The sequence below is a fragment of the Osmia lignaria genome, unplaced genomic scaffold (genome assembly GCF_051020975.1).
Source record: "Osmia lignaria lignaria isolate PbOS001 unplaced genomic scaffold, iyOsmLign1 scaffold0002, whole genome shotgun sequence".
Taxonomy (NCBI): domain Eukaryota; kingdom Metazoa; phylum Arthropoda; class Insecta; order Hymenoptera; family Megachilidae; genus Osmia; species Osmia lignaria.
In genome coordinates this window covers 27,667,518-27,739,606 of record NW_027478159.1, presented here as the reverse complement: position 1 = coordinate 27,739,606, position 72,089 = coordinate 27,667,518, and positions in this window count along the sequence as shown.

Here is a 72,089-nt window from a genome sequence, read left to right as displayed (position 1 = left end):
CTATTGCGAGCTGTAAATGCCACTTCCAGCTTAGCTGTGCAGAAGAAGAACAACAAGAAGAAGAAATATCTCGAAATATGTCCGTCAGGCCCCTTCCCTTGAGATATATCTGCAAATATCTCGGAAACGAAGCGAGCTATGGCAAAATGTTAAGAGACCTTTTTTGTAGAGAATTATGTTTCCTACAATTTATGTTCTATGATATTTTTTGATCAGAAGCGTAGTTTTCGAGATATATCGAGATATTTAAAAGTTCCGAAGCCGCACCAACATAATAGAGATACAGAAACACCGTGGCCCCTTTCTTTGAGATAACTCTGCACTAGTGAGAGCCGCAAATGCCACTTCCAGCTTAGCTGTGCAGAAGAAGAACAACAAGAAGAAGAAATATCTCGAAATATGTCCGTCAGGCCCCTTCCCTTGAGATAAATCTGCAAATATCTCGGAAACGAAGCGAGCTATGGCAAAATGTTAAGAGACCTTTTTTGTAGAGAATTAGGTTTCCTACTTTTTATGTTCTATGATATTTTTTGATCAGATGCGTAGTTCTCGAGATATATCAAGATATTTAAAAGTTCCGAAGCCGCACCAACATAATAGAGATACAGAAACACCGTGGCCCCTTTCTTTGAGATAACTCTGCACTATTGCGAGCCGCAAATGCCACTTCCAGCTTAGCTGTGCAGAAGAAGAACAACAAGAAGAAGAAATATCTCGAAATATGTCCGTCAGGCCCCTTCCCTTGAGATATATCTGCAAATATCTCGGAAACGAAGCGAGCTATGGCAAAATGTTAAGAGACCGTCTTTGTAGAGAATTATGTTTCCTACTTTTTATGTTCTATGATATTTTTTGATCAGACGCGTAGTTCTCGAGATATATCAAGATATTTAAAAGTTCCGAAGCCGCACCAACATAATAGAGATACAGAAACACCGTGGCCTCTTTCTTTGAGATAACTCTGCACTATTGCGAGCTGCAAATGCCACTTCCAGCTTAGCTGTGCAGAAGAAGAACAACAAGAAGAAGAAATATCTCGAAATATGTCCGTCAGGCCCCTTCCCTTGAGATATATCTGCAAATATCTCGGAAAGGAAGCGAGCTATGGCAAAATGTTAAGAGACCTTTTTTGTAGAGAATTATGTTTCCTACAATTTAGGTTCTATGATATTTTTTGATCAGAAGCGTAGTTTTCGAGATATATCGAGATATTTAAAAGTTCCGAAGCCGCACCAACATAATAGAGATACAGAAACACCGTGGCCCCTTTCTTTGAGATAACTCTGCACTAGTGCGAGCCGCAAATGCCACTTCCAGCTTAGCTGTGCAGAAGAAGAACAACAAGAAGAAGAAATATCTCGAAATATGTCCGTCAGGCCGCTTCCCTTGAGATATATCTGCAAATATCTCGGAAACGAAGCGAGCTATGGCAAAATGTTAAGAGACCTTTTTTGTAGAGAATTATGCTTCCTACAATTTATGTTCTATGATATTTTTTGATCAGAAGCGTAGTTTTCGAGATATATCGAGATATTTAAAAGTTCCGAAGCCGCACCAACATAATAGAGATACAGAAACACCGTGGCCCCTTTCTTTGAGATAACTCTGCACTATTGCGAGCTGCAAATGCCACTTCCAGCTTAGCTGTGCAGAAGAAGAACAACAAGAAGAAGAAATATCTCGAAATATGTCCGTCAGGCCCCTTCCCTTGAGATAAATCTGCAAATATCTCGGAAACGAAGCGAGCTATGGCAAAATGTTAAGAGACCTTTTTTGTAGAGAATTAAGTTTCCTACTTTTCATGTTCTATGATATTTTTTGATCAGATGCGTAGTTCTCGAGATATATCAAGATATTTAAAAGTTCCGAAGCCGCACCAACATAATAGAGATACAGAAACACCGTGGCCCCTTTCTTTGAGATAACTCTGCACTATTGCGAGCTGGAAATGCCACTTCGAGTTTAGCTGTGCAGAAGAAGAACAACAAGAAGAAGAAATATCTCGTAATATGTCCGTTAGGCCCCTTCCCTTGAGATAAATCTGCAAATATCTCGGAAACGAAGCGAGCTATGGCAAAATGGTAAGAGACCTTTTTTGTAGAGAATTAAGTTTCCTACTTTTTATGTTCTATGATATTTTTTGATCAGAAGCGTAGTTTTCGAGATATATCGAGATATTTAAAAGTTCCGAAGCCGCACCAACATAATAGAGATACAGAAACACCGTGGCCCCTTTCTTTGAGATAACTCTGCACTATTGCGAGCTGCAAATGCCACTTCCAGCTTAGCTGTGCAGAAGAAGAACAACAAGAAGAAGAAATATCTCGAAATATGTCCGTCAGGCCCCTTCCCTTGAGATAAATCTGCAAATATCTCGGAAACGAAGCGAGCTATGGCAAAATGTTTAGAGACCTTTCTTGTAGAGAATTAAGTTTCCTACTTTTTATGTAGTATGATATTTTTTGATCAGATCCGTAGTTCTCGAGATATATCAAGATATTTAAAAGTTCCGAAGCCGCACCAACATAATAGAGATACAGAAACACCGTGGCCCCTTTCTTTGGGATAACTCTGCACTATTGCGAGCTGCAAATGCCACTTCCAGCTTAGCTGTGCAGAAGAAGAACAACAAGAAGAAGAAATATCTCGAAATATGTCCGTCAGGCCACTTCCCTTGAGATAAATCTGCAAATATCTCGGAACCGAAGCGAGCTATGGCAAAATGTTAAGAGACCTTTTTTGTAGAGAATTAAGTTTCCTACTTTTTATGTTCGATGATGTTTTTTGATCAGATGCGTAGTTCTCGAGATATATCAAGATATTTAAAAGTTCCGAAGCTGCACCAACATAATAGAGGTACAGAAACACCGTGGCCTCTTTCTTTGAGATAACTCTGCACTATTGCGAGCTGGAAATGCCACTTCCAGTTTAGCTGTGCAGAAGAAGAACAACAAGAAGAAGAAATATCTCGAAATATGTCCGTTAGACCCCTTCCCTTTAGATAAATCTGCAAATATCACGGAAACGAAGCGAGCTATGGCAAAATGTTAAGAGACCTTTTTTGTAGAGAATTATGTTTCCTACAATTTATGTTCTATGATATTTTTTGATCAGAAGCGTAGTTTTCGAGATATATCGAGATATTTAAAAGTTCCGAAGCCGCACCAACATAATAGAGATACAGAAACACGGTGGCCCCTTTCTTTGAGATAACTCTGCACTAGTGCGAGCCGCAAATGCCACTTCCAGCTTAGCTGTGCAGAAGAAGAACAACAAGAAGAAGAAATATCTCGAAATATGTCCGTCAGGCCACTTCCCTTGAGATAAATATGCAAATATCTCGGAAACGAAGCGAGCTATGGCAAAATGTTAAGAGACCTTTTTTGTAGAGAATTAAGTTTCCTACTTTTTATGTTCTATGACATTTTTTGATCAGATGCGTAGTTCTCGAGATATATCAAGATATTTAAAAGTTCCGAAGCCGCACCTACATAATAGAGATACAGAAACACCGTGGCCCCTTTCTTTAAGATAACTCTGCACTATTGCGAGCTGCAAATGCCACTTCCAGCTTAGCTGTGCAGAGGAAGAACAACAAGAAGAAGAAATATCTCGAAATATGTCCGTCAGGCCAGTTCCTTGGAGCTGAATCTGCAAATATCTCGGAAACGAAGAGAGCTATGGCAAAATGTTAAGAGACCATTTTTGTAGAGAATTAAGTTTCCTACTTTTTATGTTCGATGATATTTTTTGATCAGATACGTAGTTCTCGAGATATATCAAGATATTTAAAAGTTCCGAAGCTGCACCAACATAATAGAGGTACAGAAACACCGTGGCCTCTTTCTTTGAGATAACTCTGCACTATTGCGAGCTGGAAATGCCACTTCCAGTTTAGCTGTGCAGAAGAAGAACAACAAGAAGAAGAAATATCTCGAAATATGTCCGTCAGGCCCCTTCCCTTGAGATAAATCTGCAAATATCTCGGAAACGAAGAGAGCTATGGCAAAATGTTAAGAGACCTTTTTTGTAGAGAATTAAGTTTCCTACTTTTCATGTTCTATGATATTTTTTGATCAGATGCGTAGTTCTCGAGATATATCAAGATATTTAAAAGTTCCGAAGCCGCACCAACATAATAGAGATACAGAAACACCGTGGCCCCTTTCTTTGAGATAACTCTGCACTAGTGCGAGCCGCAAATGCCACTTCCAGCTTAGCTGTGCAGAAGAAGAACAACAAGAAGAAGAAATATCTCGAAATATGTCCGTCAGGCCACTTCCCTTGAGATAAATCTGCAAATATCTCGGAAACGAAGCGAGCTATGGCAAAATGTTAAGAGACCTTTTTTATAGAGAATTAAGTTTCCTACTTTTTATGTTCTATGATATTTTTTGATCAGATGCGTAGTTCTCGAGATATATCAAGATATTTAAAAGTTCCGAAGCCGCACCAACATAATAGAGATACAGAAACACCGTGGCCCCTTTCTTTGAGATAACTCTGCACTATTGCGAGCTGGAAATGCCACTTCGAGTTTAGCTGTGCAGAAGAAGAACAACAAGAAGAAGAAATATCTCGTAATATGTCCGTTAGGCCCCTTCCCTTGAGATAAATCTGCAAATATCTCGGAAACGAAGCGAGCTATGGCAAAATGGTAAGAGACCTTTTTTGTAGAGAATTAAGTTTCCTACTTTTTATGTTCTATGATATTTTTTGATCAGAAGCGTAGTTTTGGAGATATATCGAGATATTTAAAAGTTCCGAAGCCGCACCAACATAATAGAGATACAGAAACACCGTGGCCCCTTTCTTTGGGATAACTCTGCACTATTGCGAGCTGCAAATGCCACTTCCAGCTTAGCTGTGCAGAAGAAGAACAACAAGAAGAAGAAATATCTCGAAATATGTCCGTCAGGCCCCTTCCCTTGAGATAAATCTGCAAATATCTCGGAAACGAAGCGAGCTATGGCAAAATGTTTAGAGACCTTTCTTGTAGAGAATTAAGTTTCCTACTTTTTATGTAGTATGATATTTTTTGATCAGATCCGTAGTTCTCGAGATATATCAAGATATTTAAAAGTTCCGAAGCCGCACCAACATAATAGAGATACAGAAACACCGTGGCCCCTTTCTTTGGGATAACTCTGCACTATTGCGAGCTGCAAATGCCACTTCCAGCTTAGCTGTGCAGAAGAAGAACAACAAGAAGAAGAAATATCTCGAAATATGTCCGTCAGGCCACTTCCCTTGAGATAAATCTGCAAATATCTCGGAAACGAAGCGAGCTATGGCAAAATGTTAAGAGACCTTTTTTGTAGAGAATTAAGTTTCCTACTTTTTATGTTCGATGATATTTTTTGATCAGATGCGTAGTTCTCGAGATATATCAAGATATTTAAAAGTTCCGAAGCTGCACCAACATAATAGAGGTACAGAAACACCGTGGCCTCTTTCTTTGAGATAACTCTGCACTATTGCGAGCTGGAAATGCCACTTCCAGTTTAGCTGTGCAGAAGAAGAACAACAAGAAGAAGAAATATCTCGAAATATGTCCGTTAGACCCCTTCCCTTTAGATAAATCTGCAAATATCTCGGAAACGAAGCGAGCTATGGCAAAATGTTAAGAGACCTTTTTTGTAGAGAATTATGTTTCCTACAATTTATGTTCTATGATATTTTTTGATCAGAAGCGTAGTTTTCGAGATATATCGAGATATTTAAAAGTTCCGAAGCCGCACCAACATAATAGAGATACAGAAACACGGTGGCCCCTTTCTTTGAGATAACTCTGCACTAGTGCGAGCCGCAAATGCCACTTCCAGCTTAGCTGTGCAGAAGAAGAACAACAAGAAGAAGAAATATCTCGAAATATGTCCGTCAGGCCCCTTCCCTTGAGATAAATATGCAAATATCTCGGAAACGAAGCGAGCTATGGCAAAATGTTAAGAGACCTTTTTTGTAGAGAATTAAGTTTCCTACTTTTTATGTTCTATGACATTTTTTGATCAGATGCGTAGTTCTCGAGATATATCAAGATATTTAAAAGTTCCGAAGCCGCACCTACATAATAGAGATACAGAAACACCGTGGCCCCTTTCTTTAAGATAACTCTGCACTATTGCGAGCTGCAAATGCCACTTCCAGCTTAGCTGTGCAGAGGAAGAACAACAAGAAGAAGAAATATCTCGAAATATGTCCGTCAGGCCAGTTCCTTGGAGCTGAATCTGCAAATATCTCGGAAACGAAGAGAGCTATGGCAAAATGTTAAGAGACCATTTTTGTAGAGAATTAAGTTTCCTACTTTTTATGTTCGATGATATTTTTTGATCAGATACGTAGTTCTCGAGATATATCAAGATATTTAAAAGTTCCGAAGCTGCACCAACATAATAGAGGTACAGAAACACCGTGGCCTCTTTCTTTGAGATAACTCTGCACTATTGCGAGCTGGAAATGCCACTTCCAGTTTAGCTGTGCAGAAGAAGAACAACAAGAAGAAGAAATATCTCGAAATATGTCCGTCAGGCCCCTTCCCTTGAGATAAATCTGCAAATATCTCGGAAACGAAGAGAGCTATGGCAAAATGTTAAGAGACCTTTTTTGTAGAGAATTAAGTTTCCTACTTTTCATGTTCTATGATATTTTTTGATCAGATGCGTAGTTCTCGAGATATATCAAGATATTTAAAAGTTCCGAAGCCGCACCAACATAATAGAGATACAGAAACACCGTGGCCCCTTTCTTTGAGATAACTCTGCACTAGTGCGAGCCGCAAATGCCACTTCCAGCTTAGCTGTGCAGAAGAAGAACAACAAGAAGAAGAAATATCTCGAAATATGTCCGTCAGGCCCCTTCCCTTGAGATAAATATGCAAATATCTCGGAAACGAAGCGAGCTATGGCAAAATGTTAAGAGACCTTTTTTGTAGAGAATTAAGTTTCCTACTTTTTATCTTCTATGATATTTTTTGATCAGATGCGTAGTTCTCGAGATATATCAAGATATTTAAAAGTTCCGAAGCCGCACCAACATAATAGAGATACAGAAACACCGTGGCCCCTCTCTTTGAGATAACTCTGCACTATTGCGAGCTGCAAATGCCACTTCCAGCTTAGCTGTGCAGAGGAAGAACAACAAGAAAAAGAAGTATCTCGAAATATGTCCGTCAGGCCCGTTCCTTTGAGCTGAATCTGCAAATATCTCGGAAACGAAGCGAGCTATGGCAAAATGTTAAGAGACCTTTTTTGTAGAGAATTAAGTTTCCTACTTTTTATGTTCTATGATATTTTTTGATCAGATGCGTAGTTCTCGAGATATATCAAGATATTTAAAAGTTCCGAAGCCGCACCAACATAATACAGATACAGAAACGCCGTGGCCCCTTTCTTTGAGATAACTCTGCACTAGTGCGAGCCGCAAATGCTACTTCCAGCTTAGCTGTGCAGAAGAAGAACAACAAGAAGAAGAAATATCTCGAAATATGTCCGTCAGGCCCCTTCCCTTGAGATAAATCTGCAAATATCTCGGAAACGAAGCGAGGTATGGCAAAATCTTAAGAGACCTTTTTTGTAGAGAATTAAGTTTCCTACTTTTTATGTTCTATGATATTTTCTGATCAGATGCGTAGTTCTCGAGATATATCAAGATATTTGAAAGTTCCGAAGCCGCACCAACATAATAGAGATACAGAAACACCGTGGCTCCTTTCTTTGAGATAACTCTGCACTATTGCGAGCTGGAAATGCCACTTCCAGTTTAGCTGTGCAGAAGAAGAACAACAAGAAGAAGAAATATCTCGAAATATGTCCGTCAGGCCCCTGCCCTTGAGATATATCTGCAAATATCTCGGAAACGAAGCGAGCTATGGCAAAATGTTGAGAGACCTTTTTTGTAGCGAATTATGTTTCCTACAATTTATGTTCTATGATATTTTTTGATCAGAAGCGTAGTTTTCGAGATATATCGAGATATTTAAAAGTTCCGAAGCCGCACCAACATAATAGAGATACAGAAACACCGTGGCCCCTTTCTTTGAGATAACTCTGCACTATTGCGAGCTGCAAATGCCACTTCCAGCTTAGCTGTGCAGAGGAAGAACAACAAGAAGAAGAAGTATCTCGAAATATGTCCGTCAGGCCCGTTCCTTTGAGCTGAATCTGCAAATATCTCGGAAACGAAGCGAGCTATGGCAAAATGTTAAGAGACGTTTTTTGTAGAGAATTATGTTTCCTACAATTTATTATCTATGATATTTTTTGATCAGAAGCGTAGTTTTCGAGATATATCGAGATATTTAAAAGTTCCGAAGCCGCACCAACATAATAGAGATACAGAAACACCGTGGCCCCTTTCTTTGAGATAACTCTGCACTAGTGCGAGCCGCAAATGCCACTTCCAGCTTAGCTGTGCAGAAGAAGAACAACAAGAAGAAGAAATATCTCGAAATATGTCCGTCAGGCCCCTGCCCTTGAGATATATCTGCAAATATCTCGGAAACCAAGCGAGCTATGGCAAAATGTTAGGAGACCTTTTTTGTAGAGAATTATGTTTCCTACAATTTATGTTCTATGATATTTTTTGATCAGAAGCGTAGTTTTCGAGATATATCGAGAGATTTAAAAGTTACGAAGCCGCACCAACATAATAGAGATACAGAAACACCGTGGCCCCTTTCTTTGAGATAACTCTGCAATAGTGCGAGCCGCAAATGCCACTTCCAGCTTAGCTGTGCAGAAGAAGAACAACAAGAAGAAGAAATATTTCGAAATATGTCCGTCAGGCCCCTTCCCTTGAGATAAATCTGCAAATATCTCGGAAACGAAGCGAGCTATGGCAAAATGTTAAGAGACCTTTTTTGTAGAGAATTAAGTTTCCTACTTTTTATGTTCTATGATATTTTTTGATCAGATGCGTAGTTCTCGAGATATATCAAGATATTTAAAAGTTCCGAAGCCGCACCAACATAATACAGATACAGAAACACCGTGGCCCCTTTCTTTGAGATAACTCTGCACTAGTGCGAGCCGCAAATGCCACTTCCAGCTTAGCTGTGCAGGAGAAGAACAACAAGAAGAAGAAATATCTCGAAATATGTCCGTCAGGCCCCTTTCCTTGAGATAAATCTGCAAATATCTCGGAAACGAAGCGAGCTATGGCAAAATGTTAAGAGACCATTTTTGTAGAGAATTAAGTTTCCTACTTTTTATGTTCTATGATATTTTTTGATCAGATGCGGAGTTCTCGAGATATATCAAGATATTTAAAAGTTCCGAAGCCGCACCAACATAATAGAGATACAGAAACACCGTGGCCCCTTTCTTTGAGATAACTCTGCACTATTGCGAGCCGCAAATGCCACTTCCAGCTTAGCTGTGCAGAAGAAGAACAACAAGAAGAAGAAATATCTCGAAATATGTCCGACAGGCCCCTTCCCTTGAGATAAATCTGCAAATATCTCGGAAACGAAGCGAGCTATGGCGAAATGTTAAGAGACCTTTTTTGTAGAGAATTAAGTTTCCTACTTTTTATCTTCTATGATATTTTTTGATCAGATGCGTAGTTCTCGAGATATATCAAGATATTTAAAAGTGCCGAAGCCGCACCAACATAATACAGATACAGAAACACCGTGGCCCCTTTCTTTGAGATAACTCTGCACTAGTGCGAGCCGCAAATGCCACTTCCAGCTTAGCTGTGCAGAAGAAGAACAACAAGAAGAAGAAATATCTCGAAATATGTCCGTCAGGCCCCTTCCCTTGAGATAAATCTGCAAATATCTCGGAAACGAAGCGAGCTATGGCAAAATGTTAAGAGACCTTTTTTGTAGAGAATTAAGTTTCCTACTTTTTATGTACTATGATATTTTTTGATCAGATGCGTAGTTCTCGAGATATATCAAGATATTTAAAAGTTCCGAAGCCGCACCAACATAATACAGATACAGAAACACCGTGGCCCCTTTCTTTGAGATAACTCTGCACTAGTGCGAGCCGCAAATGCCACTTCCAGCTTAGCTGTGCAGGAGAAGAACAACAAGAAGAAGAAATATCTCGAAATATGTCCGTCAGGCCCCTTCCCTTGAGATAAATCTGCAAATATCTCGGAAACGAAGCGAGCTATGGCAAAATGTTAAGAGACCTTTTTTGTAGAGAATTAAGTTTCCTACTTTTTATGTTCTATGATATTTTTTGATCAGATGCGTAGTTCTCGAGATATATCAAGATATTTAAAAGTTCCGAAACCGCACCAACATAATAGAGATACAGAAACACCGTGGCCCCTTTCTTTGAGATAACTCTGCACTATTGCGAGCTGGAAATGCCACTTCCAGTTTAGCTGTGCAGAAGAAGAACAACAAGAGGAAGAAATATCTCGAAATATGTCCGTTAGGCCCCTTCCCTTGAGATAAATCTGCAAATATCTCGGAAACGAAGCGAGCTATGGCAAAATGTTGAGAGACCTTTTTTGTAGAGAATTAAGTTTCCTACTTTTTATGTTCTATGATATTTTTTGATCAGATGCGTAGTTCTCGAGATATATCAAGATATTTAAAAGTTCCGAAGCCGCACCAACATAATACAGATACAGAAACGCCGTGGCCCCTTTCTTTGAGATAACTCTGCACTAGTGCGAGCCGCAAATGCCACTTCCAGCTTAGCTGTGCAGAAGAAGAACAACAAGAAGAAGAAATATCTCGAAATATGTCCGTCAGGCCCCTTCCCTTGAGATAAATCTGCAAATATCTCGGAAACGAAGCGAGGTATGGCAAAATCTTAAGAGACCTTTTTTGTAGAGAATTAAGTTTCCTACTTTTTATGTTCTATGATATTTTTTGATCAGATGCGTAGTTCTCGAGATATATCGAGAGATTTAAAAGTTACGAAGCCGCACCAACATAATAGAGATACAGAAACACCGTGGCCCCTTTCTTTGAGATAACTCTGCACTAGGGCGAGCCGCAAATACCACTTCCAGCTTAGCTGTGCAGGAGAAGAACAACAAGAAGAAGAAATATCTCGAAATATGTCCGTCAGGCCCCTTTCCTTGAGATAAATCTGCAAATATCTCGGAAACGAAGCGAGCTATGGCAAAATGTTAAGAGACCATTTTTGTAGAGAATTAAGTTTCCTACTTTTTATGTTCTATGATATTTTTTGATCAGATGCGTAGTTCTCGAGATATATCAAGATATTTAAAAGTTCCGAAGCCGCACCAACATAATAGAGATACAGAAACACCGTGGCCCCTTTCTTTGAGATAACTCTGCACTATTGCGAGCCGCAAATGCCACTTCCAGCTTAGCTGTGCAGAAGAAGAACAACAAGAAGAAGAAATATCTCGAAATATGTCCGACAGGCCCCTTCCCTTGAGATAAATCTGCAAATATCTCGGAAACGAAGCGAGCTATGGCGAAATGTTAAGAGACCTTTTTTGTAGAGAATTAAGTTTCCTACTTTTTATCTTCTATGATATTTTTTGATCAGATGCGTAGTTCTCGAGATATATCAAGATATTTAAAAGTGCCGAAGCCGCACCAACATAATACAGATACAGAAACACCGTGGCCCCTTTCTTTGAGATAACTCTGCACTAGTGCGAGCCGCAAATGCCACTTCCAGCTTAGCTGTGCAGAAGAAGAACAACAAGAAGAAGAAATATCTCGAAATATGTCCGTCAGGCCCCTTCCCTTGAGATAAATCTGCAAATATCTCGGAAACGAAGCGAGCTATGGCAAAATGTTAAGAGACCTTTTTTGTAGAGAATTAAGTTTCCTACTTTTTATGTTCTATGATATTTTTTGATCAGATGCGTAGTTCTCGAGATATATCAAGATATTTAAAAGTTCCGAAGCCGCACCAACATAATACAGATACAGAAACACCGTGGCCCCTTTCTTTGAGATAACTCTGCACTAGTGCGAGCCGCAAATGCCACTTCCAGCTTAGCTGTGCAGGAGAAGAACAACAAGAAGAAGAAATATCTCGAAATATGTCCGTCAGGCCCCTTCCCTTGAGATAAATCTGCAAATATCTCGGAAACGAAGCGAGGTATGGCAAAATGTTAAGAGACCTTTTTTGTAGAGAATTAAGTTTCCTACTTTTTATGTTCTATGATATTTTTTGATCAGATGCGTAGTTCTCGAGATATATCAAGATATTTAAAAGTTCCGAAACCGCACCAACATAATAGAGATACAGAAACACCGTGGCCCCTTTCTTTGAGATAACTCTGCACTATTGCGAGCTGGAAATGCCACTTCCAGTTTAGCTGTGCAGAAGAAGAACAACAAGAAGAAGAAATATCTCGAAATATGTCCGTCAGGCCCCTTCCCTTGAGATAAATCTGCAAATATCTCGGAAACGAAGAGAGCTATGGCAAAATGTTAAGAGACCTTTTTTGTAGAGAATTAAGTTTCCTACTTTTCATGTTCTATGATATTTTTTGATCAGATGCGTAGTTCTCGAGATATATCAAGATATTTAAAAGTTCCGAAGCCGCACCAACATAATAGAGATACAGAAACACCGTGGCCCCTTTCTTTGAGATAACTCTGCACTAGTGCGAGCCGCAAATGCCACTTCCAGCTTAGCTGTGCAGAAGAAGAACAACAAGAAGAAGAAATATCTCGAAATATGTCCGTCAGGCCCCTTCCCTTGAGATAAATATGCAAATATCTCGGAAACGAAGCGAGCTATGGCAAAATGTTAAGAGACCTTTTTTGTAGAGAATTAAGTTTCCTACTTTTTATCTTCTATGATATTTTTTGATCAGATGCGTAGTTCTCGAGATATATCAAGATATTTAAAAGTTCCGAAGCCGCACCAACATAATAGAGATACAGAAACACCGTGGCCCCTCTCTTTGAGATAACTCTGCACTATTGCGAGCTGCAAATGCCACTTCCAGCTTAGCTGTGCAGAGGAAGAACAACAAGAAAAAGAAGTATCTCGAAATATGTCCGTCAGGCCCGTTCCTTTGAGCTGAATCTGCAAATATCTCGGAAACGAAGCGAGCTATGGCAAAATGTTAAGAGACCTTTTTTGTAGAGAATTAAGTTTCCTACTTTTTATGTTCTATGATATTTTTTGATCAGATGCGTAGTTCTCGAGATATATCAAGATATTTAAAAGTTCCGAAGCCGCACCAACATAATACAGATACAGAAACGCCGTGGCCCCTTTCTTTGAGATAACTCTGCACTAGTGCGAGCCGCAAATGCTACTTCCAGCTTAGCTGTGCAGAAGAAGAACAACAAGAAGAAGAAATATCTCGAAATATGTCCGTCAGGCCCCTTCCCTTGAGATAAATCTGCAAATATCTCGGAAACGAAGCGAGGTATGGCAAAATCTTAAGAGACCTTTTTTGTAGAGAATTAAGTTTCCTACTTTTTATGTTCTATGATATTTTCTGATCAGATGCGTAGTTCTCGAGATATATCAAGATATTTGAAAGTTCCGAAGCCGCACCAACATAATAGAGATACAGAAACACCGTGGCTCCTTTCTTTGAGATAACTCTGCACTATTGCGAGCTGGAAATGCCACTTCCAGTTTAGCTGTGCAGAAGAAGAACAACAAGAAGAAGAAATATCTCGAAATATGTCCGTCAGGCCCCTGCCCTTGAGATATATCTGCAAATATCTCGGAAACGAAGCGAGCTATGGCAAAATGTTGAGAGACCTTTTTTGTAGCGAATTATGTTTCCTACAATTTATGTTCTATGATATTTTTTGATCAGAAGCGTAGTTTTCGAGATATATCGAGATATTTAAAAGTTCCGAAGCCGCACCAACATAATAGAGATACAGAAACACCGTGGCCCCTTTCTTTGAGATAACTCTGCACTATTGCGAGCTGCAAATGCCACTTCCAGCTTAGCTGTGCAGAGGAAGAACAACAAGAAGAAGAAGTATCTCGAAATATGTCCGTCAGGCCCGTTCCTTTGAGCTGAATCTGCAAATATCTCGGAAACGAAGCGAGCTATGGCAAAATGTTAAGAGACGTTTTTTGTAGAGAATTATGTTTCCTACAATTTATGTTCTATGATATTTTTTGATCAGAAGCGTAGTTTTCGAGATATATCGAGATATTTAAAAGTTCCGAAGCCGCACCAACATAATAGAGATACAGAAACACCGTGGCCCCTTTCTTTGAGATAACTCTGCACTAGTGCGAGCCGCAAATGCCACTTCCAGCTTAGCTGTGCAGAAGAAGAACAACAAGAAGAAGAAATATCTCGAAATATGTCCGTCAGGCCCCTGCCCTTGAGATATATCTGCAAATATCTCGGAAACCAAGCGAGCTATGGCAAAATGTTAGGAGACCTTTTTTGTAGAGAATTATGTTTCCTACAATTTATGTTCTATGATATTTTTTGATCAGAAGCGTAGTTTTCGAGATATATCGAGAGATTTAAAAGTTACGAAGCCGCACCAACATAATAGAGATACAGAAACACCGTGGCCCCTTTCTTTGAGATAACTCTGCAATAGTGCGAGCCGCAAATGCCACTTCCAGCTTAGCTGTGCAGAAGAAGAACAACAAGAAGAAGAAATATTTCGAAATATGTCCGTCAGGCCCCTTCCCTTGAGATAAATCTGCAAATATCTCGGAAACGAAGCGAGCTATGGCAAAATGTTAAGAGACCTTTTTTGTAGAGAATTAAGTTTCCTACTTTTTATGTTCTATGATATTTTTTGATCAGATGCGTAGTTCTCGAGATATATCAAGATATTTAAAAGTTCCGAAGCCGCACCAACATAATACAGATACAGAAACACCGTGGCCCCTTTCTTTGAGATAACTCTGCACTAGTGCGAGCCGCAAATGCCACTTCCAGCTTAGCTGTGCAGGAGAAGAACAACAAGAAGAAGAAATATCTCGAAATATGTCCGTCAGGCCCCTTTCCTTGAGATAAATCTGCAAATATCTCGGAAACGAAGCGAGCTATGGCAAAATGTTAAGAGACCATTTTTGTAGAGAATTAAGTTTCCTACTTTTTATGTTCTATGATATTTTTTGATCAGATGCGGAGTTCTCGAGATATATCAAGATATTTAAAAGTTCCGAAGCCGCACCAACATAATAGAGATACAGAAACACCGTGGCCCCTTTCTTTGAGATAACTCTGCACTATTGCGAGCCGCAAATGCCACTTCCAGCTTAGCTGTGCAGAAGAAGAACAACAAGAAGAAGAAATATCTCGAAATATGTCCGACAGGCCCCTTCCCTTGAGATAAATCTGCAAATATCTCGGAAACGAAGCGAGCTATGGCGAAATGTTAAGAGACCTTTTTTGTAGAGAATTAAGTTTCCTACTTTTTATCTTCTATGATATTTTTTGATCAGATGCGTAGTTCTCGAGATATATCAAGATATTTAAAAGTGCCGAAGCCGCACCAACATAATACAGATACAGAAACACCGTGGCCCCTTTCTTTGAGATAACTCTGCACTAGTGCGAGCCGCAAATGCCACTTCCAGCTTAGCTGTGCAGAAGAAGAACAACAAGAAGAAGAAATATCTCGAAATATGTCCGTCAGGCCCCTTCCCTTGAGATAAATCTGCAAATATCTCGGAAACGAAGCGAGCTATGGCAAAATGTTAAGAGACCTTTTTTGTAGAGAATTAAGTTTCCTACTTTTTATGTTCTATGATATTTTTTGATCAGATGCGTAGTTCTCGAGATATATCAAGATATTTAAAAGTTCCGAAGCCGCACCAACATAATACAGATACAGAAACACCGTGGCCCCTTTCTTTGAGATAACTCTGCACTAGTGCGAGCCGCAAATGCCACTTCCAGCTTAGCTGTGCAGGAGAAGAACAACAAGAAGAAGAAATATCTCGAAATATGTCCGTCAGGCCCCTTCCCTTGAGATAAATCTGCAAATATCTCGGAAACGAAGCGAGCTATGGCAAAATGTTAAGAGACCTTTTTTGTAGAGAATTAAGTTTCCTACTTTTTATGTTCTATGATATTTTTTGATCAGATGCGTAGTTCTCGAGATATATCAAGATATTTAAAAGTTCCGAAACCGCACCAACATAATAGAGATACAGAAACACCGTGGCCCCTTTCTTTGAGATAACTCTGCACTATTGCGAGCTGGAAATGCCACTTCCAGTTTAGCTGTGCAGAAGAAGAACAACAAGAGGAAGAAATATCTCGAAATATGTCCGTTAGGCCCCTTCCCTTGAGATAAATCTGCAAATATCTCGGAAACGAAGCGAGCTATGGCAAAATGTTGAGAGACCTTTTTTGTAGAGAATTAAGTTTCCTACTTTTTATGTTCTATGATATTTTTTGATCAGATGCGTAGTTCTCGAGATATATCAAGATATTTAAAAGTTCCGAAGCCGCACCAACATAATACAGATACAGAAACGCCGTGGCCCCTTTCTTTGAGATAACTCTGCACTAGTGCGAGCCGCAAATGCCACTTCCAGCTTAGCTGTGCAGAAGAAGAACAACAAGAAGAAGAAATATCTCGAAATATGTCCGTCAGGCCCCTTTCCTTGAGATAAATCTGCAAATATCTCGGAAACGAAGCGAGCTATGGCAAAATGTTAAGAGACCATTTTTGTAGAGAATTAAGTTTCCTACTTTTTATGTTCTATGATATTTTTTGATCAGATGCGTAGTTCTCGAGATATATCAAGATATTTAAAAGTTCCGAAACCGCACCAACATAATAGAGATACAGAAACACCGTGGCCCCTTTCTTTGAGATAACTCTGCACTATTGCGAGCTGGAAATGCCACTTCCAGTTTAGCTGTGCAGAAGAAGAACAACAAGAGGAAGAAATATCTCGAAATATGTCCGTTAGGCCCCTTCCCTTGAGATAAATCTGCAAATATCTCGGAAACGAAGCGAGCTATGGCAAAATGTTGAGAGACCTTTTTTGTAGAGAATTAAGTTTCCTACTTTTTATGTTCTATGATATTTTTTGATCAGATGCGTAGTTCTCGAGATATATCAAGATATTTAAAAGTTCCGAAGCCGCACCAACATAATACAGATACAGAAACGCCGTGGCCCCTTTCTTTGAGATAACTCTGCACTAGTGCGAGCCGCAAATGCCACTTCCAGCTTAGCTGTGCAGAAGAAGAACAACAAGAAGAAGAAATATCTCGAAATATGTCCGTCAGGCCCCTTCCCTTGAGATAAATCTGCAAATATCTCGGAAACGAAGCGAGGTATGGCAAAATCTTAAGAGACCTTTTTTGTAGAGAATTAAGTTTCCTACTTTTTATGTTCTATGATATTTTTTGATCAGATGCGTAGTTCTCGAGATATATCAAGATATTTAAAAGTTCCGAAGCCGCACCAACATAATAGAGATACAGAAACACCGTGGCTCCTTTCTTTGAGATAACTCTGCACTATTGCGAGCTGGAAATGCCACTTCCAGTTTAGCTGTGCAGAAGAAGAACAACAAGAAGAAGAAATATCTCGAAATATGTCCGTCAGGCCCCTTCCCTTGAGATAAATCTGCAAATATCTCGGAAACGAAGCGAGCTATGGCAAAATGTTAAGAGACCTTTTTTGTAGAGAATTATGTTTCCTACTTTTTATGTTCTATGATATTTTTTGATCAGACGCATAGTTCTCGAGATATATCAAGATATTTAAAAGTTCCGAAGCCGCACCAACATAATAGAGATACAGAAACACCGTGGCCCCTTTCTTTGAGATAACTCTGCAATAGTGCGAGCCGCAAATGCCACTTCCAGTTTAGCTGTGCAGAAGAAGAACAACAAGAAGAAGAAATATCTCGAAATATGTCCGTTAGGCCCCTTCCCTTGAGATAAATCTGCAAATATCTCGGAAACGAAGCGAGCTATGGCAAAATGTTGAGAGACCTTTTTTGTAGAGAATTAAGTTTCCTACTTTTTATGTTCTATGATATTTTTTGATCAGATGCGTAGTTCTCGAGATATATCAAGATATTTAAAAGTTCCGAAGCCGCACCAACATAATAGAGATACAGAAACACCGTGGCTCCTTTCTTTGAGATAACTCTGCACTATTGCGAGCTGGAAATGCTACTTCCAGTTTAGCTGTGCAGAAGAAGAACAACAAGAAGAAGAAATATCTCGAAATATGTCCGTCAGGCCCCTGCCCTTGAGATATATCTGCAAATATCTCGGAAACGAAGCCAGCTATGGCAAAATGTTGAGAGACCTTTTTTGTAGCGAATTATGTTTCCTACAATTTATGTTCTATGATATTTTTTGATCAGAAGCGTAGTTTTCGAGATATATCGAGATATTTAAAAGTTTCGAAGCCGCACCAACATAATAGAGATACAGAAACACCGTGGCCCCTTTCTTTGAGATAACTCTGCACTATTGCGAGCTGCAAATGCCACTTCCAGCTTAGCTGTGCAGAAGAAGAACAACAAGAAGAAGAAATATCTCGAAATATGTCCGTCAGGCCCCTGCCCTTGAGATATATCTGCAAATATCTCGGAAACCAAGCGAGCTATGGCAAAATGTTAAGAGACCTTTTTTGTAGAGAATTAAGTTTCCTACTTTTTATGTTCTATGATATTTTTTGATCAGATGCGTAGTTCTCGAGATATATCAAGATATTTAAAAGTTCCGAAGCCGCACCAACATAATAGAGATACAGAAACACCGTGGCCCCTTTCTTTGAGATAACTCTGCACTATTGCGAGCCGCAAATGCCACTTCCAGCTTAGCTGTGCAGAAGAAGAACAACAAGAAGAAGAAATATCTCGAAATATGTCCGACAGGCCCCTTCCCTTGAGATAAATCTGCAAATATCTCGGAAACGAAGCGAGCTATGCCGAAATGTTAAGAGACCTTTTTTATAGAGAATTAAGTTTCCTACTTTTTATCTTCTATGATATTTTTTGATCAGATGCGTAGTTCTCGAGATATATCAAGATATTTAAAAGTGCCGAAGCCGCACCAACATAATACAGATACAGAAACACCGTGGCCCCTTTCTTTGAGATAACTCTGCACTAGTGCGAGCCGCAAATGCCACTTCCAGCTTAGCTGTGCAGAAGAAGAACAACAAGAAGAAGAAATATCTCGAAATATGTCCGTCAGGCCCCTTCCCTTGAGATAAATCTGCAAATATCTCGGAAACGAAGCGAGCTATGGCAAAATGTTAAGAGACCTTTTTTGTAGAGAATTAAGTTTCCTACTTTTTATGTTCTATGATATTTTTTGATCAGATGCGTAGTTCTCGAGATATATCAAGATATTTAAAAGTTCCGAAGCCGCACCAACATAATACAGATACAGAAACACCGTGGCCCCTTTCTTTGAGATAACTCTGCACTAGTGCGAGCCGCAAATGCCACTTCCAGCTTAGCTGTGCAGGAGAAGAACAACAAGAAGAAGAAATATCTCGAAATATGTCCGTCAGGCCCCTTCCCTTGAGATAAATCTGCAAATATCTCGGAAACGAAGCGAGCTATGGCAAAATGTTAAGAGACCTTTTTTGTAGAGAATTAAGTTTCCTACTTTTTATGTTCTATGATATTTTTTGATCAGATGCGTAGTTCTCGAGATATATCAAGATATTTAAAAGTTCCGAAACCGCACCAACATAATAGAGATACAGAAACACCGTGGCCCCTTTCTTTGAGATAACTCTGCACTATTGCGAGCTGGAAATGCCACTTCCAGTTTAGCTGTGCAGAAGAAGAACAACAAGAAGAAGAAATATCTCGAAATATGTCCGTTAGGCCCCTTCCCTTGAGATAAATCTGCAAATATCTCGGAAACGAAGCGAGCTATGGCAAAATGTTGAGAGACCTTTTTTGTAGAGAATTAAGTTTCCTACTTTTTATGTTCTATGATATTTTTTGATCAGATGCGTAGTTCTCGAGATATATCAAGATATTTAAAAGTTCCGAAGCCGCACCAACATAATAGAGATACAGAAACACCGTGGCCCCTCTCTTTGAGATAACTCTGCACTAGTGCGAGCCGCAAATGCCACTTCCAGCTTAGCTGTGCAGAAGAAGAACAACAAGAAGAAGAAATATCTCGAAATATGTCCGTCAGGCCCCTTCCCTTGAGATAAATCTGCAAATATCTCGGAAACGAAGCGAGCTATGGCAAAATGTTAAGAGACCTTTTTTGTAGAGAATTAAGTTTCCTACTTTTTATGTTCTATCATATTTTTTGATCAGACGCGTAGTTCTCGAGATATATCAAGATATTTAAAAGTTCCGAAGCCGCACCAACATAATAGAGATACAGAAACACCGTGGCCCCTTTCTTTGAGATAACTCTGCAATAGTGCGAGCCGCAAATGCCACTTCCAGCTTAGCTGTGCAGAAGAAGAACAACAAGAAGAAGAAATATCTCGAAATATGTCCGTTAGGCCCCTTCCCTTGAGATAAATCTGCAAATATCTCGGAAACGAAGCGAGCTATGGCAAAATGTTGAGAGACCTTTTTTGTAGAGAATTAAGTTTCCTACTTTTTATGTTCTATGATATTTTTTGATCAGATGCGTAGTTCTCGAGATATATCAAGATATTTAAAAGTTCCGAAGCCGCACCAACATAATAGAGATACAGAAACACCGTGGCTCCTTTCTTTGAGATAACTCTGCACTATTGCGAGCTGGAAATGCTACTTCCAGTTTAGCTGTGCAGAAGAAGAACAACAAGAAGAAGAAATATCTCGAAATATGTCCGTCAGGCCCCTGCCCTTGAGATATATCTGCAAATATCTCGGAAACGAAGCGAGCTATGGCAAAATGTTGAGAGACCTTTTTTGTAGCGAATTATGTTTCCTACAATTTATGTTCTATGATATTTTTTGATCAGAAGCGTAGTTTTCGAGATATATCGAGATATTTAAAAGTTCCGAAGCCGCACCAACATAATAGAGATACAGAAACACCGTGGCCCCTTTCTTTGAGATAACTCTGCACTATTGCGAGCTGCAAATGCCACTTCCAGCTTAGCTGTGCAGAGGAAGAACAACAAGAAGAAGAAGTATCTCGAAATATGTCCGTCAGGCCCGTTCCTTTGAGCTGAATCTGCAAATATCTCGGAAACGAAGCGAGCTATGGCAAAATGTTAAGAGACGTTTTTTGTAGAGAATTATGTTTCCTACAATTTATGTTCTATGATATTTTTTGATCAGAAGCGTAGTTTTCGAGATATATCGAGATATTTAAAAGTTCCGAAGCCGCACCAACATAATAGAGATACAGAAACACCGTGGCCCCTTTCTTTGAGATAACTCTGCACTAGTGCGAGCCGCAAATGCCACTTCCAGCTTAGCTGTGCAGAAGAAGAACAACAAGAAGAAGAAATATCTCGAAATATGTCCGTCAGGCCCCTTCCCTTGAGATAAATCTGCAAATATCTCGGAAACGAAGCGAGCTATGGCAAAATGTTAAGAGACCTTTTTTGTAGAGAATTAAGTTTCCTACTTTTTATGTTCTATGATATTTTTTGATCAGATGCGTAGTTCTCGAGATATATCAAGATATTTAAAAGTTCCGAAGCCGCACCAACATAATAGAGATACAGAAACACCGTGGCTCCTTTCTTTGAGATAACTCTGCACTATTGCGAGCTGGAAATGCTACTTCCAGTTTAGCTGTGCAGAAGAAGAACAACAAGAAGAAGAAATATCTCGAAATATGTCCGTCAGGCCCCTGCCCTTGAGATATATCTGCAAATATCTCGGAAACGAAGCGAGCTATGGCAAAATGTTGAGAGACCTTTTTTGTAGCGAATTATGTTTCCTACAATTTATGTTCTATGATATTTTTTGATCAGAAGCGTAGTTTTCGAGATATATCGAGATATTTAAAAGTTCCGAAGCCGCACCAACATAATAGAGATACAGAAACAACGTGGCCCCTTTCTTTGAGATAACTCTGCACTATTGCGAGCTGCAAATGCCACTTCCAGCTTAGCTGTGCAGAGGAAGAACAACAAGAAGAAGAAGTATCTCGAAATATGTCCGTCAGGCCCGTTCCTTTGAGCTGAATCTGCAAATATCTCGGAAACGAAGCGAGCTATGGCAAAATGTTAAGAGACGTTTTTTGTAGAGAATTATGTTTCCTACAATTTATGTTCTATGATATTTTTTGATCAGAAGCGTAGTTTTCGAGATATATCGAGATATTTAAAAGTTCCGAAGCCGCACCAACATAATAGAGATACAGAAACACCGTGGCCCCTTTCTTTGAGATAACTCTGCACTAGTGCGAGCCGCAAATGCCACTTCCAGCTTAGCTGTGCAGAAGAAGAACAACAAGAAGAAGAAATATCTCGAAATATGTCCGTCAGGCCCCTTCCCTTGAGATAAATCTGCAAATATCTCGGAAACGAAGCGAGCTATGGCAAAATGTTAAGAGACCTTTTTTGTAGAGAATTAAGTTTCCTACTTTTTATGTTCTATGATATTTTTTGATCAGATGCGTAGTTCTCGAGATATATCAAGATATTTAAAAGTTCCGAAACCGCACCAACATAATAGAGATACAGAAACACCGTGGCCCCTTTCTTTGAGATAACTCTGCACTATTGCGAGCTGTAAATGCCACTTCCAGCTTAGCTGTGCAGAAGAAGAACAACAAGAAGAAGAAATATCTCGAAATATGTCCGTCAGGCCCCTGCCCTTGAGATATATCTGCAAATATCTCGGAAACCAAGCGAGCTATGGCAAAATGTTAGGAGACCTTTTTTGTAGAGAATTATGTTTCCTACAATTTATGTTCTATGATATTTTTTGATCAGAAGCGTAGTTTTCGAGATATATCGAGAGATTTAAAAGTTACGAAGCCGCACCAACATAATAGAGATACAGAAACACCGTGGCCCCTTTCTTTGAGATAACTCTGCAATAGTGCGAGCCGCAAATGCCACTTCCAGCTTAGCTGTGCAGAAGAAGAACAACAAGAAGAAGAAATATTTCGAAATATGTCCGTCAGGCCCCTTCCCTTGAGATAAATCTGCAAATATCTCGGAAACGAAGCGAGCTATGGCAAAATGTTAAGAGACCTTTTTTGTAGAGAATTAAGTTTCCTCCTTTTTATGTTCTATGATATTTTTTGATCAGATGCGTAGTTCTCGAGATATATCAAGATATTTAAAAGTTCCGAAGCCGCACCAACATAATACAGATACAGAAACACCGTGGCCCCTTTCTTTGAGATAACTCTGCACTAGTGCGAGCCGCAAATGCCACTTCCAGCTTAGCTGTGCAGGAGAAGAACAACAAGAAGAAGAAATATCTCGAAATATGTCCGTCAGGCCCCTTTCCTTGAGATAAATCTGCAAATATCTCGGAAACGAAGCGAGCTATGGCAAAATGTTAAGAGACCATTTTTGTAGAGAATTAAGTTTCCTACTTTTTATGTTCTATGATATTTTTTGATCAGATGCGTAGTTCTCGAGATATATCAAGATATTTAAAAGTTCCGAAGCCGCACCAACATAATAGAGATACAGAAACACCGTGGCCCCTTTCTTTGAGATAACTCTGCACTATTGCGAGCCGCAAATGCCACTTCCAGCTTAGCTGTGCAGAAGAAGAACAACAAGAAGAAGAAATATCTCGAAATATGTCCGACAGGCCCCTTCCCTTGAGATAAATCTGCAAATATCTCGGAAACGAAGCGAGCTATGGCGAAATGTTAAGAGACCTTTTTTGTAGAGAATTAAGTTTCCTACTTTTTATCTTCTATGATATTTTTTGATCAGATGCGTAGTTCTCGAGATATATCAAGATATTTAAAAGTGCCGAAGCCGCACCAACATAATACAGATACAGAAACACCGTGGCCCCTTTCTTTGAGATAACTCTGCACTAGTGCGAGCCGCAAATGCCACTTCCAGCTTAGCTGTGCAGAAGAAGAACAACAAGAAGAAGAAATATCTCGAAATATGTCCGTCAGGCCCCTTCCCTTGAGATAAATCTGCAAATATCTCGGAAACGAAGCGAGCTATGGCAAAATGTTAACAGACCTTTTTGGAGAGAATTAAGTTTCCTACTTTTTATGTTCTATGATATTTTTTGATCAGATGCGTAGTTCTCGAGATATATCAAGATATTTAAAAGTTCCGAAGCCGCACCAACATAATACAGATACAGAAACACCGTGGCCCCTTTCTTTGAGATAACTCTGCACTAGTGCGAGCCGCAAATGCCACTTCCAGCTTAGCTGTGCAGAAGAAGAACAACAAGAAGAAGAAATATCTCGAAATATGTCCGACAGGCCCCTTCCCTTGAGATAAATCTGCAAATATCTCGGAAACGAAGCGAGCTATGGCGAAATGTTAAGAGACCTTTTTTGTAGAGAGTTAAGTTTCCTACTTTTTATCTTCTATGATATTTTTTGATCAGATGCGTAGTTCTCGAGATATATCAAGATATTTAAAAGTGCCGAAGCCGCACCAACATAATACAGATACAGAAACACCGTGGCCCCTTTCTTTGAGATAACTCTGCACTAGTGCGAGCCGCAAATGCCACTTCCAGCTTAGCTGTGCAGAAGAAGAACAACATGAAGAAGAAATATCTCGAAATATGTCCGTCAGGCCCCTTCCCTTGAGATAAATCTGCAAATATCTCGGAAACGAAGCGAGCTATGGCAAAATGTTAAGAGACCTTTTTTGTAGAGAATTAAGTTTCCTACTTTTTATGTTCTATGATATTTTTTGATCAGATGCGTAGTTCTCGAGATATATCAAGATATTTAAAAGTTCCGAAGCCGCACCAACATAATACAGATACAGAAACACCGTGGCCCCTTTCTTTGAGATAACTCAGCACTAGAGCGAGCCGCAAATGCCACTTCCAGCTTAGCTGTGCAGGAGAAGAACAACAAGAAGAAGAAATATCTCGAAATATGTTCGTCAGGCCCCTTCCCTTGAGATAAATCTGCAAATATCTCGGAAACGAAGCGAGCTATGGCAAAATGTTAAGAGACCTTTTTTGTAGAGAATTAAGTTTCCTACTTTTTATGTTCTATGATATTTTTTGATCAGATGCGTAGTTCTCGAGATATATCAAGATATTTAAAAGTTCCGAAACCGCACCAACATAATAGAGATACAGAAACACCGTGGCCCCTTTCTTTGAGATAACTCTGCACTATTGCGAGCTGTAAATGCCACTTCCAGCTTAGCTGTGCAGAAGAAGAACAACAAGAAGAAGAAATATCTTGAAATATGTCCGTCAGGCCCCTGCCCTTGAGATATATCTGCAAATATCTCGGAAACCAAGCGAGCTATGGCAAAATGTTAAGAGACCTTTTTTGTAGAGAATTATGTTTCCTACAATTTATGTTCTATGATATTTTTTGATCAGAAGCGTAGTTTTCGAGATATATCGAGAGATTTAAAAGTTACGAAGCCGCACCAACATAATACAGATACAGAAACACCGTGGCCCCTTTCTTTGAGATAACTCTGCACTAGTGCGAGCCGCAAATGCCACTTCCAGCTTAGCTGTGCAGGAGAAGAACAACAAGAAGAAGAAATATCTCGAAATATGTCCGTCAGGCCCCTTTCCTTGAGATAAATCTGCAAATATCTCGGAAACGAAGCGAGCTATGGCGAAATGTTAAGAGACCTTTTTTGTAGAGAATTAAGTTTCCTACTTTTTATCTTCTATGATATTTTTTGATCAGATGCGTAGTTCTCGAGATATATCAAGATATTTAAAAGTTCCGAAGCCGCACCAACATAATAGAGATACAGAAACACCGTGGCCCCTTTCTTTGAGATAACTCTGCACTAGTGCGAGCCGCAAATGCCACTTCCAGCTTAGCTGTGCAGAAGAAGAACAACAAGAAGAAGAAATATCTCGAAATATGTCCGTCAGGCCCCTTCCCTTGAGATAAATCTGCAAATATCTCGGAAACGAAGCGAGGTATGGCAAAATGTTAAGAGACCTTTTTTGTAGAGAATTAAGTTTCCTACTTTTTATGTTCTATGATATTTTTTGATTAGATGCGTAGTTCTCGAGATATATCAAGATATTTAAAAGTTCCGAAGCCGCACCAACATAATAGAGATACAGAAACACCGTGGCCCCTTTCTTTGAGATAACTCTGCACTATTGCGAGCTGGAAATGCCACTTCCAGTTTAGCTGTGCAGAAGAAGAACAACAAGAAGAAGAAATATCTCGAAATATGTCCGTTAGGCCCCTTCCCTTGAGATAAATCTGCAAATATCTCGGAAACGAAGCGAGCTATGGCGAAATGTTAAGAGACCTTTTTTGTAGAGAATTAAGTTTCCTACTTTTTATCCTCTATGATATTTTTTGATCAGATGCGTAGTTCTCGAGATATATCAAGATATTTAAAAGTGCCGAAGCCGCACCAACATAATACAGATACAGAAACACCGTGGCCCCTTTCTTTGAGATAACTCTGCACTAGTGCGAGCCGCAAATGCCACTTCCAGCTTAGCTGTGCAGAAGAAGAACAACATGAAGAAGAAATATCTCGAAATATGTCCGTCAGGCCCCTTCCCTTGAGATAAATCTGCAAATATCTCGGAAACGAAGCGAGCTATGGCAAAATGTTAAGAGACCTTTTTTGTAGAGAATTAAGTTTCCTACTTTTTATGTTCTATGATATTTTTTGATCAGATGCGTAGTTCTCGAGATATATCAAGATATTTAAAAGTTCCGAAGCCGCACCAACATAATACAGATACAGAAACACCGTGGCCCCTTTCTTTGAGATAACTCTGCACTAGTGCGAGCCGCAAATGCCACTTCCAGCTTAGCTGTGCAGGAGAAGAACAACAAGAAGAAGAAATATCTCGAAATATGTCCGTCAGGCCCCTTTCCTTGAGATAAATCTGCAAATATCTCGGAAACGAAGCGAGCTATGGCGAAATGTTAAGAGACCTTTTTTGTAGAGAATTAAGTTTCCTACTTTTTATCTTCTATGATATTTTTTGATCAGATGCGTAGTTCTCGAGATATATCAAGATATTTAAAAGTTCCGAAGCCGCACCAACATAATAGAGATACAGAAACACCGTGGCCCCTTTCTTTGAGATAACTCTGCACTAGTGCGAGCCGCAAATGCCACTTCCAGCTTAGCTGTGCAGAAGAAGAACAACAAGAAGAAGAAATATCTCGAAATATGTCCGTCAGGCCCCTTCCCTTGAGATAAATCTGCAAATATCTCGGAAACGAAGCGAGGTATGGCAAAATGTTAAGAGACCTTTTTTGTAGAGAATTAAGTTTCCTACTTTTTATGTTCTATGATATTTTTTGATTAGATGCGTAGTTCTCGAGATATATCAAGATATTTAAAAGTTCCGAAGCCGCACCAACATAATAGAGATACAGAAACACCGTGGCCCCTTTCTTTGAGATAACTCTGCACTATTGCGAGCTGGAAATGCCACTTCCAGTTTAGCTGTGCAGAAGAAGAACAACAAGAAGAAGAAATATTTCGAAATATGTCCGTTAGGCCCCTTCCCTTGAGATAAATCTGCAAATATCTCGGAAACGAAGCGAGCTATGGCGAAATGTTAAGAGACCTTTTTTGTAGAGAATTAAGTTTCCTACTTTTTATCCTCTATGATATTTTTTGATCAGATGCGTAGTTCTCGAGATATATCAAGATATTTAAAAGTGCCGAAGCCGCACCAACATAATACAGATACAGAAACACCGTGGCCCCTTTCTTTGAGATAACTCTGCATTAGTGCGAGCCGCAAATGCCACTTCCAGCTTAGCTGTGCAGAAGAAGAACAACATGAAGAAGAAATATCTCGAAATATGTCCGTCAGGCCCCTTCCCTTGAGATAAATCTGCAAATATCTCGGAAACGAAGCGAGCTATGGCAAAATGTTAAGAGACCTTTTTTGTAGAGAATTAAGTTTCCTACTTTTTATGTTCTATGATATTTTTTGATCAGATGCGTAGTTCTCGAGATATATCAAGATATTTAAAAGTTCCGAAGCCGCACCAACATAATACAGATACAGAAACACCGTGGCCCCTTTCTTTGAGATAACTCTGCACTAGAGCGAGCCGCAAATGCCACTTCCAGCTTAGCTGTGCAGGAGAAGAACAACAAGAAGAAGAAATATCTCGAAATATGTCCGTCAGGCCCCTTCCCTTGAGATAAATCTGCAAATATCTCGGAAACAAAGCGAGCTATGGCAAAATGTTAAGAGACCTTTTTTGTAGAGAATTAAGTTTCCTACTTTTTATGTTCTATGATATTTTTTGATCAGATGCGTAGTTCTCGAGATATATCAAGATATTTAAAAGTTCCGAAACCGCACCAACATAATAGAGATACAGAAACACCGTGGCCCCTTTCTTTGAGATAACTCTGCACTATTGCGAGCTGTAAATGCCACTTCCAGCTTAGCTGTGCAGAAGAAGAACAACAAGAAGGAGAAATATCTCGAAATATGTCCGTCAGGCTCCTGCCCTTGAGATATATCTGCAAATATCTCGGAAACCAAGCGAGCTATGGCAAAATGGTAAGAGACCTTTTTTGTAGAGAATTATGTTTCCTACAATTTATGTTCTATGATATTTTTTGATCAGAAGCGTAGTTTTCGAGATATATCGAGAGATTTAAAAGTTACGAAGCCGCACCAACATAATACAGATACAGAAACACCGTGGCCCCTTTCTTTGAGATAACTCTGCACTAGTGCGAGCCGCAAATGCCACTTCCAGCTTAGCTGTGCAGGAGAAGAACAACAAGAAGAAGAAATATCTCGAAATATGTCCGTCAGGCCCCTTTCCTTGAGATAAATCTGCAAATATCTCGGAAACGAAGCGAGCTATGGCGAAATGTTAAGAGACCTTTTTTGTAGAGAATTAAGTTTCCTACTTTTTATCTTCTATGATATTTTTTGATCAGATGCGTAGTTCTCGAGATATATCAAGATATTTAAAAGTTCCGAAGCCGCACCAACATAATAGAGATACAGAAACACCGTGGCCCCTTTCTTTGAGATAACTCTGCACTAGTGCGAGCCGCAAATGCCACTTCCAGCTTAGCTGTGCAGAAGAAGAACAACAAGAAGAAGAAATATCTCGAAATATGTCCGTCAGGCCCCTTCCCTTGAGATAAATCTGCAAATATCTCGGAAACGAAGCGAGGTATGGCAAAATGTTAAGAGACCTTTTTTGTAGAGAATTAAGTTTCCTACTTTTTATCTTCTATGATATTTTTTGATTAGATGCGTAGTTCTCGAGATATATCAAGATATTTAAAAGTTCCGAAGCCGCACCAACATAATAGAGATACAGAAACACCGTGGCCCCTTTCTTTGAGATAACTCTGCACTATTGCGAGCTGGAAATGCCACTTCCAGTTTAGCTGTGCAGAAGAAGAACAACAAGAAGAAGAAATATCTCGAAATATGTCCGTTAGGCCCCTTCCCTTGAGATAAATCTGCAAATATCTCGGAAACGAAGCGAGCTATTGCAAAACGTTAAGAGACAGTTTTTGTAAAGAATTAAGTTTCCTACTTTTTATGTTGTATGATATTTTTTGATCAGACGAGTAGTTCTCGAGATATATCAAGATATTTAAAAGTTCCGAAGCCGCACCAACATAATAGAGATACAGAAACACCGTGGCCCCTTTCTTTGAGATAACTCTGCACTATTGCGAGCTGCAAATGCCACTTCCAGCTTAGCTGTGCAGAGGAAGAACAACAAGAAGAAGAAATATCTCGAAATATGTCCGTCAGGCCAGTTCCTTTGAGCTGAATCTGCAAATATCTCGGAAACGAAGCGAGCTATGGCAAAATGTTAAGAGACGTTTTTTGTAGAGAATTAAGTTTCCTACTTTTCATGTTCTATGATATTTTTTGATCAGATGCGTAGTTCTCGAGATATATCAAGATATTTAAAAGTTCCGAAGCCGCACCAACATAATAGAGATACAGAAACACCGTGGCCCCTTTCTTTGAGATAACTCTGCACTATTGCGAGCTGTAAATGCCACTTCCAGCTTAGCTGTGCAGAAGAAGAACAACAAGAAGAGGAAATATCTCGAAATATGTCCGTCAGGCCCCTTCCCTTGAGATATATCTGCAAATATCTCGGAAACGAAGCGAGCTATGGCAAAATGTTAAGAGACCTTTTTTGTAGAGAATTATGTTTCCTACAATTTATGTTCTATGATATTTTTTGATCAGAAGCGTAGTTTTCCAGATATATCGAGATATTTAAAAGTTCCGAAGCCGCACCAACATAATAGAGATACAGAAACACCGTGGCCCCTTTCTTTGAGATAACTGTGCACTAGTGCGAGCCGCAAATGCCACTTCCAGCTTAGCTGTGCAGAAGAAGAACAACAAGAAGAAGAAATATCTCGAAATATGTCCGTCAGGCCCCTTCCCTTGAGATATATCTGCAAATATCTCGGAAACGAACCGAGCTATGGCAAAATGTTAAGAGACAGTTTTTGTAAAGAATTAAGTTTCCTACTTTTTATGTTGTATGATATTTTTTGATCAGACGAGTAGTTCTCGAGATATATCAAGATATTTAAAAGTTCCGAAGCCGCACCAACATAATAGAGATACAGAAACACCGTGGCCCCTTTCTTTGAGATAACTCTGCTCTATTGCGAGCTGCAAATGCCACTTCCAGCTTAGCTGTGCAGAAGAAGAACAACAAGAAGAAGAAATATCTCGAAATATGTCCGTCAGGCCCCTTCCCTTGAGATAAATCTGCAAATATCTCGGAAACGAAGAGAGCTATGGCAAAATGTTAAGAGACCTTTTTTGTAGAGAATTAAGTTTCCTACTTTTCATGTTCTATGATATTTTTTGATCAGATGCGTAGTTCTCGAGATATATCAAGATATTTAAAAGTTCCGAAGCCGCACCAACATAATAGAGATACAGAAACACCGTGGCCCCTTTCTTTGAGATAACTCTGCACTATTGCGAGCTGCAAATGCCACTTCCAGCTTAGCTGTGCAGAGGAAGAACAACAAGAAGAAATATCTCGAAATATGTCCGTCAGGCCAGTTCCTTTGAGCTGAATCTGCAAATATCTCGGAAACGAAGCGAGCTATGGCAAAATGTTAAGAGACGTTTTTTGTATAGAATTAAGTTTCCTACTTTTCATGTTCTATGATATTTTTTGATCAGATGCGTAGTTCTCGAGATATATCAAGATATTTAAAAGTTCCGAAGCCGCACCAACATAATAGAGATACAGAAACACCGTGGCCCCTTTCTTTGAGATAACTCTGCACTATTGCGAGCTGTAAATGCCACTTCCAGCTTAGCTGTGCAGAAGAAGAACAACAAGAAGAAGAAATATCTCGAAATATGTCCGTTAGGCCCCTTCCCTTGAGATAAATCTGCAAATATCTCGGAAACAAAGCGAGCTATGGCAAAATGTTAAGAGACCTTTTTTGTAGAGAATTAAGTTTCCTACTTTTTATGTTCTATGATATTTTTTGATCAGATGCGCAGTTCTCGAGATATATCAAGATATTTAAAAGTTCCGAAGCCGCACCAACATAATAGAGATACAGAAACACCGTGGCCCCTTTCTTTGAGATAACTCTGCACTACTGCGAGCTGCAAATGCCACTTCCAGCTTAGCTGTGCAGAAGAAGAACAACAAGAAGAAGAAATATCTCGAAATATGTCCGTCAGGCCCCTTCCCTTGAGATAAATCTGGAAATATCTCGGAAACGAAGAGAGCTATGGCAAAATGTTAAGAGACCTTTTTTGTAGAGAATTAAGTTTCCTACTTTTTATGTTCTATGACATTTTTTGATCAGATGCGTAGTTCTCGAGATATATCAAGATATTTAAAAGTTCCGAAGCCGCACCAACATAATAGAGATACAGAAACACCGTGGCCCCTTTCTTTGAGATAACTCTGCACTATTGCGAGCTGTAAATGCCACTTCCAGCTTAGCTGTGCAGAAGAAGAACAACAAGAAGAAGAAATATCTCGAAATATGTCCGTCAGGCCCCTTCCCTTGAGATATATCTGCAAATATCTCGGAAACGAAGCGAGCTATGGCAAAATGTTAAGAGACCTTTTTTGTAGAGAATTATGTTTCCTACAATTTATGTTCTATGATATTTTTTGATCAGAAGCGTAGTTTTCGAGATATATCGAGATATTTAAAAGTTCCGAAGCCGCACCAACATAATAGAGATACAGAAACACCGTGGCCCCTTTCTTTGAGATAACTCTGCACTAGTGCGAGCCGCAAATGCCACTTCCAGCTTAGCTGTGCAGAAGAAGAACAACAAGAAGAAGAAATATCTCGAAATATGTCCGTCAGGCCCCTTCCCTTGAGATAAATATGCAAATATCTCGGAAACGAAGCGAGCTATGGCAAAATGTTAAGAGACCTTTTTTGTAGAGAATTAAGTTTCCTACTTTTTATGTTCTATGATATTTTTTGATCAGATGCGTAGTTCTCGAGATATATCAAGATATTTAAAAGTTCCGAAGCCGCACCAACATAATAGAGATACAGAAACACCGTGGCCCCTTTCTTTGAGATAACTCTGCACTCGTGCGAGCCGCAAATGCCACTTCCAGCTTAGCTGTGCAGAAGAAGAACAACAAGAAGAAGAAATATCTCGAAATATGTCCGTCAGGCCCCTTCCCTTGAGATAAATCTGCAAATATCTCGGAAACGAAGCGAGCTATGGCAAAATGTTAAGAGACCTTTTTTGTAGAGAATTATGTTTCCTACTTTTTATGTTCTATGATATTTTTTGATCAGACACGTAGTTCTCGAGATATATCAAGATATTTAAAAGTTCCGAAGCCGCACCAACATAATAGAGATACAGAAACACCGTGGCCCCTTTCTTTGAGATATCTCTGCACTATTGCGAGCTGCAAATGCCACTTCCAGCTTAGCTGTGCAGAGGAAGAACAACAAGAAGAAGAAATATCTCGAAATATGTCCGTCAGGCCAGTTCCTTTGAGCTGAATCTGCAAATATCTCGGAAACGAAGCGAGCTATGGCAAAATGTTAAGAGACGTTTTTTATAGAGAATTATGTTTCCTACAATTTATGTTCTATGATATTTTTTGATCAGAAGCGTAGTTTTCGAGATATATTGAGATATTTAAAAGTTCCGAAGCCGCACCAACATAATAGGGATACAGAAACACCGTGGCCCGTTTCTTTGAGATAACTCTGCACTAGTGCGAGCCGCAAATGCCACTTCCAGCTTAGCTGTGCAGAAGAAGAACAACAAGAAGAAGAAATATCTCGAAATATGTCCGTCAGGCCCCTTCCCTTGAGATAAATCTGCAAATATCTCGGAAACGAAGCGAGCTATGGCAAAATGTTAAGAGACCTTTTTTGTAGAGAATTAAGTTTCCTACTTTTTATGTTCTATGATATTTTTTGATCAGATGCGTAGTTCTCGAGATATATCAGGATATTTAAAAGTTCCGAAGCCGCACCAACATAATAGAGATACAGAAACACCGTGGCCCCTTTCTTTGAGATAACTCTGCACTATTGCGAGCTGTAAATGCCACTTCCAGCTTAGCTGTGCAGAAGAAGAACAACAAGAAGAAGAAATATCTCGAAATATGTCCGTCAGGCCCCTTCCCTTGAGATATATCTGCAAATATCTCGGAAACGAAGCGAGCTATGGCAAAATGTTAAGAGACCTTTTTTGTAGAGAATTAAGTTTCCTACTTTTTATGTTCTATGATATTTTTTGATCAGATGCGTAGTTCTCGAGATATATCAGGATATTTAAAAGTTCCGAAGCCGCACCAACATAATAGAGATACAGAAACACCGTGGCCCCTTTCTTTGAGATAACTCTGCACTATTGCGAGCTGTAAATGCCACTTCCAGCTTAGCTGTGCAGAAGAAGAACAACAAGAAGGAGAAATATCTCGAAATATGTCCGTCAGGCCCCTTCCCTTGAGATATATCTGCAAATATCTCGGAAACGAAGCGAGCTATGGCAAAATGTTAAGAGACCTTTTTTGTAGAGAATTATGTTTCCTACAATTTATGTTCTATAATATTTTTTGATCAGAAGCGTAGTTTTCGAGATACATCGAGATATTTAAAAGTTCCGAAGCCGCACCAACATAATAGAGATACAGAAACACCGTGGCCCCTTTCTTTGAGATAACTCTGCACTAGTGCGAGCCGCAAATGCCACTTCCAGCTTAGCTGTGCAGAAGAAGAACAACAAGAAGAAGAAATATCTCGAAATATGTCCGTCAGGCCCCTTCCCTTGAGATAAATCTGCAAATATCTCGGAAACGAAGCGAGCTATGGCAAAATGTTAAGAGACCTTTTTTGTAGAGAATTAAGTTTCCTACTTTTTATGTTCTATGATATTTTTTGATCAGATGCGTAGTTCTCGAGATATATCAAGATATTTTAAAGTTCCGAAGCCGCACCAACATAATAGAGATACAGAAACACCGTGGCCCCTTTCTTTGAGATAACTCTGCACTATTGCGAGCTGTAAATGCCACTTCCAGCTTAGCTGTGCAGAAGAAGAACAACAAGAAGAAGAAATATCTCGAAATATGTCCGTCAGGCCCCTTCCCTTGAGATAAATCTGCAAATATCTCGGAAACGAAGCGAGCTATGGCAAAATGTTAAGAGACCTTTTTCGTAGAGAATTAAGTTTCCTACAATTTATGTTCTATGATATTTTTTGATCAGAAGCGTAGTTTTCGAGATATATCGAGATATTTAAAAGTTCCGAAGCCGCACCAACATAATAGAGATACAGAAACACCGTGGCCCCTTTCTTTGAGATAACTCTGCACCAGTGCGAGCCGCAAATGCCACTTCCAGCTTAGCTGTGCAGAAGAAGAACAACAAGAAGAAGAAATATCTCGAAATATGTCCGACAGGCCCCTTCCCTTGAGATAAATCTGCAAATATCTCGGAAACGAAGCGAGCTATGGCGAAATGTTAAGAGACCTTTTTTGTAGAGAATTAAGTTTCCTACTTTTTATCTTCTATGATATTTTTTGATCAGATGCGTAGTTCTCGAGATATATCAAGATATTTAAAAGTTCCGAAGCCGCACCAACATAATAGAGATACAGAAACACCGTGGCCCCTCTCTTTGAGATAACTCTGCACTATTGCGAGCTGAAATGCCACTTCCAGCTTAGCTGTGCAGAAGAAGAACAACAAGAAGAAGAAATATCTCGAAATATGTCCGTTAGGCCCCTTCCCTTGAGATAAATCTGCAAATATCTCGGAAACGAAGCGAGCAATGGCAAAATGTTGAGAGACCTTTTTTGTAGAGAATTAAGTTTCCTACTTTTTATGTTCTATGATATTTTTTGATCAGAAGCGTAGTTTTCGAGATATATCGAGATATTTAAAAGTTCCGAAGCCGCACCAACATAATAGAGATACAGAAACACCGTGGCCCCTTTCTTTGAGATAACTCTGCACCAGTGCGAGCCGCAAATGCCACTTCCAGCTTAGCTGTGCAGAAGAAGAACAACAAGAAGAAGAAATATCTCGAAATATGTCCGTCAGGCCCCTTCCCTTGAGATAAATCTGCAAATATCTCGGAAACGAAGCGAGCTATGGCAAAATGTTTAGAGACCTCTCTTGTAGAGAATTAAGTTTCCTACTTTTTATGTAGTATGATATTTTTTGATCAGAAGCGTAGTTTTCGAGATATATCGAGATATTTAAAAGTTCCGAAGCCGCACCAACATAATAGAGATACAGAAACACCGTGGCCCCTCTCTTTGAGATAACTCTGCACTATTGCGAGCTGAAATGCCACTTCCAGCTTAGCTGTGCAGAAGAAGAACAACAAGAAGAAGAAATATCTCGAAATATGTCCGTTAGGCCCCTTCCCTTGAGATAAATCTGCAAATATCTCGGAAACGAAGCGAGCAATGGCAAAATGTTGAGAGACCTTTTTTGTAGAGAATTAAGTTTCCTACTTTTTATGTTCTATGATATTTTTTGATCAGAAGCGTAGTTTTCGAGATATATCGAGATATTTAAAAGTTCCGAAGCCGCACCAACATAATAGAGATACAGAAACACCGTGGCCCCTCTCTTTGAGATAACTCTGCACTATTGCGAGCTGTAAATGCCACTTCCAGCTTAGCTGTGCAGAAGAAGAACAACAAGAAGAAGAAATATCTCGAAATATGTCCGTTAGGCCCCTTCCCTTGAGATAAATCTGCAAATATCTCGGAAACGAAGCGAGCAATGGCAAAATGTTGAGAGACCTTTTTTGTAGAGAATTAAGTTTCCTACTTTTTATGTTCTATGATATTTTTTGATCAGAAGCGTAGTTTTCGAGATATATCGAGATATTTAAAAGTTCCGAAGCCGCACCAACATAATAGAGATACAGAAACACCGTGGCCCCTTTCTTTGAGATAACTCTGCACCAGTGCGAGCCGCAAATGCCACTTCCAGCTTAGCTGTGCAGAAGAAGAACAACAAGAAGAAGAAATATCTCGAAATATGTCCGTCAGGCCCCTTCCCTTGAGATAAATCTGCAAATATCTCGGAAACGAAGCGAGCTATGGCAAAATGTTTAGAGACCTCTCTTGTAGAGAATTAAGTTTCCTACTTTTTATGTAGTATGATATTTTTTGATCAGAAGCGTAGTTTTCGAGATATATCGAGATATTTAAAAGTTCCGAAGCCGCACCAACATAATAGAGATACAGAAACACCGTGGCCCCTCTCTTTGAGATAACTCTGCACTATTGCGAGCTGAAATGCCACTTCCAGCTTAGCTGTGCAGAAGAAGAACAACAAGAAGAAGAAATATCTCGAAATATGTCCGTTAGGCCCCTTCCCTTGAGATAAATCTGCAAATATCTCGGAAACGAAGCGAGCAATGGCAAAATGTTGAGAGACCTTTTTTGTAGAGAATTAAGTTTCCTACTTTTTATGTTCTATGATATTTTTTGATCAGAAGCGTAGTTTTCGAGATATATCGAGATATTTAAAAGTTCCGAAGCCGCACCAACATAATAGAGATACAGAAACACCGTGGCCCCTCTCTTTGAGATAACTCTGCACTATTGCGAGCTGTAAATGCCACTTCCAGCTTAGCTGTGCAGAAGAAGAACAACAAGAAGAAGAAATATCTCGAAATATGTCCGTTAGGCCCCTTCCCTTGAGATAAATCTGCAAATATCTCGGAAACGAAGCGAGCAATGGCAAAATGTTGAGAGACCTTTTTTGTAGAGAATTAAGTTTCCTACTTTTTATGTTCTATGATATTTTTTGATCAGAAGCGTAGTTTTCGAGATATATCGAGATATTTAAAAGTTCCGAAGCCGCACCAACATAATAGAGATACAGAAACACCGTGGCCCCTTTCTTTGAGATAACTCTGCACCAGTGCGAGCCGCAAATGCCACTTCCAGCTTAGCTGTGCAGAAGAAGAACAACAAGAAGAAGAAATATCTCGAAATATGTCCGTCAGGCCCCTTCCCTTGAGATAAATCTGCAAATATCTCGGAAACGAAGCGAGCTATGGCAAAATGTTTAGAGACCTCTCTTGTAGAGAATTAAGTTTCCTACTTTTTATGTAGTATGATATTTTTTGATCAGAAGCGTAGTTTTCGAGATATATCGAGATATTTAAAAGTTCCGAAGCCGCACCAACATAATAGAGATACAGAAACACCGTGGCCCCTCTCTTTGAGATAACTCTGCACTATTGCGAGCTGAAATGCCACTTCCAGCTTAGCTGTGCAGAAGAAGAACAACAAGAAGAAGAAATATCTCGAAATATGTCCGTTAGGCCCCTTCCCTTGAGATAAATCTGCAAATATCTCGGAAACGAAGCGAGCAATGGCAAAATGTTGAGAGACCTTTTTTGTAGAGAATTAAGTTTCCTACTTTTTATGTTCTATGATATTTTTTGATCAGAAGCGTAGTTTTCGAGATATATCGAGATATTTAAAAGTTCCGAAGCCGCACCAACATAATAGAGATACAGAAACACCGTGGCCCCTCTCTTTGAGATAACTCTGCACTATTGCGAGCTGTAAATGCCACTTCCAGCTTAGCTGTGCAGAAGAAGAACAACAAGAAGAAGAAATATCTCGAAATATGTCCGTTAGGCCCCTTCCCTTGAGATAAATCTGCAAATATCTCGGAAACGAAGCGAGCTATGGCAAAATGTTAAGAGACCTTTTTTGTAGAGAATTAAGTTTCCCACTTTTTATGTTCTATGATATTTTTTGATCAGAAGCGTAGTTTTCGAGATATATCGAGATATTTAAAAGTTCCGAAGCCGCACCAACATAATAGAGATACAGAAACACCGTGGCCCCTCTCTTTGAGATAACTCTGCACTATTGCGAGCTGTAAATGCCACTTCCAGCTTAGCTGTGCAGAAGAAGAACAACAAGAAGAAGAAATATCTCGAAATATGTCCGTTAGGCCCCTTCCCTTGAGATAAATCTGCAAATATCTCGGAAACGAAGCGAGCTATGGCAAAATGTTAAGAGACCTTTTTTGTAGAGAATTAAGTTTCCCACTTTTTATGTTCTATGATATTTTTTGATCAGATGCGTAGTTCTCGAGATATATCAAGATATTTAAAAGTTCCGAAGCCGCACCAACATAATAGAGATACAGAAACACCGTGGCCCCTTTCTTTGAGATAACTCTGCACTATTGCGAGCTGTAAATGCCACTTCCAGTTTAGCTGTGCAGAAGAAGAACAACAAGAAGAAGAAATATCTCGAAATATGTCCGTTAGGCCCCTTCCCTTGAGATAAATCTGCAAATATCTCGGAAACGAAGCGAGCTATGGCAAAATGTTAAGAGACCTTTTTTGTAGAGAATTAAGTTTCCCACTTTTTATGTTCTATGATATTTTTTGATCAGATGCGTAGTTCTCGAGATATATCAAGATATTTAAAAGTTCCGAAGCCGCACCAACATAATAGAGATACAGAAACACCGTGGCCCCTTTCTTTGAGATAACTCTGCACTATTGCGAGCTGTGAATGCCACTTCCAGTTTAGCTGTGCAGAAGAAGAACAACAAGAAGAAGAAATATCTCGAAATATGTCCGTCAGGCCCCTTCCCTTGAGATATATCTGCAAATATCTCGGAAACGAAGCGAGCTATGGCAAAATGTTAAGAGACCTTTTTTGTAGAGAATTATGTTTCCTACACTTTATGTTCTATGCTATTTTTTGATCAGAAGCGTAGTTTTCGAGATATATCGAGATATTTAAAAGTTCCGAAGCCGCACCAACATAATAGAGATACAGAAACACCGTGGCCCCTTTCTTTGAGATAACTCTGCACTATTGCGAGCTGTAAATGCCACTTCCAGTTTAGCTGTGCAGAAGAAGAACAACAAGAAGAAGAAATATCTCGAAATATGTCCGACAGGCCCCATCCCTTGAGATAAATCTGCAAATATCTCGGAAACGAAGCGAGCTATGGCGAAATGTTAAGAGACCTTTTTTGTAGAGAATTAAGTTTCCTACTTTTTATCTTCTATGATAGTTTTTGATCAGATGCGTAGTTCTCGAGATATATCAAGATATCTAAAAGTTCCGAAGCCGCACCAACATAATAGAGATACAGAAACACCGTGGCCCCTTTCTTTGAGATAATTCTGCACTATTGCGAGCTGCAAATGCCACTTCCAGCTTAGCTGTGCAGAAGAAGAACGACAAGAATAAGAAATATCTCGAAATATGTCCGTCAGGCCCCTTCCCTTGAGATAAATCTGCAAATATCTCGGAAACGAAGAGAGCTATGGCAAAATGTTGAGAGACCTTTTTTGTAGAGAATTAAGTTTCCTACTATTTATGTTCTATGATATTTTTTGATCAGATGCGTAGTTCTCGAGATATATCAAGATATTTAAAAGTTCCGAAGCCGCACCAACATAATAGAGATACAGAAACACCGTGGCCCCTTTCTTTGAGATAACTTTGCACTATTGCGAGCTGTAAATGCCACTTTCAGCTTAGCTGTGCAGAAGAAGAACAACAAGAAGAAGAAATATCTCGAAATATGTCCGTCAGGCCCCTTCCCTTGAGATATATCTGCAAATATCTCGGAAACGAAGCGAGCTATGGCAAAATGTTAAGAGACCTTTTTTGTAGAGAATTATGTTTCCTACAATTTATGTTCTATGATATTTTTTGGTCAGAAGCGTAGTTTTCGAGATATATCGAGATATTTAAAAGTTCCGAAGCCGCACCAACATAATAAAGATACAGAAACACCGTGGCCCCTTTCTTTGAGATAACTCTGCACTAGTGCAAGCCGCAAATGCCACTTCCAGCTTAGCTGTGCAGAAGAAGAACAACAAGAAGAAGAAATATCTCGAAATATGTCCGTCAGGCCCCTTCCCTTGAGATAAATCTGCAAATATCTCGGAAACGAAGCGAGCTATGGCAAAATGTTAAGAGACCTTTTTTGTAGATAATTAAGTTTCCTACTTTTTATGTTCTATGATATTTTTTGATCAGATGCGTAGTTCTCAAGATATATCAAGATATTTAAAAGTTCCGAAGCCGCACCAACATAATAGAGGTACAGAAACACCGTGGCCTCTTTCTTTGAGATAACTCTGCACTATTGCGAGCTGCAAATGCCACTTCGAGCTTAGCTGTGCAGAAGAAGAACAACAAGAAGAAGAAATATCTCGAAATATGTCCGTCAGACCCCTTCCCTTGAGATGAATCTGCAAATATCTCGGAAACGAAGCGAGCTATGGCAAAATGTTGAGAGACCTTTTTTGTAGAGAATAATATTTCCTACAATTTACGTTCTATGATATTTTTTGATCAGAAGCGTAGTTTTCGAGATATATCGAGATATTTAAAAGTTCCGAAGCCGCACCAACATAATAGAGATACAGAAACACCGTGGCCCCTTTCTTTGAGATAACTCTGCACTATTGCGACCTGCAAATGCCACTTCCAGCTCAGCTGTGCAGAAGAAGAACAACAAGAAGAAGAAATATCTCGAAATATGTCCGTCAGGCCCCTTCCCTTGAGATAAATCTGCAAATATCTCGGAAACGAAGCGAGCTATGGCAAAATGTTAAGAGACCTTTTTTGTAGAGAATTAAGTTTCCTACTTTTTATGTTCTATGATATTTTTTGATCAGATGCGTAGTTCTCGAGATATATCAAGATATTTAAGAGTTCCGAAGCCGCACCAACATAATAGAGATACAGAAACACCGTGGCCCCTTTCTTTGAGATAACTCTGCACTATTGCGAGCTGGAAATGCCACTTCCAGTTTAGCTGTGCAGAAGAAGAACAACAAGAAGAAGAAATATCTCGAAATATGTCCGTTAGGCCCCTTCCCTTGAGATAAATCTGCAAATATCTCGGAAACGAAGCAAGCTATGGCAAAATGTTAAGAGACCTTTTTTGTAGAGAATTAAGTTTCCTACTTTTTATGTTCTATGATATTTTTTGATCAGAAGCGTAGTTTTCGAGATATATCGAGATATTTAAAAGTTCCGAAGCCGCACCAACATAATAAAGATACAGAAACACCGTGGCCCCTTTCTTTGAGATAACTCTGCACTAGTGCAAGCCGCAAATGCCACTTCCAGCTTAGCTGTGCAGAAGAAGAACAACAAGAAGAAGAAATATCTCGAAATATGTCCGTCAGGCCCCTTCCCTTGAGATAAATCTGCAAATATCTCGGAAACGAAGCGAGCTATGGCAAAATGTTAAGAGACCTTTTTTGTAGATAATTAAGTTTCCTACTTTTTATGTTCTATGATATTTTTTGATCAGATGCGTAGTTCTCAAGATATATCAAGATATTTAAAAGTTCCGAAGCCGCACCAACATAATAGAGGTACAGAAACACCGTGGCCTCTTTCTTTGAGATAACTCTGCACTATTGCGAGCTGCAAATGCCACTTCGAGCTTAGCTGTGCAGAAGAAGAACAACAAGAAGAAGAAATATCTCGAAATATGTCCGTCAGACCCCTTCCCTTGAGATGAATCTGCAAATATCTCGGAAACGAAGCGAGCTATGGCAAAATGTTGAGAGACCTTTTTTGTAGAGAATAATATTTCCTACAATTTACGTTCTATGATATTTTTTGATCAGAAGCGTAGTTTTCGAGATATATCGAGATATTTAAAAGTTCCGAAGCCGCACCAACATAATAGAGATACAGAAACACCGTGGCCCCTTTCTTTGAGATAACTCTGCACTATTGCGACCTGCAAATGCCACTTCCAGCTCAGCTGTGCAGAAGAAGAACAACAAGAAGAAGAAATATCTCGAAATATGTCCGTCAGGCCCCTTCCCTTGAGATAAATCTGCAAATATCTCGGAAACGAAGCGAGCTATGGCAAAATGTTAAGAGACCTTTTTTGTAGAGAATTAAGTTTCCTACTTTTTATGTTCTATGATATTTTTTGATCAGATGCGTAGTTCTCGAGATATATCAAGATATTTAAAAGTTCCGAAGCCGCACCAACATAATAGAGATACAGAAACACCGTGGCCCCTTTCTTTGAGATAACTCTGCACTATTGCGAGCTGGAAATGCCACTTCCAGTTTAGCTGTGCAGAAGAAGAACAACAAGAAGAAGAAATATCTCGAAATATGTCCGTTAGGCCCCTTCCCTTGAGATAAATCTGCAAATATCTCGGAAACGAAGCAAGCTATGGCAAAATGTTAAGAGACCTTTTTTGTAGAGAATTAAGTTTCCTACTTTTTATGTTCTATGATATTTTTTGATCAGAAGCGTAGTTTTCGAGATATATCGAGATATTTAAAAGTTCCGAAGCCGCACCAACATAATAGAGATACAGAAACACCGTGGCCCCTTTCGTTGAGATAACTCTGCACTAGTGCGAGCCGCAAATGCCACTTCCAGCTTAGCTGTGCAGAAGAAGAACAACAAGAAGAAGAAATATCTCGAAACATGTCCGTCAGGCCCCTTCCCTTGAGATAAATCTGCAAATATCTCGGAAACGAAGCGAGCTATGGCAAAATGTTAAGAGACCTTTTTTGTAGAGAATTAAGTTTCCTACTTTTTATGTTCTATGATATTTTTTGATCAGATGCGTAGTTCTCGAGATATATCAAGATATTTAAAAGTTCCGAAGCCGCACCAACATAATAGAGATACAGAAACACCGTGGCCCCTTTCTTTGAGATAACTCTGCACTATTGCGAGCTGCAAATGCCACTTCCAGCTTAGCTGTGCAGAAGAAGAACAACAAGAAGAAGAAATATCTCGAAATATGTCCGTCAGGCCCCTTCCCTTGAGATAAATCTGCAAATATCTCGGAAACGAAGAGAGCTATGGCAAAATGTTAAGAGACCTTTTTTGTAGAGAATTATGTTTGCTACAATTTATCTTCTATGATATTTTCTGATCAGATGCGTAGTTCTCGAGATATATCACGATATTTAAAAGTTCCGAAGCCGCACCAACATAATAGAGATACAGAAACACCGTGGCCCCTTTCTTTGAGATAACTCTGCACTATTGCGAGCTGCAAATGCCACTTTCAGCTTAGCTGTGCAGAAGAAGAACAACAAGAAGAAGAAATATCTCGAAATATGTCCGTCAGGCCCCTTCCCTTGAGATAAATCTGCAAATATCTCGGAAACGAAGAGAGCTATGGCAAAATGTTAAGAGACCTTTTTTGTAGAGAATTAGGTTTCCTACTTTTTATGTTCTATGATATTTTTTGATCAGATGCGTAGTTCTCGAGATATATCAAGATATTTAAAAGTTCCGAAGCCGCACCAACATAATAAAGATACAGAAACACCGTGGCCCCTTTCTTTCAGATAACTATGCACTATTGCGAGCTGCAAATGCCACTTCCAGCTTAGCTGTGCAGAAGAAGAACAACAAGAAGAAGAAATATCTCGAAATATGTCCGTCAGGCCCCTTACCTTGAGATAAATCTGCAAATATCTCGGAAACGAAGCGAGCTATGGCAAAATGTTAAGAGACCTTTTTTGTAGAGAATTAAGTTTCCTACTTTTTATCTTCTATGATATTTTCTGATCAGATGCGTAGTTCTCGAGATATATCAAGATATTTAAAAGTTCCGAAGCCGCACCAACATAATAGAGATACAGAAACACTGTGGCCCCTTTCTTTGAGATATCCCTGCACTATTGCGAGCCGCAAATGCCACTTCCAGCTTAGCTGTGCAGAAGAAGAACAACAAGAAGAAGAAATATCTCGAAATATGTCCGTCAGGCCCCTTCCCTTGAGATAAATCTGCAAATATCTCGGAAACGAAGCGAGCTATGGCAAAATGTTAAGAGACCTTTTTTGTAGAGAATTAGGTTTCCTACTTTTTATGTTGTATGATATTTTTTGATCAGATGCGTAGTTCTCGAGATATATCAAGATATTTAAAAGTTCCGAAGCCGCACCAACATAATAGAGATACAGAAACACCGTGGCCCCTTTCTTTGAGATAACTCTGCACTAGTGCGAGCCGCAAATGCCACTTCCAGCTTAGCTGTGCAGAACAAGAACAACAAGAAGAAGAAATATCTCGAAATATGTCCGTCAGGCACCTTCCCTTGAGATAAATCTGCAAATATCTCGGAAACGAAGCGAGCTATTGCAAAATGTTAAGAGACCTTTTTTGTAGAGAATTGAGTTTCCTACTTTTTATGTTCTATGATATTTTTTGATCAGATGCGTAGTTCTCGAGATATATCAAGATATTTAAAAGTTCCGAAGCCGCACCAACATAATACAGATACAGAAACACCGTGGCCCCTTTCTTTCAGATAACTATGCACTATTGCGAGCTGCAAATGCCACTTCCAGCTTAGCTGTGCAGAAGAAGACCAACAAGAAGAAGAAATATCTCGAAATATGTCCGTCAGGCCCCTTACCTTGAGATAAATCTGCAAATATCTCGGAAACGAAGCGAGCTATGGCAAAATGTTAAGAGACCTTTTTTGTAGAGAATTAAGTTTCCTACTTTTTATCTTCTATGATATTTTCTGATCAGATGCGTAGTTCTCGAGATATATCAAGATATTTAAAAGTTCCGAAGCCGCACCAACATAATAGAGATACAGAAACACTGTGGCCCCTTTCTTTGAGATATCTCTGCACTATTGCGAGCTGCAAATGCCACTTCCAGCTTAGCTGCGCAGAAGAAGAACAACCAGAAGAAGAAATATCTCGAAATATGTCCGTCAGGCCCCTTCCCTTGAGATATATCTGCAAATATCTCGGAAACCAAGCGAGCTATGGCAAAATGTTAAGAGACCTTTTTTGTAGAGAATTAGGTTTCCTACTTTTTATGTTCTATGATATTTTTTGATCAGATGCGTAGTTCTCGAGATATATCAAGATATTAAAAAGTTCCGAAGCCGCACCAACATAATAGGGATACAGAAACACCGTGGCCCCTTTCTTTGAGATAACTCTGCACCAGTGCGAGCCGCAAATGCCACTTCCAGCTTAGCTGTGCAGAAGAAGAACAACAAGAAGAAGAAATATCTCGAAATATGTCCGTCAGGCCCCTTCCCTTGAGATAAATCTGCAAATATCTCGGAAACGAAGCGAGCTATGGCAAAATGTTAAGAGACCTTTTTTGTAGAGAATTATGTTTCCTACTTTTTATGTTCTATGATATTTTTTGATCAGATGCGTAGTTCTCGAGATATATCAAGATATTTAAAAGTTCCGAAGCCGCACCAACATAATAGGGATACAGAAACACCGTGGCCCCTTTCTTTGAGATAACTCTGCACTAGTGCGAGCCGCAAATGCCACTTCCAGCTTAGCTGTGCAGAAGAAGAACAACAAGAAGAAGAAATATCTCGAAATATGTCCGTCAGGCCCCTTCCCTTGAGATAAATCTGCAAATATCTCGGAAACGAAGCGAGCTATGGCAAAATGTTAAGAGACCTTTTTTGTAGAGAATAATATTTCCTACAATTTACGTTCTATGATATTTCTTGATCAGAAGCGTAGTTCTCGAGATATATCAAGATATTTAAAAGTTCCGAAGCCGCACCAACATAATAGAGATACAGAAACACTGTGGCCCCTTTCTTTGAGATATCCCTGCACTATTGCGAGCCGCAAATGCCACTTCCAGCTTAGCTGTGCAGAAGAAGAACAACAAGAAGAAGAAATATCTCGAAATATGTCCGTCAGGCCCCTTCCCTTGAGATAAATCTGCAAATATCTCGGAAACGAAGCGAGCTATGGCAAAATGTTAAGAGACCTTTTTTGTAGAGAATTAGGTTTCCTACTTTTTATGTTCTATGATATTTTTTGATCAGATGCGTAGTTCTCGAGATATATCAAGATATTTAAAAGTTCCGAAGCCGCACCAACATAATAGAGATACAGAAACACCGTGGCCCCTTTCTTTGAGATAACTCTGCACTAGTGCGAGCCGCAAATGCCACTTCCAGCTTAGCTGTGCAGAAGAAGAACAACAAGAAGAAGAAATATCTCGAAATATGTCCGTCAGGCCCCTTCCCTTGAGATAAATCTGCAAATATCTCGGAAACGAAGCGAGCTATTGCAAAATGTTAAGAGACCTTTTTTGTAGAGAATTGAGTTTCCTACTTTTTATGTTCTATGATATTTTTTGATCAGATGCGTAGTTCTCGAGATATATCAAGATATTTAAAAGTTCCGAAGCCGCACCAACATAATACAGATACAGAAACACCGTGGCCCCTTTCTTTCAGATAACTATGCACTATTGCGAGCTGCAAATGCCACTTCCAGCTTAGCTGTGCAGAAGAAGACCAACAAGAAGAAGAAATATCTCGAAATATGTCCGTCAGGCCCCTTACCTTGAGATAAATCTGCAAATATCTCGGAAACGAAGCGAGCTATGGCAAAATGTTAAGAGACCTTTTTTGTAGAGAATTAAGTTTCCTACTTTTTATCTTCTATGATATTTTCTGATCAGATGCGTAGTTCTCGAGATATATCAAGATATTTAAAAGTTCCGAAGCCGCACCAACATAATAGAGATACAGAAACACTGTGGCCCCTTTCTTTGAGATATCTCTGCACTATTGCGAGCTGCAAATGCCACTTCCAGCTTAGCTGCGCAGAAGAAGAACAACCAGAAGAAGAAATATCTCGAAATATGTCCGTCAGGCCCCTTCCCTTGAGATATATCTGCAAATATCTCGGAAACGAAGCGAGCTATGGCAAAATGTTAAGAGACCTTTTTTGTAGAGAATTATGTTTCCTACAATTTATGTTCTATGATATTTTTTGATCAGAAGCGTAGTTTTCGAGATATATCGAGATATTTAAAAGTTCCGAAGCCGCACCAACATAATAGGGATACAGAAACACCGTGGCCCCTTTCTTTGAGATAACTCTGCACTAGTGCGAGCCGCAAATGCCACTTCCAGCTTAGCTGTGCAGAAGAAGAACAACAAGAAGAAGAAATATCTCGAAATATGTCCGTCAGGCCCCTTCCCTTGAGATAAATCTGCAAATATCTCGGAAACGAAGCGAGCTATGGCATAATCTTAAGAGACCTTTTTTGTAGAGAATTAGGTTTCCTACTTTTTATGTTCTATGATATTTTTTGATCAGATGCGTAGTTCTCGAGATATATCAAGATATTTAAAAGTTCCGAAGCCGCACCAACATAATAGAGATACAGAAACACCGTGGCCCCTTTCTTTGAGATAACTCTGCACCAGTGCGAGCCGCAAATGCCACTTCCAGCTTAGCTGTGCAGAAGAAGAACAACAAGAAGAAGAAATATCTCGAAATATGTCCGTCAGGCCCCTTCCCTTGAGATAAATCTGCAAATATCTCGGAAACGAAGCGAGCTATGGCAAAATGTTAAGAGACCTTTTTTGTAGAGAATTAAGTTTCCTACTTTTTATGTTCTATGATATTTTTTGATCAGATGCGTAGTTCTCGAGATATATCAAGATATTTAAAAGTTCCGAAGCCGCACCAACATAATAGGGATACAGAAACACCGTGGCCCCTTTCTTTGAGATAACTCTGCACTAGTGCGAGCCGCAAATGCCACTTCCAGCGTAGCTGTGCAGAAGAAGAACAACAAGAAGAAGAAATATCTCGAAATATGTCCGTCAGGCCCCTTCCCTTGAGATAAATCTGCAAATATCTCGGAAACGAAGCGAGCTATGGCAAAATGTTAAGAGACCTTTTTTGTAGAGAATAATATTTCCTACAATTTACGTTCTATGATATTTTTTGATCAGAAGCGTAGTTTTCGAGATATATCGAGATATTTAAAAGTTCCGAAGCCGCACCAACATAATAGAGATACAGAAACACCGTGGCCCCTTTCTTTGAGATAACTCTGCACTAGTGCGAGCCGCAAATGCCACTTCCAGCTTAGCTGTGCAGAAGAAGAACAACAAGAAGAAGAAATATCTCGAAATATGTCCGTCAGGCCCCTTCCCTTGAGATAAATCTGCAAATATCTCGGAAACGAAGCGAGCTATGGCAAAATGTTAAGAGACCTTTTTTGTAGAGAATTATGTTTCCTACAATTTATGTTCTATGATATTTTTTGATCAGAAGCGTAGTTTTCGAGATATATCGAGATATCTAAAAGTTCCGGAGCCGCACCAACATAATAGAGATACAGAAACACCGTGGCCCCTTTCTTTGAGATAACTCTGCACTAGTGCGAGCCGCAAATGCCACTTCCAGCTTAGCTGTGCAGAACAAGAACAACAAGAAGAAGAAATATCTCGAAATATGTCCGTCAGGCCCCTTCCCTTGAGATAAATCTGCAAATATCTCGGAAACGAAGCGAGCTATGGCAAAATGTTAAGAGACCTTTTTTGTAGAGAATAATATTTCCTACAATTTACGTTCTATGATATTTTTTGATCAGAAGCGTAGTTTTCGAGATATATCGAGATATTTAAAAGTTCCGAAGCCGCACCAACATAATAGAGATACAGAAACACCGTGGCCCCTTTCTTTGAGATAACTCTGCACTAGTGCGAGCCGCAAATGCCACTTCCAGCTTAGCTGTGCAGAAGAAGAACAACAAGAAGAAGAAATATCTCGAAATATGTCCGTCAGGCCCCTTCCCTTGAGATAAATCTGCAAATATCTCGGAAACGAAGCGAGCTATGGCAAAATGTTAAGAGACCTTTTTTGTAGAGAATTAAGTTTCCTACTTTTTATGTTCTATGATATTTTTTGATCAGATGCGTAGTTCTCGAGATATATCAAGATATTTAAAAGTTCCGAAGCCGCACCAACATAATAGGGATACAGAAACACCGTGGCCCCTTTCTTTGAGATAACTCTGCACTAGTGCGAGCCGCAAATGCCACTTCCAGCTTAGCTGTGCAGAACAAGAACAACAAGAAGAAGAAATATCTCGAAATATGTCCGTCAGGCCCCTTCCCTTGAGATAAATCTGCAAATATCTCGGAAACGAAGCGAGCTATGGCAAAATGTTAAGAGACCTTTTTTGTAGAGAATTATGTTTCCTACTTTTTATGTTCTATGATATTTTTTGATCAGATGCGTAGTTCTCGAGATATATCAAGATATTTAAAAGTTCCGAAGCCGCACCAACATAATAGGGATACAGAAACACCGTGGCCCCTTTCTTTGAGATAACTCTGCACTAGTGCGAGCCGCAAATGCCACTTCCAGCTTAGCTGTGCAGAAGAAGAACAACAAGAAGAAGAAATATCTCGAAATATGTCCGTCAGGCCCCTTCCCTTGAGATAAATCTGCAAATATCTCGGAAACGAAGCGAGCTATGGCAAAATGTTAAGAGACCTTTTTTGTAGAGAATAATATTTCCTACAATTTACGTTCTATGGTATTTTTTGATCAGAAGCGTAGTTTTCGAGATATATCGAGATATTTAAAAGTTCCGAAGCCGCACCAACATAATAGAGATACAGAAACACCGTGGCCCCTTTCTTTGAGATAACTCTGCACTAGTGCGAGCCGCAAATGCCACTTCCAGCTTAGCTGTGCAGAAGAAGAACAACAAGAAGAAGAAATATCTCGAAATATGTCCGTCAGGCCCCTTCCCTTGAGATAAATCTGCAAATATCTCGGAAACGAAGCGAGCTATGGCAAAATGTTAAGAGACCTTTTTTGTAGAGAATTAAGTTTCCTACTTTTTATGTTCTATGATATTTTTTGATCAGATGCGTAGTTCTCGAGATATATCAAGATATTTAAAAGTTCCGAAGCCGCACCAACATAATAGGGATACAGAAACACCGTGGCCCCTTTCTTTGAGATAACTCTGCACTAGTGCGAGCCGCAAATGCCACTTCCAGCTTAGCTGTGCAGAAGAAGAACAACAAGAAGAAGAAATATCTCGAAATATGTCCGTCAGGCCCCTTCCCTTGAGATAAATCTGCAAATATCTCGGAAACGAAGCGAGCTATGGCAAAATGTTAAGTGACCTTTTTTGTAGAGAATTAAGTTTCCTACTTTTTATGTTCGATGATATTTTTTGATCAGATGCGTAGTTCTCGAGATATATCAAGATATTTAAAAGTTCCGAAGCTGCACCAACATAATAGAGGTACAGAAACACCGTGGCCTCTTTCTTTGAGATAACTCTGCACTATTGCGAGCTGCAAATGCCACTTCGAGCTTAGCTGTGCGGAAGAGGAACAACAAGAAGAAGAAATATCTCGAAATATGTCCGTCAGACCCCTTCCCTTGAGATGAATCTGCAAATATCTCGGAAACGAAGCGAGCTATGGCAAAATGTTAAGAGACCTTTTTTGTAGAGAATAATATTTCCTACAATTTACGTTCTATGATATTTTTTGATCAGAAGCGTAGTTTTCGAGATATATCGAGATATTTAAAAGTTCCGAAGCCGCACCAACATAATAGAGATACAGAAACACCGTGGCCCCTTTCTTTGAGATAACTGTGCACCAGTGCGAGCCGCAAATGCCACTTCCAGCTTAGCTGTGCAGAAGAAGAACAACAAGAAGAAGAAATATCTCGAAATATGTCCGTCAGGCCCCTTCCCTTGAGATATATCTGCAAATATCTCGGAAACGAAGCGAGCTATGGCAAAATGTTGAGACGCTTTTTGTAGAGAATTATGTTTCCTACAATTTATGTTCTATGATATTTTTTGATCAGAAGCGTAGTTTTCGAGATATATCGAGATATTTAAAAGTTCCGAAGCCGCACCAACATAATAGGGATACAGAAACACCGTGGCCCCTTTCTTTGAGATAACTCTGCACTAGTGCGAGCCGCAAATGCCACTTCCAGCTTAGCTGTGCAGAAGAAGAACAACAAGAAGAAGAAATATCTCGAAATATGTCCGTCAGGCCACTTCCCTTGAGATAAATCTGCAAATATCTCGGAAACGAAGCGAGCTATGGCAAAATGTTAAGAGACGTTTTTTGTAGAGACTTATGTTTCCTACAATTTATGTTCTATGATATTTTTTGATCAGAAGCGTAGTTTTCGAGATATATCGAGATATTTAAAAGTTCCGAAGCTGCACCAACATAATAGAGATACAGAAACACCGTGGCCCCTTTCTTTGAGATAACTCTGCACTAGTGCGAGCCGCAAATGCCACTTCCAGCTTAGCTGTGCAGAAGAAGAGCAACAAGAAGAAGAAATATCTCGAAATATGTCCGACAGGCCCCTTCCCTTGAGATAAATCTGCAAATATCTCGGAAACGAAGCGAGCTATGGCGAAATGTTAAGAGACCTTTTTTGTAGAGAATTAAGTTTCCTACTTTTTATCTTCTATGATATTTTTTGATCAGATGCGTAGTTCTCGAGATAGATCAAGATACTTAAAAGTTCCGAAGCCGCACCAACATAATAGAGATACAGAAACACCGTGGCCCCTCTCTTTGAGATAACTCTGCACTATTGCGAGCTGCAAATGCCACTTCCAGCTTAGCTGTGCAGAAGAAGAACAACAAGAAGAAGAAATATCTCGAAATATGTCCGTCAGGCCCCTTCCCTTGAGATAAATCTGCAAATATCTCGGAAACGAAGCGAGCTATGGCAAAATGTTTAGAGACCTTTCTTGTAGAGAATTAAGTTTCCTACTTTTTATGTTCTATGATATTTTTTGATCAGATGCGTAGTTCTCGAGATATATCAAGATATTTAAAAGTTCCGAAGCCGCACCAACATAATAGAGATACAGAAACACCGTGGCCCCTTTCTTTGAGATAACTCTGCACTATTGCGAGCTGCAAATGCCACTTCCAGCTTAGCTGTGCAGAGGAAGAACAACAAGAAGAAGAAATATCTCGAAATATGTCCGTCAGGCCAGTTCCTTTGAGCTGAATCTGCAAATATCTCGGAAACGAAGCGAGCTATGGCAAAATGTTGAGACGTTTTTTGTAGAGAATTATGTTTCCTACAATTTATGTTCTATGATATTTTTTGATCAGAAGCGTAGTTTTCGAGATATATCGAGATATTTAAAAGTTCCGAAGCCGCACCAACATAATAGGGATACAGAAACACCGTGGCCCCTTTCTTTGAGATAACTCTGCACTAGTGCGAGCCGCAAATGCCACTTCCAGCTTAGCTGTGCAGAAGAAGAACAACAAGAAGAAGAAATATCTCGAAATATGTCCGTCAGGCCACTTCCCTTGAGATAAATCTGCAAATATCTCGGAAACGAAGCGAGCTATGGCAAAATGTTAAGAGACGTTTTTTGTAGAGACTTATGTTTCCTACAATTTATGTTCTATGATATTTTTTGATCAGAAGCGTAGTTTTCGAGATATATCGAGATATTTAAAAGTTCCGAAGCCGCACCAACATAATAGAGATACAGAAACACCGTGGCCCCTTTCTTTGAGATAACTCTGCACTAGTGCGAGCCGCAAATGCCACTTCCAGCTTAGCTGTGCAGAAGAAGAGCAACAAGAAGAAGAAATATCTCGAAATATGTCCGACAGGCCCCTTCCCTTGAGATAAATCTGCAAATATCTCGGAAACGAAGCGAGCTATGGCGAAATGTTAAGAGACCTTTTTTGTAGGGAATTAAGTTTCCTACTTTTTATCTTGTATGATATTTTTTGATCAGATGCGTAGTTCTCGAGATAGATCAAGATACTTAAAAGTTCCGAAGCCGCACCAACATAATAGAGATACAGAAACACCGTGGCCCCTCTCTTTGAGATAACTCTGCACTATTGCGAGCTGCAAATGCCACTTCCAGCTTAGCTGTGCAGAAGAAGAACAACAAGAAGAAGAAATATCTCGAAATATGTCCGTCAGGCCCCTTCCCTTGAGATAAATCTGCAAATATCTCGGAAACGAAGCGAGCTATGGCAAAATGTTTAGAGACCTTTCTTGTAGAGAATTAAGTTTCCTACTTTTTATGTTCTATGATATTTTTTGATCAGATGCGTAGTTCTCGAGATATATCAAGATATTTAAAAGTTCCGAAGCCGCACCAACATAATAGAGATACAGAAACACCGTGGCCCCTTTCTTTGAGATAACTCTGCACTATTGCGAGCTGCAAATGCCACTTCCAGCTTAGCTGTGCAGAGGAAGAACAACAAGAAGAAGAAATATCTCGAAATATGTCCGTCAGGCCAGTTCCTTTGAGCTGAATCTGCAAATATCACGGAAACGAAGCGAGCAATGGCAAAATGTTGAGACGTTTTTTGTAGAGAATTATGTTTCCTACAATTTATGTTCTATGATATTTTTTGATCAGAAGCGTAGTTTTCGAGATATATCGAGATATTTAAAAGTTCCGAAGCCGCTCCAACATAATAGGGATACAGAAACACCGTGGCCCCTTTCTTTGAGATAACTCTGCACTAGTGCGAGCCGCAAATGCCACTTCCAGCTTAGCTGTGCAGAAGAAGAGCAACAAGAAGAAGAAATATCTCGAAATATGTCCGACAGGCCCCTTCCCTTGAGATAAATCTGCAAATATCTCGGAAACGAAGCGAGCTATGGCGAAATGTTAAGAGACCTTTTTTGTAGAGAATTAAGTTTCCTACTTTTTATCTTCTATGATATTTTTTGATCAGATGCGTAGTTCTCGAGATAGATCAAGATACTTAAAAGTTCCGAAGCCGCACCAACATAATAGAGATACAGAAACACCGTGGCCCCTCTCTTTGAGATAACTCTGCACTATTGCGAGCTGCAAATGCCACTTCCAGCTTAGCTGTGCAGAAGAAGAACAACAAGAAGAAGAAATATCTCGAAATATGTCCGTCAGGCCCCTTCCCTTGAGATAAATCTGCAAATATCTCGGAAACGAAGCGAGCTATGGCAAAATGTTTAGAGACCTTTCTTGTAGAGAATTAAGTTTCCTACTTTTTATGTTCTATGATATTTTTTGATCAGATGCGTAGTTCTCGAGATATATCAAGATATTTAAAAGTTCCGAAGCCGCACCAACATAATAGAGATACAGAAACACCGTGGCCCCTTTCTTTGAGATAACTCTGCACTATTGCGAGCTGCAAATGCCACTTCCAGCTTAGCTGTGCAGAGGAAGAACAACAAGAAGAAGAAATATCTCGAAATATGTCCGTCAGGCCAGTTCCTTTGAGCTGAATCTGCAAATATCTCGGAAACGAAGCGAGCTATGGCAAAATGTTGAGACGTTTTTTGTAGAGAATTATGTTTCCTACAATTTATGTTCTATGATATTTTTTGATCAGAAGCGTAGTTTTCGAGATATATCGAGATATTTAAAAGTTCCGAAGCCGCACCAACATAATAGGGATACAGAAACACCGTGGCCCCTTTCTTTGAGATAACTCTGCACTAGTGCGAGCCGCAAATGCCACTTCCAGCTTAGCTGTGCAGAAGAAGAACAACAAGAAGAAGAAATATCTCGAAATATGTCCGTCAGGCCACTTCCCTTGAGATAAATCTGCAAATATCTCGGAAACGAAGCGAGCTATGGCAAAATGTTAAGAGACGTTTTTTGTAGAGACTTATGTTTCCTACAATTTATGTTCTATGATATTTTTTGATCAGAAGCGTAGTTTTCGAGATATATCGAGATATTTAAAAGTTCCGAAGCCGCACCAACATAATAGAGATACAGAAACACCGTGGCCCCTTTCTTTGAGATAACTCTGCACTAGTGCGAGCCGCAAATGCCACTTCCAGCTTAGCTGTGCAGAAGAAGAGCAACAAGAAGAAGAAATATCTCGAAATATGTCCGACAGGCCCCTTCCCTTGAGATAAATCTGCAAATATCTCGGAAACGAAGCGAGCTATGGCGAAATGTTAAGAGACCTTTTTTGTAGGGAATTAAGTTTCCTACTTTTTATCTTGTATGATATTTTTTGATCAGATGCGTAGTTCTCGAGATAGATCAAGATACTTAAAAGTTCCGAAGCCGCACCAACATAATAGAGATACAGAAACACCGTGGCCCCTCTCTTTGAGATAACTCTGCACTATTGCGAGCTGCAAATGCCACTTCCAGCTTAGCTGTGCAGAAGAAGAACAACAAGAAGAAGAAATATCTCGAAATATGTCCGTCAGGCCCCTTCCCTTGAGATAAATCTGCAAATATCTCGGAAACGAAGCGAGCTATGGCAAAATGTTTAGAGACCTTTCTTGTAGAGAATTAAGTTTCCTACTTTTTATGTTCTATGATATTTTTTGATCAGATGCGTAGTTCTCGAGATATATCAAGATATTTAAAAGTTCCGAAGCCGCACCAACATAATAGAGATACAGAAACACCGTGGCCCCTTTCTTTGAGATAACTCTGCACTATTGCGAGCTGCAAATGCCACTTCCAGCTTAGCTGTGCAGAGGAAGAACAACAAGAAGAAGAAATATCTCGAAATATGTCCGTCAGGCCAGTTCCTTTGAGCTGAATCTGCAAATATCACGGAAACGAGCGAGCTATGGCAAAATGTTGAGACGTTTTTTGTAGAGAATTATGTTTCCTACAATTTATGTTCTATGATATTTTTTGATCAGAAGCGTAGTTTTCGAGATATATCGAGATATTTAAAAGTTCCGAAGCCGCTCCAACATAATAGGGATACAGAAACACCGTGGCCCCTTTCTTTGAGATAACTCTGCACTAGTGCGAGCCGCAAATGCCACTTCCAGCTTAGCTGTGCAGAAGAAGAGCAACAAGAAGAAGAAATATCTCGAAATATGTCCGACAGGCCCCTTCCCTTGAGATAAATCTGCAAATATCTCGGAAACGAAGCGAGCTATGGCGAAATGTTAAGAGACCTTTTTTGTAGAGAATTAAGTTTCCTACTTTTTATCTTCTATGATATTTTTTGATCAGATGCGTAGTTCTCGAGATAGATCAAGATACTTAAAAGTTCCGAAGCCGCACCAACATAATAGAGATACAGAAACACCGTGGCCCCTCTCTTTGAGATAACTCTGCACTATTGCGAGCTGCAAATGCCACTTCCAGCTTAGCTGTGCAGAAGAAGAACAACAAGAAGAAGAAATATCTCGAAATATGTCCGTCAGGCCCCTTCCCTTGAGATAAATCTGCAAATATCTCGGAAACGAAGCGAGCTATGGCAAAATGTTTAGAGACCTTTCTTGTAGAGAATTAAGTTTCCTACTTTTTATGTTCTATGATATTTTTTGATCAGATGCGTAGTTCTCGAGATATATCAAGATATTTAAAAGTTCCGAAGCCGCACCAACATAATAGAGATACAGAAACACCGTGGCCCCTTTCTTTGAGATAACTCTGCACTATTGCGAGTTGCAAATGCCACTTCCAGCTTAGCTGTGCAGAGGAAGAACAACAAGAAGAAGAAATATCTCGAAATATGTCCGTCAGGCCAGTTCCTTTGAGCTGAATCTGCAAATATCTCGGAAACGAAGCGAGCTATGGCAAAATGTTGAGACGTTTTTTGTAGAGAATTATGTTTCCTACAATTTATGTTCTATGATATTTTTTGATCAGAAGCGTAGTTTTCGAGATATATCGAGATATTTAAAAGTTCCGAAGCCGCACCAACATAATAGGGATACAGAAACACCGTGGCCCCTTTCTTTGAGATAACTCTGCACTAGTGCGAGCCGCAAATGCCACTTCCAGCTTAGCTGTGCAGAAGAAGAACAACAAGAAGAAGAAATATCTCGAAATATGTCCGTCAGGCCACTTCCCTTGAGATAAATCTGCAAATATCTCGGAAACGAAGCGAGCTATGGCAAAATGTTAAGAGACGTTTTTTGTAGAGACTTATGTTTCCTACAATTTATGTTCTATGATATTTTTTGATCAGAAGCGTAGTTTTCGAGATATATCGAGATATTTAAAAGTTCCGAAGCCGCACCAACATAATAGAGATACAGAAACACCGTGGCCCCTTTCTTTGAGATAACTCTGCACTAGTGCGAGCCGCAAATGCCACTTCCAGCTTAGCTGTGCAGAAGAAGAGCAACAAGAAGAAGAAATATCTCGAAATATGTCCGACAGGCCCCTTCCCTTGAGATAAATCTGCAAATATCTCGGAAACGAAGCGAGCTATGGCGAAATGTTAAGAGACCTTTTTTGTAGGGAATTAAGTTTCCTACTTTTTATCTTGTATGATATTTTTTGATCAGATGCGTAGTTCTCGAGATAGATCAAGATACTTAAAAGTTCCGAAGCCGCACCAACATAATAGAGATACAGAAACACCGTGGCCCCTCTCTTTGAGATAACTCTGCACTATTGCGAGCTGCAAATGCCACTTCCAGCTTAGCTGTGCAGAAGAAGAACAACAAGAAGAAGAAATATCTCGAAATATGTCCGTCAGGCCCCTTCCCTTGAGATAAATCTGCAAATATCTCGGAAACGAAGCGAGCTATGGCAAAATGTTTAGAGACCTTTCTTGTAGAGAATTAAGTTTCCTACTTTTTATGTTCTATGATATTTTTTGATCAGATGCGTAGTTCTCGAGATATATCAAGATATTTAAAAGTTCCGAAGCCGCACCAACATAATAGAGATACAGAAACACCGTGGCCCCTTTCTTTGAGATAACTCTGCACTATTGCGAGCTGCAAATGCCACTTCCAGCTTAGCTGTGCAGAGGAAGAACAACAAGAAGAAGAAATATCTCGAAATATGTCCGTCAGGCCACTTCCCTTGAGATAAATCTGCAAATATCTCGGAAACGAAGCGAGCTATGGCAAAATGTTAAGAGACGTTTTTTGTAGAGACTTATGTTTCCTACAATTTATGTTCTATGATATTTTTTGATCAGAAGCGTAGTTTTCGAGATATATCGAGATATTTAAAAGTTCCGAAGCCGCACCAACATAATAGAGATACAGAAACACCGTGGCCCCTTTCTTTGAGATAACTCTGCACTAGTGCGAGCCGCAAATGCCACTTCCAGCTTAGCTGTGCAGAAGAAGAGCAACAAGAAGAAGAAATATCTCGAAATATGTCCGACAGGCCCCTTCCCTTGAGATAAATCTGCAAATATCTCGGAAACGAAGCGAGCTATGGCGAAATGTTAAGAGACCTTTTTTGTAGAGAATTAAGTTTCCTACTTTTTATCTTCTATGATATTTTTTGATCAGATGCGTAGTTCTCGAGATAGATCAAGATACTTAAAAGTTCCGAAGCCGCACCAACATAATAGAGATACAGACACACCGTGGCCCCTCTCTTTGAGATAACTCTGCACTATTGCGAGCTGCAAATGCCACTTCCAGCTTAGCTGTGCAGAAGAAGAACAACAAGAAGAAGAAATATCTCGAAATATGTCCGTCAGGCCCCTTCCCTTGAGATAAATCTGCAAATATCTCGGAAACGAAGCGAGCTATGGCAAAATGTTTAGAGACCTTTCTTGTAGAGAATTAAGTTTCCTACTTTTTATGTTCTATGATATTTTTTGATCAGATGCGTAGTTCTCGAGATATATCAAGATATTTAAAAGTTCCGAAGCCGCACCAACATAATAGAGATACAGAAACACCGTGGCCCCTTTCTTTGAGATAACTCTGCACTATTGCGAGTTGCAAATGCCACTTCCAGCTTAGCTGTGCAGAGGAAGAACAACAAGAAGAAGAAATATCTCGAAATATGTCCGTCAGGCCAGTTCCTTTGAGCTGAATCTGCAAATATCTCGGAAACGAAGCGAGCTATGGCAAAATGTTGAGACGTTTTTTGTAGAGAATTATGTTTCCTACAATTTATGTTCTATGATATTTTTTGATCAGAAGCGTAGTTTTCGAGATATATCGAGATATTTAAAAGTTCCGAAGCCGCACCAACATAATAGGGATACAGAAACACCGTGGCCCCTTTCTTTGAGATAACTCTGCACTAGTGCGAGCCGCAAATGCCACTTCCAGCTTAGCTGTGCAGAAGAAGAACAACAAGAAGAAGAAATATCTCGAAATATGTCCGTCAGGCCACTTCCCTTGAGATAAATCTGCAAATATCTCGGAAACGAAGCGAGCTATGGCAAAATGTTAAGAGACGTTTTTTGTAGAGACTTATGTTTCCTACAATTTATGTTCTATGATATTTTTTGATCAGAAGCGTAGTTTTCGAGATATATCGAGATATTTAAAAGTTCCGAAGCCGCACCAACATAATAGAGATACAGAAACACCGTGGCCCCTTTCTTTGAGATAACTCTGCACTAGTGCGAGCCGCAAATGCCACTTCCAGCTTAGCTGTGCAGAAGAAGAGCAACAAGAAGAAGAAATATCTCGAAATATGTCCGACAGGCCCCTTCCCTTGAGATAAATCTGCAAATATCTCGGAAACGAAGCGAGCTATGGCGAAATGTTAAGAGACCTTTTTTGTAGGGAATTAAGTTTCCAACTTTTTATCTTGTATGATATTTTTTGATCAGATGCGTAGTTCTCGAGATAGATCAAGATACTTAAAAGTTCCGAAGCCGCACCAACATAATAGAGATACAGAAACACCGTGGCCCCTCTCTTTGAGATAACTCTGCACTATTGCGAGCTGCAAATGCCACTTCCAGCTTAGCTGTGCAGAAGAAGAACAACAAGAAGAAGAAATATCTCGAAATATGTCCGTCAGGCCCCTTCCCTTGAGATAAATCTGCAAATATCTCGGAAACGAAGCGAGCTATGGCAAAATGTTTAGAGACCTTTCTTGTAGAGAATTAAGTTTCCTACTTTTTATGTTCTATGATATTTTTTGATCAGATGCGTAGTTCTCGAGATATATCAAGATATTTAAAAGTTCCGAAGCCGCACCAACATAATAGAGATACAGAAACACCGTGGCCCCTTTCTTTGAGATAACTCTGCACTATTGCGAGCTGCAAATGCCACTTCCAGCTTAGCTGTGCAGAGGAAGAACAACAAGAAGAAGAAATATCTCGAAATATGTCCGTCAGGCCAGTTCCTTTGAGCTGAATCTGCAAATATCACGGAAACGAAGCGAGCTATGGCAAAATGTTGAGACGTTTTTTGTAGAGAATTATGTTTCCTACAATTTATGTTCTATGATATTTTTTGATCAGAAGCGTAGTTTTCGAGATATATCGAGATATTTAAAAGTTCCGAAGCCGCTCCAACATAATAGGGATACAGAAACACCGTGGCCCCTTTCTTTGAGATAACTCTGCACTAGTGCGAGCCGCAAATGCCACTTCCAGCTTAGCTGTGCAGAAGAAGAGCAACAAGAAGAAGAAATATCTCGAAATATGTCCGACAGGCCCCTTCCCTTGAGATAAATCTGCAAATATCTCGGAAACGAAGCGAGCTATGGCGAAATGTTAAGAGACCTTTTTTGTAGAGAATTAAGTTTCCTACTTTTTATCTTCTATGATATTTTTTGATCAGATGCGTAGTTCTCGAGATAGATCAAGATACTTAAAAGTTCCGAAGCCGCACCAACATAATAGAGATACAGAAACACCGTGGCCCCTCTCTTTGAGATAACTCTGCACTATTGCGAGCTGCAAATGCCACTTCCAGCTTAGCTGTGCAGAAGAAGAACAACAAGAAGAAGAAATATCTCGAAATATGTCCGTCAGGCCCCTTCCCTTGAGATAAATCTGCAAATATCTCGGAAACGAAGCGAGCTATGGCAAAATGTTTAGAGACCTTTCTTGTAGAGAATTAAGTTTCCTACTTTTTATGTTCTATGATATTTTTTGATCAGATGCGTAGTTCTCGAGATATATCAAGATATTTAAAAGTTCCGAAGCCGCACCAACATAATAGAGATACAGAAACACCGTGGCCCCTTTCTTTGAGATAACTCTGCACTATTGCGAGCTGCAAATGCCACTTCCAGCTTAGCTGTGCAGAGGAAGAACAACAAGAAGAAGAAATATCTCGAAATATGTCCGTCAGGCCAGTTCCTTTGAGCTGAATCTGCAAATATCTCGGAAACGAAGCGAGCTATGGCAAAATGTTGAGACGTTTTTTGTAGAGAATTATGTTTCCTACAATTTATGTTCTATGATATTTTTTGATCAGAAGCGTAGTTTTCGAGATATATCGAGATATTTAAAAGTTCCGAAGCCGCACCAACATAATAGGGATACAGAAACACCGTGGCCCCTTTCTTTGAGATAACTCTGCACTAGTGCGAGCCGCAAATGCCACTTCCAGCTTAGCTGTGCAGAAGAAGAACAACAAGAAGAAGAAATATCTCGAAATATGTCCGTCAGGCCACTTCCCTTGAGATAAATCTGCAAATATCTCGGAAACGAAGCGAGCTATGGCAAAATGTTAAGAGACGTTTTTTGTAGAGAATAATATTTCCTACAATTTACGTTCTATGATATTTTTTGATCAGAAGCGTAGTTTTCGAGATATATCGAGATATTTAAAAGTTCCGAAGCCGCACCAACATAATAGAGATACAGAAACACCGTGGCCCCTTTCTTTGAGATAACTGTGCACCAGTGCGAGCCGCAAATGCCACTTCCAGCTTAGCTGTGCAGAAGAAGAACAACAAGAAGAAGAAATATCTCGAAATATGTCCGTCAGGCCCCTTCCCTTGAGATATATCTGCAAATATCTCGGAAACGAAGCGAGCTATGGCAAAATGTTGAGACGTTTTTTGTAGAGAATTATGTTTCCTACAATTTATGTTCTATGATATTTTTTGATCAGAAGCGTAGTTTTCGAGATATATCGAGATATTTAAAAGTTCCGAAGCCGCACCAACATAATAGAGATACAGAAACACCGTGGCCCCTTTCTTTGAGATAACTGTGCACCAGTGCGAGCCGCAAATGCCACTTCCAGCTTAGCTGTGCAGAAGAAGAACAACAAGAAGAAGAAATATCTCGAAATATGTCCGTCAGGCCCCTTCCCTTGAGATATATCTGCAAACATCTCGGAAACGAAGCGAGCTATGGCAAAATGTTGAGACGTTTTTTGTAGAGAATTATGTTTCCTACAATTTATGTTCTATGATATTTTTTGATCAGAAGCGTAGTTTTCGAGATATATCGAGATATTTAAAAGTTCCGAAGCCGCACCAACATAATAGGGATACAGAAACACCGTGGCCCCTTTCTTTGAGATAACTCTGCACTAGTGCGAGCCGCAAATGCCACTTCCAGCTTAGCTGTGCAGAAGAAGAACAACAAGAAGAAGAAATATCTCGAAATATGTCCGTCAGGCCACTTCCCTTGAGATAAATCTGCAAATATCTCGGAAACGAAGCGAGCTATGGCAAAATGTTAAGAGACGTTTTTTGTAGAGAATAATATTTCCTACAATTTACGTTCTATGATATTTTTTGATCAGAAGCGTAGTTTTCGAGATATATCGAGATATTTAAAAGTTCCGAAGCCGCACCAACATAATAGAGATACAGAAACACCGTGGCCCCTTTCTTTGAGATAACTGTGCACCAGTGCGAGCCGCAAATGCCACTTCCAGCTTAGCTGTGCAGAAGAAGAACAACAAGAAGAAGAAATATCTCGAAATATGTCCGTCAGGCCCCTTCCCTTGAGATATATCTGCAAATATCTCGGAAACGAAGCGAGCTATGGCAAAATGTTGAGACGTTTTTTGTAAAGAATTATGTTTCCTACAATTTATGTTCTATGATATTTTTTGATCAGAAGCGTAGTTTTCGAGATATATCGAGATATTTAAAAGTTCCGAAGCCGCACCAACATAATAGAGATACAGAAACACCGTGGCCCCTTTCTTTGAGATAACTGTGCACCAGTGCGAGCCGCAAATGCCACTTCCAGCTTAGCTGTGCAGAAGAAGAACAACAAGAAGAAGAAATATCTCGAAATATGTCCGTCAGGCCCCTTCCCTTGAGATATATCTGCAAACATCTCGGAAACGAAGCGAGCTATGGCAAAATGTTGAGACGTTTTTTGTAGAGAATTATGTTTCCTACAATTTATGTTCTATGATATTTTTTGATCAGAATCGTAGTTTTCGAGATATATCGAGATATTTAAAAGTTCCGAAGCCGCACCAACATAATAGGGATACAGAAACACCGTGGCCCCTTTCTTTGAGATAACTCTGCACTAGTGCGAGCCGCAAATGCCACTTCCAGCTTAGCTGTGCAGAAGAAGAACAACAAGAAGAAGAAATATCTCGAAATATGTCCGTCAGGCCACTTCCCTTGAGATAAATCTGCAAATATCTCGGAAACGAAGCGAGCTATGGCAAAATGTTAAGAGACGTTTTTTGTAGAGACTTATGTTTCCTACAATTTATGTTCTATGATATTTTTTGATCAGAAGCGTAGTTTTCGAGATATATCGAGATATTTAAAAGTTCCGAAGCCGCACCAACATAATAGGGATACAGAAACACCGTGGCCCCTTTCTTTGAGATAACTCTGCACTAGTGCGAGCCGCAAATGCCACTTCCAGCTTAGCTGTGCAGAAGAAGAACAACAAGAAGAAGAAATATCTCGAAATATGTCCGTCAGGCCCCTTCCCTTGAGATAAATCTGCAAATATCTCGGAAACGAAGCGAGCTATGGCAAAATGTTTAGAGACCTTTCTTGTAGAGAATTAAGTTTCCTACTTTTTATGTTCTATGATATTTTTTGATCAGATGCGTAGTTCTCGAGATATATCAAGATATTTAAAAGTTCCGAAGCCGCACCAACATAATAGAGATACAGAAACACCGTGGCCCCTTTCTTTGAGATAACCCTGCACTATTGCGAGCTGCAAATGCCACTTCCAGCTTAGCTGTGCAGAGGAAGAACAACAAGAAGAAGAAATATCTCGAAATATGTCCGTCAGGCCAGTTCCTTTGAGCTGAATCTGCAAATATCTCGGAAACGAAGCGAGCTATGGCAAAATGTTGTGACGTTTTTTGTAGAGAATTAAGTTTCCTACTTTTTATGTTCTATGATATTTTTTGATCAGATGCGTAGTTCTCGAGATATATCAAGAGATTTAAAAGTTCCGAAGCCGCACCAACATAATAGGGATACAGAAACACCGTGGCCCCTTTCTTTGAGATAACTCTGCACTAGTGCGAGCCGCAAATGCCACTTCCAGCTTAGCTGTGCAGAAGAAGAACAACAAGAAGAAGAAATATCTCGAAATATGTCCGTCAGGCCCCTTCCCTTGAGATAAATCTGCAAATATCTCGGAAACGAAGCGAGCTATGGCAAAATGTTAAGAGATCTTTTTTGTAGAGAATTAAGTTTCCTACTTTTCATGTTCTATGATATTTTTTGATCAGATGCGTAGTTCTCGAGATATATCAAGATATTTAAAAGTTCCGAAGCCGCACCAACATAATAGAGATACAGAAGCACCGTGGCCCCTTTCTTTGAGATAACTCTGCACTAGTGCGAGCCGCAAATGCCACTTCCAGCTTAGCTGTGCAGAAGAAGAACAACAAGAAGAAGAAATATCTCAAAATATGTCCGTCAGGCCCCTTCCGTTGAGATAAATCTGCAAATATCTCGGAAACGAAGCGAGCTATCGCAAAATGTTAAGAGACCTTTTTTGTAGAGAATTATGTTTCCTACTTTTTATGTTCTATGATATTTTTTGATCAGAAGCGTAGTTTTCGAGATATATCGAGATATTTAAAAGTTCCGAAGCCGCACCAACATAATAGAGATACAGAAACACCGTGGCCCCTTTCTTTGAGATAACTCTGCACAATTGCGCGCTGCAAATGCCACTTCCAGCTTAGCTGTGCAGAAGAAGAACAACAAGAAGAAGAAACATCTCGAAATATGTCCGTCAGGCCCCTTCCCTTGAGATAAATCTGCAAAGATCTCGGAAACGAAGCGAGCTATGGCAAAATGTTAAGAGACCTTTTTTGTAGAGAATTATGTTTCCTACAATTTATATTCTATGATATTTTTTGATCAGAAGCGTAGTTTTCGAGATATATCGAGATATTTAAAAGTTCCGAAGCCGCACCAACATAATAGAGATACAGAAACATCGTGGCCCCTTTCTTTGGGATAACTCTGCACTATTGCGAGCTGGAAATGCCACTTCCAGTTTAGCTGTGCAGAAGAAGAACAACAAGAAGAAGAAATATCTCGAAATATGTCCGTCAGGACCCTTCCCTTGAGATAAATCTGCAAATATCTCGGAAACGAAGCGAGCTATCGCAAAATGTTAAGAGACCTTTTTTGTAGAGAATTATGTTTCCTATAATTTATGTTCTACGATATTTTTTGATCAGAAGCGTAGTTTTCGAGATATATCGAGATATTTAAAAGTTCCGAAGCCGCACCAACATAATAGAGATACAGAAACACCGTGGCCCCTTTCTTTGAGATAACTCTGCACTAGTGCGAGCTGCAAATGCCACTTCCAGCTTAGCTGTGCAGAAGAAGAACAACAAGAAGAAGAAATATCTCGAAATATGTCCGTCAGGCCCCTTCCCTTGAGATAAATCTGCAAATATCTCGGAAACGAAGCGAGCTATCGCAAAATGTTAAGAGACCTTTTTTGTAGAGAATTATGTTTCCTATAACTTATGTTCTACGATATTTTTTGATCAGAAGCGTAGTTTTCGAGATATATCGAGATATTTAAAAGTTCCGAAGCCGCACCAACGTAATAGAGATACAGAAACACCGTGGCCCCTTTCTTTGAGATAACTCTGCACTAGTGCGAGCTGCAAATGCCACTTCCAGCTTAGCTGTGCAGAAGAAGAACAACAAGAAGAAGAAATATCTCGAAATATGTCCGTCATGCCCCTTCCCTTGAGATAAATCTGCAAATATCTCGGAAACGAAGCGAGCTATGGCAAAATGTTAAGAGACCTTTTTTGTAGAGAATTAAGTTTCCTACTTTTTATGTTCTATGATATTTTTTGATCAGATGCGTAGTTCTCGAGATATATCAAGATATTTAAAAGTTCCGAAGCCGCACCAACATAATAGGGATACAGAAACACCGTGGCCCCTTTCTTTGAGATAACTCTGCACTAGTGCGAGCTGCAAATGCCACTTCCAGCTTAGCTGTGCAGAAGAAGAACAACAAGAAGAAGAAATATCTCGAAATATGTCCGTCATGCCCCTTCCCTTGAGATAAATCTGCAAATATCTCGGAAACGAAGCGAGCTATGGCAAAATGTTAAGAGACCTTTTTTGTAGAGAATTAAGTTTCCTACTTTTTATGTTCTATGATATTTTTTGATCAGATGCGTAGTTCTCGAGATATATCAAGATATTTAAAAGTTCCGAAGCCGCACCAACATAATAGGGATACAGAAACACCGTGGCCCCTTTCTTTGAGATAACTCTGCACTAGTGCGAGCCGCAAATGCCACTTCCAGCTTAGCTGTGCAGAAGAAGAACAACAAGAAGAAGAAATATCTCGAAATATGTCCGTCAGGCCCCTTCCCTTGAGATAAATCTGCAAATATCTCGGAAACGAAGCGAGCTATCGCAAAATGTTAAGAGACCTTTTTTGTAGAGAATTATGTTTCCTATAACTTATGTTCTACGATATTTTTTGATCAGAAGCGTAGTTTTCGAGATATATCGAGATATTTAAAAGTTCCGAAGCCGCACCAACGTAATAGAGATACAGAAACACCGTGGCCCCTTTCTTTGAGATAACTCTGCACTAGTGCGAGCTGCAAATGCCACTTCCAGCTTAGCTGTGCAGAAGAAGAACAACAAGAAGAAGGAATATCTCGAAATATGTCCGTCATGCCCCTTCCCTTGAGATAAATCTGCAAATATCTCGGAAACGAAGCGAGCTATGGCAAAATGTTAAGAGACCTTTTTTGTAGAGAATTAAGTTTCCTACTTTTTATGTTCTATGATATTTTTTGATCAGATGCGTAGTTCTCGAGATATATCAAGATATTTAAAAGTTCCGAAGCCGCACCAACATAATAGGGATACAGAAACACCGTGGCCCCTTTCTTTGAGATAACTCTGCACTAGTGCGAGCCGCAAATGCCACTTCCAGCTTAGCTGTGCAGAAGAAGAACAACAAGAAGAAGAAATATCTCGAAATATGTCCGTCAGGCCCCTTCCCTTGAGATAAATCTGCAAATATCTCGGAAACGAAGCGAGCTATCGCAAAATGTTAAGATACCTTTTTTGTAGAGAATTATGTTTCCTATAATTTATGTTCTACGATATTTTTTGATCAGAAGCGTAGTTTTCGAGATATATCGAGATATTTAAAAGTTCCGAAGCCGCACCAACATAATAGAGATACAGAAACACCGTGGCCCCTTTCTTTGAGATAACTCTGCACTAGTGCGAGCTGCAAATGCCACTTCCAGCTTAGCTGTGCAGAAGAAGAACAACAAGAAGAAGAAATATCTCGAAATATGTCCGTCAGGCCCCTTCCCTTGAGATAAATCTGCAAATATCTCGGAAACGAAGCGAGCTATGGCAAAATGTTAAGAGACCTTTTTTGTAGAGAATTAAGTTTCCTACTTTTCATGTTCTATGATATTTTTTGATCAGATGCGTAGTTCTCGAGATATATCAAGATATTTAAAAGTTCCGAAGCCGCACCAACATAATAGAGATACAGAAGCACCGTGGCCCCTTTCTTTGAGATAACTCTGCACTATTGCGAGCTGTAAATGCCACTTCCAGCTTAGCTGTGCAGAAGAAGAACAACAAGAAGAAATATCTCGAAGTATGTCCGTCAGGCCCCTTCCCTTGAGATATATCTGCAAATATCTCGGAAACGAAGCGAGCTATGGCAAAATGTTAAGAGACCTTTTTTGTAGAGAATTATGTTTCCTACAATTTATGTTCTATGATATTTTTTGATCAGAAGCGTAGTTTTCGAGATATATCGAGATATTTAAAAGTTCCGAAGCCGCACCAACATAATAGAGATACAGAAACACCGTGGCCCCTTTCTTTGAGATAACTCTGCACTAGTGCGAGCCGCAAATGCCACTTCCAGCTTAGCTGTGCAGAAGAAGAACAACAAGAAGAAGAAATATCTCGAAATATGTCCGTCAGGCCCCTTCCCTTGAGATAAATCTGCAAATATCTCGGAAACGAAGCGAGCTATCGCAAAATGTTAAGAGACCTTTTTTGTAGAGAATTATGTTTCCTATAATTTATGTTCTACGATATTTTTTGATCAGAAGCGTAGTTTTCGAGATATATCGAGATATTTAAAAGTTCCGAAGCCGCACCAACGTAATAGAGATACAGAAACACCGTGGCCCCTTTCTTTGAGATAACTCTGCACTAGTGCGAGCTGCAAATGCCACTTCCAGCTTAGCTGTGCAGAAGAAGAACAACAAGAAGAAGAAATATCTCGAAATATGTCCGTCAGGCCCCTTCCCTTGAGATAAATCTGCAAATATCTCGGAAACGAAGCGAGCTATCGCAAAATGTTAAGAGACCTTTTTTGTAGAGAATTAAGTTTCCTACTTTTCATGTTGTATGATATTTTTTGATCAGATGCGTAGTTCTCGAGATATATCAAGATATTTAAAAGTTCCGAAGCCGCACCAACATAATAGAGATACAGAAACACCGTGGCCCCTTTCTTTGAGATAACTCTGCACTATTGCGAGCTGTAAATGCCACTTCCAGCTTAGCTGTGCAGAAGAAGAACAACAAGAAGAAGAAATATCTCGAAGTATGTCCGTCAGGCCCCTTCCCTTGAGATATATCTGCAAATATCTCGGAAACGAAGCGAGCTATGGCAAAATGTTAAGAGACCTTTTTTGTAGAGAATTAAGTTTCCTACTTTTTATCTTCTATGATATTTTTTGATCAGATGCGTAGTTCTCGAGATAGATCAAGATACTTAAAAGTTCCGAAGCCGCACCAACATAATAGAGATACAGAAACACCGTGGCCCCTCTCTTTGAGATAACTCTGCACTATTGCGAGCTGCAAATGCCACTTCCAGCTTAGCTGTGCAGAAGAAGAACAACAAGAAGAAGAAGTATCTCGAAATATGTCCGTCAGGCCCCTTCCCTTGAGATAAATCTGCAAATATCTCGGAAACGAAGCGAGCTATGGCAAAATGTTTAGAGACCTTTCTTGTAGAGAATTAAGTTTCCTACTTTTTATGTAGTATGATATTTTTTGATCAGATGCGTAGTTCTCGAGATATATCAAGATATTTTAAAGTTCCGAAGCCGCACCAACATAATAGAGATACAGAAACACCGTGGCCCCTTTCTTTGAGATAACTCTGCACTATTGCGCGCTGCAAATGCCACTTCCAGCTTAGCTGTGCAGAAGAAGAACAACAAGAAGAAGAAATATCTCGAAATATGTCCGTCAGGCCCCTTCCCTTGAGATACATCTGCAAATATCTCGGAAACGAAGCGAGCTATGGCAAAATGTTAAGAGACCTTTTTTGTAGAGAATTATGTTTCCTACAATTTATGTTCTATGATATTTTTTGATCAGAAGCGTAATTTTCGAGATATATCGAGATATTTAAAAGTTCCGAAGCCGCACCAACATAATAGAGATACAGAAACATCGTGGCCCCTTTCTTTGGGATAACTCTGCACTATTGCGAGCTGGAAATGCCACTTCCAGTTTAGCTGTGCAGAAGAAGAACAACAAGAAGAAGAAATATCTCGAAATATGTCCGTCAGGCCACTTCCCTTGAGATAAATCTGCAAATATCTCGGAAACGAAGCGAGCTATGGCAAAATGTTAAGAGACCTTTTTTGTAGAGAATTAAGTTTCCTACTTTTTATGTTCGATGATATTTTTTGATCAGATGCGTAGTTCTCGAGATATATCAAGATATTTAAAAGTTCCGAAGCTGCACCAACATAATAGAGGTACAGAAACACCGTGGCCTCTTTCTTTGAGATAACTCTGCACTATTGCGAGCTGCAAATGCCACTTCGAGCTTAGCTGTGCAGAAGAAGAACAACAAGAAGAAGAAATATCTCGAAATATGTCCGTCAGACCCCTTCCCTTGAGATGAATCTGCAAATAGCTCGGAAACGAAGCGAACTATGGCAAAATGTTAAGAGACCTTTTTTGTAGAGAATTAAGTTTCCTACTTTTTATGTTCGATGATATTTTTTGATCAGATGCGTAGTTCTCGAGATATATCAAGATATTTAAAAGTTCCGAAGCTGCACCAACATAATAGAGGTACAGAAACACCGTGGCCTCTTTCTTTGAGATAACTCTGCACTATTGCGAGCTGCAAATGCCGCTTCGAGCTTAGCTGTGCAGAAGAAGAACAACAAGAAGAAGAAATATCTCGAAATATGTCCGTCAGACCCCTTCCCTTGAGATGAATCTGCAAATATCTCGGAAACGAAGCGAGCTATGGCAAAATATTAAGAGACCTTTTTTGTAGAGAATAATGTTTCCTACAATTTACGTTCTATGATATTTTTTGATCAGAAGTGTAGTTTTCGAGATATATCGAGATATTTAAAAGTTCCGAAGCCGCACCAACATAATAGAGATACAGAAACACCGTGGCCCCTTTCTTTGAGATAACTCTGCACTATTGCGACCTGCAAATGCCACTTCCACCTCAGCTGTGCAGAAGAAGAACAACAAGAAGAAGAAATATCTCGAAATATGTCCGTCAGGCCCCTTCCCTTGAGATAAATCTGCAAATATCTCGGAAACGAAGCGAGCTATGGCAAAATGTTAAGAGACCTTTTTTGTAGAGAATTAAGTTTCCTACTTTTTATGTTCTATGATATTTTTTGATCAGATGCGTAGTTCTCGAGATATATCAAGATATTTAAAAGTTCCGAAACCGCACCAACATAATAGAGATACAGAAACACCGTGGCCCCTTTCTTTGAGATAACTCTGCACTATTGCGAGCTGGAAATGCCACTTCCAGTTTAGCTGTGCAGAAGAAGAACAAGAAGAAGAAGAAGTAACTCGAAATATGTCCGTCAGGCCCCTTCCCTTGAGATAAATCTGCAAATATCTCGGAAACGAAGCGAGCTATGGCAAAATGTTAAGAGACCTTTTTTGTAGAGAATTATGTTTCCTACAATTTATGTTCTATGATATTTTTTGATCAGAGGCGTAATTTTCGAGATATATCGAGATATTTAAAAGTTCCGAAGCCGCACCAACATAATAGAGATACAGAAACATCGTGGCCCCTTTCTTTGGGATAACTCTGCACTATTGCGAGCTGCAAATGCCACTTCGAGCTTAGCTGTGCAGAAGAAGAAATATCTCGAAATATGTCCGTCAGACCCCTTCCCTTGAGATGAATCTGCAAATATCTCGGAAACGAAGCGAACTATGGCAAAATGTTAAGAGACCTTTTTTGTAGAGAATTAAGTTTCCTACTTTTTATGTTCGATGATATTTTTTGATCAGATGCGTAGTTCTCGAGATATATCAAGATATTTAAAAGTTCCGAAGCTGCACCAACATAATAGAGGTACAGAAACACCGTGGCCTCTTTCTTTGAGATAACTCTGCACTATTGCGAGCTGCAAATGCCGGTTCGAGCGTAGCTGTGCAGAAGAAGAACAACAAGAAGAAGAAATATCTCGAAATATGTCCGTCAGGCCCCTTCCCTTGAGATAAATCTGCAAATATCTCGGAAACGAAGCGAGCTATGGCAAAATGTTAAGAGACCTTTTTTGTAGAGAATTATGTTTCCTACAATTTATGTTCTATGATATTTTTTGATCAGATGCGTAGTTCTCGAGATATATCAAGATATTTAAAAGTTCCGAAGCCACACCAACATAATAGAGATACAGAAACACCGTGGCCCCTTTCTTTGAGATAACTCTGCACTATTGCGAGCTGTGA